Genomic DNA, 70,871 nt, shown 5'->3' on the forward strand with positions numbered 1-70,871 from the left:
GTGTGAAAGTGTTACGAACTGATAATGGCACAGAATATGTGAATGGGGACTTTGATGAATATTTGTCCAACTTTGGAATTATCCATCAAACTAGTTGCCCAGGTACTTCAGAACAGAATGGTTTGGCAGAAAGGAAGAACAGGCATATTTTAGAAATTGCAAGGTGCATAATGTTTGCCATGAATGTTCCAAAGTACTTGTGGAGTGAAGCAGTGATTACTGCAGCTTATTTGATGAATAGGATGCCTTCTCGGGTGCTTGGCTACAGGACACCAATAGAGTGTCTCACTGGGAGAACTACATATGTAGTTCCACCAAAGGTGTTCGGGTGTACATGTTTTGTAAAGGACTATAGGCCTTCGGTTGGGAAGCTAGATCCAAGAGCAGTAAAGTGTATATTTGTGGGGTATTCTGGTAAACAGAAGGGCTATAAATGTTGGTGCCCATCCGAGAAGAGAATGTTTGTGAGTATGGATGTGGTGTTTCGTGAACATGAACCATTTTATGGGGGATCAGTCGACTTATCTGATGTATTTCCCGATTCGTTTACTGATGACCTCTTAGATGCAAACTATGAGACAGGGGGAGATAAAGAAGTGGAGAACACAGATGCTACATCACAAAAGATGATTATTGGAGTGATACCTGCTGAAGGAAGGGAACAAGATACACCAAATGAGGTACAACAATGGCGAAAACCGAACGAAGAAAGGGAATGCCAAGTGTATACAAGAAGGCGGCAATCAAAAGAGAAACAAATGCAGGGGGAGGAAGTAACTTCTTTGGAGCCTCACCATGAAGCCTATGAACCAGAAAGAACACCATCCAGAGTGGAGCAGCCTGATGCGAATGACTCAACACCAGACCCACCATTACCATCTCAGGCTCCACAGGTAACTCCGTCGTGTGATGATAATGCTCTTACATTGGATAATCTAGATATACCCATTGCCCACCGAAAACAACCTCGATTAACTGCTGGGAAATTGCCATCAAGAATGTCACCCTACAATGTCTCCAATTATGTTTCATATTCCTCTGTGGACCCTCAATACAATTCATTTATAGCTGCTCTAGATTCGATGGCACCACTACCACATGACTGGCAGGAGGCAGTAAGGGACCCAAGGTGGAGAGCAGCAATGGTTGAAGAAATGACTGCACTCGATAAGAATAATACTTGGGAACTCTCTATACTTCCTGCAGGTAAGAAAGTTGTGGGTTGTAAGTGGGTGTTCACCATAAAGCAAACACCTGAGGGCAAAATAGAGAGATATAAAGCCAGACTAGTGGCAAAAGGGTATAGTCAAACATACGGAGTGGATTACGATGAGACTTTTGCCCCAGTGGCTAAGATGAATACTATTAGAACCCTGATCTCAGTAGCAGCGAATTATAAGTGGAATCTTTTTCAGATGGATGTTAAGAATGCTTTTCTACATGGTGACTTGCAAGAGGAAGTATATATGGAAATCCCACAGGGGTTTAATAGTAAGGAGACAGAGGGTAAGGTGTGCAGACTAAAAAAATCATTATATGGACTCAAGCAATCACCAAGGGCCTGGTTTGGAAAGTTTTGCAAGGAGATCCGCTCACTTGGCTATCAGCAAAGCAATGCTGATCATACACTGTTTTTCAGGAGTAATCATGGCAAACTTACAATTCTTGTGGTTTATGTTGATGACATTGTTATTACAGGTAATGATGATGAGGGGATAAGAAGGTTGAAAAAAATGCTAGCAAAAGCATTTGAAGTAAAAGATCTTGGGCATCTAAATTACTTTCTAGGAATTGAAGTTGCATATTCATCACAAGGTATATATCTCTCACAGCGGAAATATGTTCTTGATTTACTTGTTGAGACTGGAATGCTAGACTGTAAACCTGCCTCTACACCAATTGAGGCAAACCATCGAATTAAGGCAGATATGGGTGATCCTGTTGATAAAGGTCAGTATCAACGGCTGGTAGGGAGATTAATCTATTTGTCCCATACTAGGCCAGATATTGCATATGTTGTGAGTATTGTGAGCAGATATATGCATGACCCAAGATCTACACATTTAAATGCTACATATAGAATCTTGAGATACCTAAAGGGATGCCCTGGGAAAGGAATTCTATTCTCAAATTCTGGACATCTCAGTATAGAGTGTTACACAGATGCTGACTGGGCTGGGTGTCTAGATGATAGAAGGTCCACTTCTGGCTACTGCATCTTTGTTGGAGGAAATTTGGTTAGCTGGAGGAGCAAAAACAAAGTGTAGTGGCCAGGTCTACTGCTGAAGCAGAGTTACGGTCCATGGTCTCTGGAATATGTGAATTAGTATGGCTACGCTTACTACTTACTGAACTACAATTGTACAAAGGGGGCCCTCTTCGGATCTACTGTGATAATCAAGCCACAATAAATATAGTAAATAATCCAATCCAGCATGATAGGACGAAACATATTGAAATAGATAGGCATTTCATCAAAGAGAAGCTAGATGAGGGAACTCTTCAAGTTAGCTTTGTCAACTCAGGTGATCAGCTTGCTGATGTATTAACCAAAGGTATCAGTGTTGTAAATTATATGAAATTATGTAACAAGATGGGGCTCATAGACATATTTGCCCCATCTTGAGGGGGAGTGTTGAGAGGACCTACTAGTGACATGAACAAGAATAGAGGAATGAAAATGTAAAACTCACCTTGTATATACTACTCCCGTGGAGGGATGGAAGGATAAGGTCAATCCTCAATGTTCCAGACTTCTCTCCCCTTCTTGAGCTAATCAACAAATTTGCCTGAAGAAAATATTGAACAAAAAGTACCTCTCTCTCTCTCTCTCTCTCTCTCTCTCTCTCTCTCTCTCTCTCTCTCTCTCTCTCTCTCTCTCTCTCTCTCTCTCTCTCTCTCTCTCTCTCTCGTGTATGCGGTGAAATTTGTTACTGCATTTTGATGTGATTGTGTTGTCACAGGCTCCAGATGGCTTCCTAGGGGTGATGCGCTTCAGTTTGAGATTGGGATGTTGGCTTTCTCTAACCTGCCTTCCTTGAGTCTGGAGTTGGGGTATATATTTCAATGTTTTCATGGCTAAGCGATTCTATAGCACCTTTCAACCAATAGGTTATATTTTTGTATGAGTTTTTAGAGAAAGTGCAAAAAAAATTGTGCTTGTTTCCATCAAGAAAGGACTTTGGAGCCATCACATTTGACACGCCCTAGGCACTCATCAGACTGACTCACCGACCATGCTTTTGGTTTCCAATTGCCCCTGCAGTTCACAAGCAAGCAGGCCGCAGAGGACATGGCATTGGCCATGTTCAACCGTGCCCTGAAGCTTTCTGGAGCAGGTCTGTGCCTCTGTGTGTGTCTTCTCTAACTTCATCTCGCTGGATCTATGGATCATTCTGCACGTTGGGCTTGTTGCTGGCTACTAGCCTGGCTTGTAAGAGGATGCTCCCCTGCTCTGAGTCCAAGGTACACCAATGATCAAAAGAACACCTAAATGAAAAAAAACTCTTCCATTTGTAGTGAAGTTTTTGTAGATGTAATTTCTATTTCTTTTACATGTGGATACTGTTGTTTTGAAGCAAATTTCACCATTATTTTTTCTCAGGTTTTGTAACCTATAATCAGTTTTTTTTATCAGGTTTTGTTTGGTCTATTATCAGTTTTTCTCGCTTATTCTCTCTAATCAGAAAAGGAGCCTGAAAATCTGCATTTACATTTGCAGATACTGAGGGAAAGTACATATCCAGAGGCACCAATTGGGAGAGGTACAACATATGCATTTCAAAGAGAACTGGAAGAGCTAGCACCAAAGAGCCCCAACTCACCTCCACAATCAAGTTCTACATGCAATTCACGGATAGTGGTACGATGCTTCTCCTGCCTTTTTATTAAGATGAACATGCTTTGTTTCGTTAACTGAATAAGGCATCTCAAAATAATTATGATGGTTTCTCATTTGGAGCTTCACTAAGAGTCTAAGATGCATTTGTTGAATAGCCGTTCTTTAAAGATAGAAGTATTAGATGCCTTGGCGATTTCTTTGTGGTGTAGATTCCTATTATCAACATATTTGCTAACCGCGAAGTTTATCTTGGTGGATATGTAAATTATTGTTCATTGAGAATGCTTCAGGTGATTTGTTGATGCAGAGTCCTAATTAAGCAAACAAACCTTACTCGTCTCCTTCTCTGTAAATCATTGTATGCAGGTTGTCGGCACATCTTTTAACCAAGTCACCTCCATTGATCCTTTTGTTGACAAGCAGCTAGACCCAAGGTTAGTCTCTGAAGATGTCTGTTCATAATTTATTTTGCCCGTCACATGTATTTCTTTGGTATGCTCATTGTATGCGCATCTGTCATACCTGTGCAGACCCAAGGTACCAAACAAAATAAGAAAGGCATCAAAACTCCTAGGAATCTTGCTAGATATGAGCATCTCTTTTGCATGACGAAGGAAATGAGCGGCTGGCTAGATCTAAATAAATCCTCATTGGATTACAAATTGTGGAGGGACCGGTCAACATTTTTAGTCTTTTACTGCATGGCTGCTAAGTATACATAGATTTAGGAAAACTACCTGCGGTAATTCCTGCTCTGGCATGCGTTTCTCTTAATTTTTTATTTATGAACTCAGACCAAGTGTATGTACGATTGGTTGCAGCTAATTATTCCCACAGTATCTTATGTACGCCATGTTCCAAGCAATTTCATTGTTCTCTATGATCGGCTGCACGTACATCAACATAGTGTTTCATATGCATCATGTCCCAGGCAGTCAAATGTATTGCTTTATATGATCAATAATTTATAGGGAATGCCTAATTTCTTGCAGCGTTTCCCATGGTAGATCGGTTTGGCCCTGTTGTGCTACCTAACTGATTTTGAATCAGCCGCCGTCGCAAGACCTTCCACAGCTAGACCTTGACGGCGCCAGCCGTATGGACATCCAGGTATATGATATTTTGCTACACCAGTTTTATGCTTTCAAGTCCAGCTAAGGTTAAGCCACACAAACTTCCATTAGTACTTGAATTTTTGTTTGTAAAACTTTGGATTAACAATCTCAAACAATGCTCATACTTCTTATATTCACTTGCAATTCTAAATATATGTGTGTGTTTTCTCTATGCTGTACTACTAAACTATTTGTGTTAAACAAAACACGACATCTGCACATATGTTCTCAAATTGGATCATATTTGAAGGTTTTAAGTATCAGTCCAAATTCCAGTCATGAATCGCCTAGGAGTTAAGCATCAAGTCTCAACCCAACCCTTTTTCATGGCTTCTCTGACTAAGTGATGGTCCACCTTTTATTGATTAGTGTAATTACTGAAGTGCTTAGATTATCGGTTAGTGGAAATCATGTGGTTTTGCCTCACTTTCTTTCTCATTTTAGATCCCGCCTTAACCATACAAAGTAGTTTGACGCCTGACAAATAGGCTGAGCCTATAAATTTGACTGTGAAAAATAAACTGAGCTTATAAGTTTGACCGCCATGTTATCAACTTTCTTTCGACTACAACCATCTCTCTCCATTCTGGCCGCATTCACTTTTATTCATACAACCTGCTTCTGCTGTTGTATTGTACTACAAAGCATGAAGTTGTGTAAGTTGTACGATACCATGTATACACACGTACATTTTCTTACTATGGTTAATCCAATTCCAATGTATATGTGTAGCTTTGTGCTTTGCTTCCTGTCTATCTATAGCTTATGAGTTGAGACAATTCCAAGTGTGATCAAATAGCTTGTGTATGTGCCTGTGTAGCTCAACGATCTTTCAAAATGGTTATTCATGTCTGGTTGCGTCTGGCGGGCAACGCGCGGCAAGTCGTGCCACCTATAATTGAAGCATCGTTCATGGTCAGGCTAGAACTACATAATATTGTTGCTCGAACTGCAGCCAGCAGGTGCTTTTCTTCTCCTCCTCAAGCTTCGGCAAGAATATACTACACATATATGGTAGCTGAGAAAGCATGACATGCCATAATTTGTTGTCCTTTTGTATCTTCATACACTGTATCTTCCTTTTTCATGACCCAAAAATAGCTGGGAAAGAATGACATCCATAATTTGTTTTCCATCCTAGGCTCATTTGCCGGCCTGTTATTATTCTTTTTTGTCCTTAATAAACTGTATCCTTTCTTTAGTATTCTCCTTTGCTTATTCAGGTAACTGCTGAGGATGTTTAAAAAAGACATCACCAATAGCAGAGCACTCTATTGCTGCAATTACATGCAGGTACAAAATTGATGCCCACTTTGGGATCTCCCTTGTGGCCTTTCCTACAATCATAAGAGCTACCAAGAGACGCAATTGCTTTTAGTTATCCCCTTCAGAATACTAATTATTGATGTAATGTAGAAGGTAAAAGGGAATAAAATGATCTCTTTGAAATACTTCAGAATACATGCTTCAGAGCACTAATTATAGCTATAATGTCTCTCTTTGCTTTGCTAGAATATCTCTTCAAATTTAAGAGGAGCTTGGTACTATTTTTTCTGATGGACTTTCTTTATGAGGATCAAAAGATTTGTCTCTGATGGCTTTTCTTACAAGTTCCCAGCCATTTTGTCACCCTCCTCTCCTATCATTAAAAATAGGACAGAGTTTCGCGATCAGCAACCTGAGGCGCCACTGACAGTATTATCAGCTGCCATTCAGCGGCCAATGATGCACAATGGCACAAGTGACATCATCTTCGATTTTTTCTTCTGTTCATTGCCATAAAAAATTAGCAGGCTGCATTTGAGCTTGTAATATTCATTTGATGTTTCAACTAATGGGTTTTATACAATGTATTGTTGGAGATTGGATTGCAAAAACATGAGAAAATAACTTCTGACTGGATGACAACAATGTCGACCTTTTTGGAGAGAAAATTGAACCGGATTAGGCGGCAGCTGAAGAGCATGCTGCGAAAGTGAAGGGTTCTGGCAAGAAGAAAGAATGTATGTTATCTTACATTCTTTCTATTTTGAAGATTGCCTTGAGTGTGAAAGATACTGAGCATGGACCTATGTTCTTATTAATAGCTCTTGCTGCCTGTAGTACCATATAGATAGAAAATAGCTATCATTTCTAATGAAATGATAAGATTTCTTGATCTTCAATAATGATGTGTACATAAATAGTACTAAACTCGATGCTGCCTTATGATAATCTCATGGTGATGTTGAACTCATTGCTTCTATCACATGTGAATGTTTCTTCTTACTTTTATTTTGTTATATACTGTTTGAGTAAGTATGTTAAACCTGAATTAGTACTAACTTGAGCATTACCTGCATAACCACAATGATGGGACCGGCATCCTCGCGCCAAGGCGCGTTACCGATCTAGTGTTTGTGAAGAATAGGAAAATATCTGCATGTCCATGATGCACCACAAACATTAACCTAGATCCAGTTTCCAAGTTGCACTCCTTCAGTATTCGCCTCCACAATTAAATAGGATGCATCAATCTGGTACAGTTGAGTAGGTGTCGTCGAAATTGGTCTTTTATCATGGAAGATAAGTGTCATATCACCATGCGCATCCATCATCTTAGGCACGACACATCTTGGGAGCTTCTATTGCAAGAACACAATAATCGAGAAGCATTAACGTGCGCGTATGGAGCGCCCTCTCACAATAGCCATGCGTGCAGCAGGAACGGCAAACAGGAAAAGGGTGCAGTCTACAATGATGTTGGTGGCCTGGCATATTTGGCTGGAGAGGAATGCAAGAACCTTCAGAGATCGCTAGCGTCAGAGTGCTGAAATCCTTGCAGCAATCAGGCAAGACATGGATTCCTGGAGGCTTGCCGGAGCCAAATGCCTGGAAACACCACTTGGTGACCCAGGCTGATCTCTGTTCAATTTTTAGGTAAATGGCGACCCCTCTAGTGGCGCCAACTCTGTAACCCCCACCATGATCACTTGATCATGATTTTTTTTTCCGCACGCTCCCTGCTTAATCAATAAAAAGCCAGCAGTGATGGATCTTTCAAAAAAACAATAGCCACGTCGAATTTACTGTGCCGAAGAGAAAAAGGTAAAAAACGCGTCGACCCATCGATTCTTGCTCTCGCACGCAAGCCTCCCCTCGTCGCCTCTCCTCTTACGATCTCTCTCCCCCCGCGACTCCTCGCCGCCGCCGCCACCACCCATGTGCCGTCCGATTCCGGCGAGTCCCGGCGGTGGGTGACACACCATCGACCTCCCCTGGCCCCATTCCTTGGTCCCATCCGTCCAAATCCGTCGCTATAGGCCTTCTGCCCTCGCTCCTGACCCTTGGCCATGGCTAGGGTCTCGCGCGCGGCGTCACCTTCGTCGTCGGCGAGGCTCTGGCGGGTTCCGGCGGCTCGTCTCAACGCGTGGCTCCGCCTCATGGAGCGCTGCAGCGCGGACGAGAAGGTGGAGGGCGGCGGTCGCCGTGGCGAAGGAGGGGCGGCGCTGCCACAGAGGAGAGCGACGAGGGTTGCGGCGTCGCTGCAGATGATGAAGAGGAGAGCCACTGCACCACGCGATTCCACGTGATCCTCTCATCTTCAGGCTGAACATCCTCTGTAGCATCCACTGAAATTTTCTATAGTGAGTCCCCTGTTGTTTCATCTTCAGAACATCCTCTGAAATTTTACTTTGGCTGATGATGTTCTTACTCCCTTATGAGATCAACTGTACAATTGCTCTAAAATATTGCTTGACTGCTTGTTTTTATCTTAATAAAAGTATAGATTCTATTCTGGCAAACTGTCCACTGTATTTTTTGATAGTTAAATCTTCTGTATTCATTGGACAGAAGGGCTACATCATCAAACACATTAACCTACGCGTAAGGGGCGCCCTCTCGCAATAGCCACGTCGAATTTACTGTGCTGAAGGCGACAAAGTTAAAAACGCGTCGACCCATCGATCATTGCTCTCGCATGCAAGCCTCCCCTCATCTCCTTATTTCAATTGCATTTCAGTTGATGCACAATATGTGATGCTTTAGACGACACTACAGCGAACTATTTCATTTGTTATGCCCCTTATTGTATTTCAGGCTCAGACAACTAAAAGAGGAAGTTCTTGCAAAAAAGAAAACTAGAAGAGGAAGTTGCTATGGTTGGTGTGGCTGAGAAACTACGGCATAAAAGAGCAGAAGTGGCCTGAGTCTTCATGTTCTTTGCAGGTATAAGCCCTTCAGGCAAATTAAGCAGCTTTTCATGTTAGAATAGGGTGTTGCTTCATGCAACTGCGCCGCCGTTTAGTGTTTACAGATCACAAACTAAGCAAAATCTGGATGTTCTTTCGATTATAACTTTATTACTAAAGTTCTCTTATTTTAGTTTGTTGCACTGCATGATATACTGAGCATACTTCTTACTATTTGATTTAAATATATGGATAAAATGGCACCATTTGTTCTGGGGTGGGGTCAGAAGAGTTCTCAGCAGCATATGTACTTTGTGAAGTCCATATGCTGCGAACTAATGCTGCAAAAGTTATCCTTTCTCTCTAGAAGTATCTAACTTACATGGCGTGCTTGCAATGGTCATGATTTAGGATGACCTTGTGTTCAGGTTGAAGTAAATAATGTTCTCATATCATTCTTTCACAGATATTTGTGTAGTTCTCTAGCTTACAATTTATAACAAATAAACTAGGATCCTTTCTTATTTTTTTCCTCAAAGAGGCATACCCGACCGCAGTGAGGAAGGAGGGCTTCGGTCGGCTATTCGGCGGCCTCCCCTACCACTCAAGGTGAAGCCACCTCCTCCCTCTCTCTTTACTACCTTTTTTCTGCCTTTCACTGCTGACGGTCTCTCCCCTGTTCGCTCCAGTAAGAAATGATCCTTTTTCTGGGAGGGCAGCAGATCTAGAAACAAGGATTTATTTTGCAAACAAATCGATGGGCAATGCATTGTGTACAACATCGGGCAGGAAGCAGACCCATAAATTTACGCTTTTTATTATTTTCTGTTTTAATGAAACCCTATTAGATAAATGTGAAGTTGAAATCCTGCAGCTTATGATGAATGGGGATCAGGTGTTAGTTTGGTTGTCAGATCATTTGCATGATGTCAACTTATTATATTATGCTTATTATAGGCGACGTATCAAGTATTAGGCGTAGTAGTAAAAGCAGAAGAAATAATCTCTCAGGTTACAAGAAAGTTAGTTTTTCAGGTGTGCATGCTGATGTGAGGTTTATATACAGAGTGAAAAGGAAGTGTTGATAAAATCCATTCATTCATTGGCCTGCATGCATCACTTATTCAAGTGTCACATGGGAGCTCAGCCCATTTTTGAAAGGAAATTGATCTGGTTGCACTACAATAAATAGTTAACACCTTCATTGAGGTGCCTGGCAGCGTACTGCATGAATTAGTGCAATTTTGTAAATTTACTTCTGGAATTGCCGAACAACCTCAAGGTTGGCTACACAATATATTTTTTTAGTGTAAATGTGATTAATTTCCAAACACTTCAGCAAAAAAATCCAGCATCGAGAAAAGTGTTACCATTACTAAATTAGGCCCTTTTGGATAAATACGAACTTAGCTAGACAGACTCATATAAAGTAATGTTTTTTTATTGTTGCCCCATAGATTCTTGGTAATCAATTCAGGATGATATAATTTTATAGCTTGGCGTCAGGAATTTATAGTTCAGATTAAATTCCTGACGTATAAATGTATAAAACCATGTTATATAATTCCACAGTATTAGATGCTCAATATTGTTCTTGCCATGATGTATATTAAATGTGGTTGTGTTTTTATCCTTCCCATTTTCAGATCAGGTTCTGGTTGATGTGTAGAGCTATTTCCATCCCAACAAATGTCTCTCAGAGATCTATCTGCCTACCATGATTTGAGTGCTGAACTATTATCCGGGTTCCTTGCAGAAAAAATCAATGATATGATTGTTCATGTTAAATGGTCTTGCCTTTCTTCTTCTTATTTCACTGTACATCCTGATCTAACACTATCTGGATATAATATGTGCTTGTTGCTTGACTGGCACTTTACTTTTCTATGCGGAAGGTACATTACAGAAGATGATAGGATACTTTCAATTCTGCATTAGCATGACAATATCCATGATGTAAGCAGCTTTCATTCATAAGCATCAATCTGAATAATAATAATTCAGAAATTGTTTTGATTTTGATATGTTCCTGATGCTTGTGGTTGGTTTGCCCCCATTGTAGCGCTGACATGATCCTATCATACATCGAGTAGCTTTTGGTTGGATGGTAAACTGAGTGGACAAAAATGACCTTGTTTTTTATTTTGTCAAATGATAATTTAATGAGCTTATGATTCCTAAAATGAATAGTATGGTATTTTCATCATTAAAATCCAGGCAACTATTGAACTCCCTGGAAAGGGGTGTGTGTGTGCATTGGGGCTAGAGGCACTGCTTGGGACCCAGTTGTAAGTGGGTGGTCCATTTGTGGAGAGTTGTTGTGCCCTGTTGGATGTGTTGCTATGTGGTTAATTATTGCCTATGTGGTTGGTCGTGTGAATTTTCTATTAGACTTGCATCGTATGTGAATTAACACCGCCTTTCCCCTCATGTATAAACCTTTCTTCTAACAAAAGAAAATGATGGCACCATGACAAGGAAAAATATCTAGAGCCCACAACCCAGTGACCAGTTGAGATAGGACTACTTAAGAAATGGAGTAAGGAGATTAACCTCGCCACTTCTTGATTCTTCCCTCTTTCCAGTGCCCTGTTCCCAGAACTTATCGTCTTTGCTTGTGCAGATTTTGATTATGTACGCCTACAAGGTATTTGCTGAAAATCCCAGAGGGCTGGCAGGGAAGGAGTGGTCTCTATAAGCCATGTGATTCCATTCTTCAAAAAATTAGTACCAGCAATCATAGCAAGATGATTTTGAGATTAATAAGAATCCATGAGATGAATAAAAGTATGAAGAAACAAGGAATTCTGTCACAGGAGAAACTGTGGTACACCACTTCAACACGGCACAAGAGGCAGATCAGGGCATCTTCAAGGATAAGGAAACATCTGCAGACCTGAAGGTGGTTGGGAACTTGGGATGTCCTTGCTATTGGAGTGGTTCGCCGAAAATTATCGGCAGTTTGGTTGCACATTGGAGCTTATCACAAACAATACACAGGAAGGATCTCAGTGTTGTACGGGCTATGGTGGGATAGGAGGGATCCTGCACACCGGGTTGAGGTGAACGCTTATGAAGACACACTTGATGAGAAGTATGATGAAGACTTTGAAGACCAGTCAGCTGAAAATCCAGTGAATTCAGTACAGGAGGAGCCTGTCCTAGCTCGGAACCGGAACGCGCCGTAGCAGGAGGCTGAGGCATCTACAAGCTCAGCGAGGAAAGTTTAAGGTTTGTACTAAATTGTGGCAGCGCTTCTCTTATAAACAAATGATCATGTGGTAACATTCGATTCGATTTTCTTATTTTAGGAAGACGACGAGAAGATTTGAGAAATGATGATATATAGCATGCTGCTGCTGCTGCATAAGTGAAGTCCTCTCAGCGTGATTGGGAGGAAGACTGTATTGCTGATCTCCATCAGAAGACTATCCTATTTAGTACTGTCATTATTAATAAGAGGAATCATAGTTATAAGTTACTATTAAGTGTCTCTTGTGTGATCTCGAATTTGTGTGTTAAGTTTGTGCTTTATTACTGTTGCTGCAGCTGCGTCTGCAATTCTGCATCTGCTTATCTGAACCGAAGTTGTGATGCTGCCCTATATTTATTTGAAAATAAAATCTATTGTGCGTCTGTTGATCTGATATGGCAATATTCCTGTTCAGTTGGCCTTGCATTTTATTTATTTGCTACTGTAGTTTTTTTTTGTGAGACATTTTCCTTAGAAAAAATATATGAAATTGTGTGTATTTTGTTTGATCGTGAGGTTATTTTAAGGTTTGCTTATGTTCTTTTTGAAGGAAGTAAATTGCAAAAAACTACCACAATTGGGGACCCTAATTCAGAAAACTACCACCTTTCGATTTTTTTTCAAATAACCACCACCATTCTGCTGACAGTTTTCAAAAAACACTGATAGGTCACTAAACACATGTTAACAACGTTTCTGGCAGATGGGTGCCGATGTAAGTGATGATGTGGCACTGAAATCTCACGGTGTTTGGCCTGTACAGTAAGCTGCACATGGGACCCGCACGTCAGCCTCTATACTTCCTCCTCCACAAGCGTTGACAGGGGGAAATAATCACACCTGCATCTGACCGGCGCACCACCGGATTCAGCCGCCGGCCGGCTCGCGAGCCTCCGCCTCCGTGATCTCCCTCCACCTTGTCTATCTATGCTCCTGCACGCGAGCCGCATCAGCGACCATGCCCAGGCACGGGGGCGCGAGCAGCAGCGGCGGCATCGACCAGGCACGGGGGCGCGAGCAGCCACGCAAGGGCACGAGCAAGTGCAGCGGCCACGGCTACGCACGGGGGCGCGAGCAGCAGCAGCAGCAGCCACGCACGGGGGCACGAGCTGCAGCACCGGCCGCGCCCATGCGCGCGAGCAGCAGCACCGGCCTCGGGACGGGCCGCGAGCAGCAGCACCGGCCGCGCCCGGGCACGCGACCATCAGCACCGGCCACGCGACGGGCCGCGAGCAGCAGCACTAGCCGTGCCCGGGCACGCGACCATCAGCAGCGGCCACGCAAGGCGGCTCGAGCTACCGCCTGCTACAGAGTACGGGCACGCCGCAGCGATGGCAGGAACGCGAACTCTGCCCAGCGTCCCGACTACCCCGTGGGCGCCCTGGTCCGGCGCCGAGATCCCTCATGAGGGCCATCTCCTTCCCCCCTATTTCGCCGTTGCCCGCGACCTCCCGAGCACCATGGCCGAGAGCACGAGCTCTTGGTCCGCCCCGCGCCCCGACTACCCCATGAGCGCCTGGTCCGGCGCCGCCTCTCTGCCTGCGGCCGCGCTACCTCGCACTCAAGTCACTCGCAGCCCATTCCTACACTGCCACTAGCGAGCTAGGCAGCCGACGGGATGCCCTCTAGGTGTTTGAGGAAATTACTCAACAGGACCTAACGTCCGTCTCCTCACTCTGTTTGGCATATGCCAGGTTGACCTGACAATAGGATCTACCCGTCAGATTCGTTGTCAAACGGCTCTAATCAATCGATCAGTGTTTTCTGAAAACTGTCAGCACAATCGTGGCGGTTATTTGAAAAAAAATCGAAAGGTGATGGTTTTTTGAATTAGGGTCCCCAATTGTGGTGGTTTTTTGCAATTTACTCCTTTGAAGGTTTGCTTATGTTCTCTTTGATCCTTCCCGAATGCGAATAAGAAAAGAAAGTTGAAACATGTTCACTAATATGTGTGCTTTGCAGGCTTTGTTTCCATGTAGGGATGTATTTGAGTGTACACTTACCTGACTTTATATAGTGTGTCATCTTTTGTTTATGGCTAGAACTGCTGTATCAAATGTGCAAATGGCACCAACATCATACAGTGGGCCATGCCTGATAGCTATTGCTGTCATTTCCCCTCCTGAAATCATCCTTTTCCTATATGTAGGAGGTTCAGTAAGGTTGCTCACCAATGAGCTGGGAGTATTTTTGTCCTGAGTACTTGCATGATTGAAGAAGAAATCAGGTATTGCTAAATGTGCTATTGCAGATCAAAGGTGAACTCAAACGATTTTCTTACTTCAATCTCAGGTGAGGACTCTTGTTCACTAAAATTCATTTTTATGTAATTATTTTATTGATCCATGACATCGGCCATCCTCTGTTTCCCTTCCGCTCCTCTCGTCGATGACCATGAGTAGGCAAAGGAGATGAAGCGCACGCGCAGTGCCAACGCCGCCGCCGCCGCCGCCGGATTTTCTCTCGAGTCAGGGGAGGTGTTTGGGGGATCGACTAGGAAGGATCGAACGGCAGCTGGAGAAGACCTGCACAAGGGTGCCACCAGTCATTATGTTCTAGACCAAATAGATCGTAATGCGATCGAGTTGGAGAGGTGGATTCAGACAACAGATTCCTTCACAAATTCAAAGGCAGAACTCAAAAAAGAAAGGGCAAGGAAATGAAGGACGCAGGACTACTAGAGGCAAAGACAGACAGACGCGGCCGGAGCACTATGACGGCTTCGATGGGCGTGGAGGAGTGCACGAAGACGCTGCGGAGCACTGCTGAGGAGCTTGTCAGCAGGAGTAGCTGCTCCCGCTGCTGCATCACAACCGCATCCTGATCTGCTTCGACAGGTTCAAGCCCTCCGTCACCGGCCGTGTGCACATCTGGAAGGTCAATAATAATTCTCCGACTCTTAACTTCCCAGCCGCCAAGTTGCTCTTGCACCACATGCTCTTGCCGCAAATTCCTAGGATTGTACGTACGTTGTATGTTTCAGAATGACTGACACACGTCCTCGCCTTCTCCTCTTTTGTTTCTACCGAATTCTAAGGGTGTTGGAAAGGTGATCAGTGTGAACAAGATGGTCAGGGCCGGATGCAAAGTGAAGATCCTAATAGTGGACTAGAGGCCTGGGCTGAAGGACTCCGCAAGATCAAGGAGCGGCTGGACCACGACAAGGACGTCGGCGGTGGCTTCTCCGCCATGTGGGATTATTGTTTGACCTTTCACAGTTACTTCAGGTGTCCATAACATCAAGCATAATTTTGGTGCTTCTTAACCTTTTGCATTCTATTCTAATCCTATGACAGAAGTTTTCTTAATACTTTTAGTTATGAATTTTGTTTTGTGATCTTCTTCCTGATTCGATGTGATTAGCATAATACTAAATTTGTTGGCTACTAATTGATACTTCTGTGTGATACCTTTAGTGTGTGCTGACCGGATTAATCTAAAGTACCAAGATTTGCTTGTTCATTATTTTCATTCAAGCTAATCGAATGTTCATTATTTTGTGTCAATACTGTACAATAGAGAGCTGTCCATGACATGTATGGGAGCAAGGGAACCGGAGGTACTAGATGTAGGCACTAATTGTATTTAGAGTTCGGCTGCAACAATCAAATCTTTTAGGATGGTACTAATTAATGTCTTGATTATTTTTTATTCCAGTCAACATCAGGTACAACCTTGACTAGGAGATACCATGAACATATCTTAGTCAAATAATTTATGAGCGACTTGTACTGTTTACTTGATCTTTGGTTCAGAAAATAGAATCTAGCTTCAGTCAAGTTAACCATCAATTTGTTTCAGGGTTAGTATCTATAATTATCCCATGTTAAAAGAAAATTGGTACTATGAATTAAGTGACACCATGAAATAATCTGGATCAATATAAGAAAGAAGAATTACAAGTTTGTTAAAGAATGGGGGATTAGAAGTACAAAAGTAGTAAATCAATGATGGCTTGCTCATGTTGGTTATAATGTAATCGATTCCATTGTGTGAGACAACAACCAAGAGCAGTTTATTTTATCATTCTAAAATAGTATCACTTACACCAAACGTCATTTTAGTAGCATGTTCATGTCAGAATCTAAGAGTGTTAGGAACATAGGGAGGAGATGGCAATTATGGACATTGGAGAGGAATAAATTTGATCACATATTCTATATAGGGTCTTTTGTAGATGCATGTTAGCTGCAGAAGCACATCCTTGTATGACGAAAATTCTCTTAGTACCAACATGAATATGATAGTTCGGTGCAAGACGGTGTTGATCGACGGTGGTGGTCGTGGTCGAGGCAGCGGGAGGCGACTGCGATGACTGATATGGTTACCAGCATATAAAAGGTAAGCGACGCCGCTGTTGGGTCTCTCTCGTCTCCTCCTGATATGGTTCATGCACTATTTGGTGCTTGCCTTGTTTGCTTGTCATGGAAATTTGTTTGTTGGATAGACAAAATAATGTGTACATGTCATCGCAATAATCATGGGTATGTATTTGTATAAACTGTCAACTGCAAATGGTTTGGTTCCTTTGAAAAGGACTGAAAATATCTTGCTAGATAGTAAGGTGGACTATCAATGTTTTCAATTAGATGGGCATATTTATCTGATGGAGATCAATGACATCAAGGACACACAGGCAGCTGCGAAGCATCTCATGGATCAGCCGGTGAACAGAAGGAGCAAAGACGGCATTTCCTGCATCGTCGTAAACATTCGTTGCTAGCAGAGGCTTCAACCTGTGAATAGGAGGTGCAAAGATGAATCTCCTCCGTCATCATAAACTTCCAAAATTTGTAGTGGAACTTTTTACTAACATGTCATGTTTATGTGTTACCAAGATTGCAAAAAAACAATTGAAATGGGGACTGCCAACCTGGCACCGCCCCAACTTTTTCTCAGGAGGCGCCACAAGGTGGCGCCCCAACCCCTAGTAACATAGTAAGCACCGGAAATCCGTTGATGCTCCCGGGAGTGCGCGCTCCTGGACGTGAAAAAAACATTTCAAAACGTGAAAAAATTCCAAACAAAAATTTGGCGCATACATCTCGATATTATATGTGTGCACGTCAAGTTTCGGATAAAACAGTCATTTTTAGTGGCTTGTGTAAAAAAGCCAAAATGATGTCTTGTGAAAAGCATTTTTAACACCGGATTTTGTCTTTTTCACGCGCGACATATATGAGTTGTCGGTTTTTCACGAAACGACTTTGTGAGCATGTACAATATCGAGATGTGCGCGCCAAGTTTTTGTTTAGATTTTTTTGACATTTTAAAATATGTTTAAAACACATTTTAAAAATCAAGAGCGCTCCCATGTGCCAAAACGCCACTCTCGCTACTATTTTTAATTCACAAAGAATGTATGAAAAATATGAAACTGAATACAATTCTTACCATGTATTTGTTATGAATGTTGGCCTTGTTCAAGGCATGCACTAGTGGCATGTATGGTGCATCATTTCGTCTGGCATTATAAGTGTCCTTAAGACACTCAATATCATCAACAAAGGAGAAGAGGTACATTTTATCCTCCCAGGTAAGTGCGGTCTCGATAGTATAGTAAGTGTTGTATACAATCTTCCAAGTTGTTCGGTTCTCAGAAGTAAGCTGTCCAATAATATGTAAGCAAGATTAGTTAATTATAAATGATAATGTATTTTGACTGATATACAAGTTAATTACCAGGTATGTTTAAGAGACATACACGGAGGAAGGATTGAAATGTTGTCCAAATCCACACAGATGTCAAGATCAGAATCAGAATATTTGCTAATATCAAAGTGGAGTACATCCCTTCCTCAAATTTGTAAGCTTTGGCAGATGCCCTCCAATTAGAACACTCAAAATAAGTACACTCTTTTTCGATATGAATCGTAGACTTGAAATAAAAAATCCCTCTTTAGTCTTGAGGTAGGCAATGGTCCTAGTTTCCTAATCCATGGAGACCTTCAACTTTTTTAAGAAGTCAGGCCTTGCAAGATATGGGATGCAGTAAAGTCGTAATAAAGAAAGAACAAAAATTACCATTATTAAGAAAAAATCCTTAATACATGCTTATGAATAAATTATGTGCAATAATTCTTAAAACATATATACCGTCATCCATTTGTTTCCCTGCAAAAGCGTGAGGTAAAAGCAATTGGTGTGCAATCCAACATTGGCGCACAAACCCCTCGTGTTGAAATAGTTGGGGCACTCTGTTTGTTGCGTTGAAATTGACAAATAAGAATAACAAATTACGAGTCGACAAAAAAATCGACATGGCCTTTCCTAAAACGTTGACATATTGAGTGTCAGAATTTGACGAAACGGAAATGGATCAAGGTTTCGTCAAAATGTTGGCACTCATTTTCAATCTCTGGAAATTTTGAAGACATGCACATCCTCGATGGACATTCTGACTAACATTTGTCACCTAGTAGTTGTTGTGTAAAGCCTAAACAACAAGCTATAGGGCAGACACAACATACTATGTAAATGTTAAACACTTGTATGATAGTATTACATTTTGTTGCTACAAGGGTACATGGCATGGAATACCTATAGGCTCACCTACCAGAATATCATTTAGCAAAATTGGTTAAAAATCATGCTACTACTATCTTTAAAACATAATCATGCAAAAGATGAAAAATATGGGTCAAGGATGGTCATGCGCTACTTGCGTGTAGCTGATGTAGTTGAAGGTATGTTCCTCGTCTACTCTTCTTATCAATGTTATAATCTGATGATAAAAAGAATAATCCTAATAAACACCAACTTCAAATAAAATCCAATAAAAGATGAAAAAGAACAATATCCAATATTATTGTTAGAAAAATACTAAGGACATGTTCGTAATTAGGTTTGAGGCATGGCTAACTTGGTTGAATTCCCAATCGGAGTGAACAAAGTTTTAGGTACAGTGTGCCAAGAATAATCATCAAATAAGTTCAAAACTAAAATGAATCAAAGTGGTAGGGTTTTGAGAGACTTTTTAAGTCATGGATAAGAAGATGCTTCAGTTCCCACTTGGATTTGAACCTATACGAGAGATATGCCAAACAACTAATTCACAAAACCTTGGATTTGACAATGGAATTTGATGCACGGAAGGTGGGCGGCTGCGGGATGAAGGTGGCGGTGAAGCAACGACCACAATGGAATGTAGCGCATGCACGAGTTCCACAAACACGACCCCCACCTCGTCATGCCCATCGGCTACTGTGCCGACGTCGACTTGTGTAACACCCCAAAAATTAGAGCTTTTTGATTTTTGTGTTGTTATTAACTTTTGACAGTCTTCCAAACATTTTCTTCTAAACTTTGTAATAAAAGTTCACCTCGCCCTTGCTTACACCTGGATCACAGCACAACCAAGACCTGCCCATCTCAATTCCTAGTTATCTAGAATTTGAAACCCTAGCTCTGAATTAACACAAAGGAAACTTCACTTTCTTTGTTGATCTAGTCTACCCCAATATTCGAAGAGCCTCCCAAATCCATATGGATCAAGGGAGTGACACAATATTGCCATGGCAAAAGCAATATTTCTCTTCCAGAGACAATTACAGTTTCTGCCACTTTTGGGGAAATAAATCCAAGGAATACTTAGGCACCTCAACAATTTTTAATTTTAATTGTAGGTTATCATTGTGCCTATAGTATACATGGGAAAAAGATTGGCTCAATGAGGGCAAGGCAAAGTCTTGCATTAATTGGTAAAGCCCGTATGCCCTAGGTTGCTATTGTGAAGGAACTACCATTTTGGTAGCTCTGAAAATTCTCAAATAATTTGGCAGCACCTAGTAGTCACACATGAACAAAATACACCACAAACTTGGTCGTTCACAGCCACACAAAATCACAAGGCAAGGTGGAAAGTTTTTGCCCTAATTGCAAGGTTGTGAAAGAAGTGTTAGCTAGGAAAGTCTCGTGTAGAGTGTCTTGGAGGAGATAGTCACCTTAGCATGCAAACACTCTCTGCAAAGATTTGCAACTTGCCTCACAAACACCTTGCTCTCCAATTTAAAATATAAAGGAATCCAGCAATGTGTCATCTTAGGACAAGTCAAAGCACACACACACACACACACACACACACACACACACACACACACACGCACGCACGCACGCACGCACGCACGCACGCACGCACGCACGCACACGCACACGCACACACGCACACACGCACACGCATACGCACACACACACACACATGCGAGAATATCTTATTGAGATCAAGATTCGGTGGGAACCAGTGAAAACCATGTGAAAACAATATTTTGAAGTTGCAAAAAAAAATCTCAAAGTCATTTTCGCCCGATTTTTCGTAATAAGCTAGACAACTCTCTTATTCTAAATGAATAGACATATCTCCTATTGGTTTCTCAAAAAAAAGAAAAAATAAATGCAACTAGATATGCACTATTTATCTTTCTTGGCTCGAATAATCTCTACACTTATGTACATTTCCCGTTGATCCCTCTCAACCCCTTGGTCAGGATCTCCTTTTAATTATTTTTGTGAATGCAGATCGCGACCTGCTATCAAAGATAGGTCGTGGATGAGGAAATGGCTAGTCTGGGGTTTAGGATTTGCTAGCAATAGTTGATGTTGCTAGCGCTTCCTTATTGTCGACGCCAAAGCAGTTGCCAAAAGGCCCAAACTTCCTTTAGCTTTGTGATGGTGCGGTTCATCTTAGATGAATGGAAACCATTGCTTAGGGGGGTGTTTTATCGAGTAGGCATGGATGGTTGTGTAACCTGAGGATGCTAGGAAACACCAGTATGTTTTTTTTTCATGTTCCTTATATCGATGATAGACCTAAAAACAATATTGATGGACATGAAGGATGGTGTGTTCATAGAGATCAACAAGAGGGGAGATGTCAAAGTGATAGGGCTTATAGCTAGGGAAAAAAATAGACATGCCTAATAATCCGGCAGGCAAGCACCACGAGGGAGTGTCACTGATCTCTACACACACCCCATTACCCATGTTCATCAATTGTTGTTTCTAGGGGTATGGAGATAATACTATTTGCTGTTTTCTAGCATCCTCAACTTACACAAACCCATCCATCCCTACTTCACTTGACACACCCCTAAGCTGTGGATTCCATTCATCGAGGTGGACTAAACTTTATTGGCATCGAAGGAAGTCTGAAATAGCAACAATAATTGCAATGCTATGTTTTCTCAATATTCCTTAATGTATTACCGAAAAATGTTTATGCCCCGCTTTATTAATGTATTTATCATCTTCATTGGTGATTTAGGAGTTTACTCCCTCTTTGGCATTGAAGGATTCTTTTCCCAAAGTCAAAAGAAAAGCTAATTCTTGCACAACAATATTTTAAAAAAAACTGTGCTGCCAAACTTCATTTCTTTTTGAGGGGTACAAACTTCATTTTTGTTGAAAAATATATTTTTTAGTTCTGTTGAAAAATATATATTCTCCCCAAAACCACCACTCGCGAAACCGATATGCCCAATTCCTACCGCGGAAGTGTTTTGTGCCGGAAGTTTTCGGCCCAAAACAAAGAGAGCGTTAGAGCATCTCCAACAGGCGCCCAACGCGGCGCGCGTAAAAAACAGCTTTAGCGCGCGCCCATCACCTGGTTTGGCGCGGCGCGCTGCGCCCGCTCCAGCAGCCGCGCTAAAATGCAGCGCGCGCGCGCCGCTCCAGCAGCGCGCAAAAAATGCAGCGCGCACACAACATTTTTTTTAATTTTCAAACGCATAGATAAAATAAAAACTAGATAGATTGCATAAATAAAAAACGATACAAAGGTATTTTACATCGGTGCAACTATATAGATAGTTCGAAAGCATAGATAAACTATGTCGCAACTAGATAGAAACTACTCTAAGTCGCTATCATCATCACCATTATCATCCTCGGCGGTGTCGTCCAAGGTGTCTAGCCAGATGTCCAGCCACCGATCATTGTTCGGCGTGAAGAACGACTGCCCACCTGCTGCAACGATGTCGGACTGCGCATTCGCCAACGCCTTCCGCTGACGCCTTTCCAACCGCGTCTCGCGGTGCCTTCGCGTGTCCTCCTCGCGGCGCCTTGCCCAGTAGGCCTGCTCGTAGGCGACGTCCTCCGGGTGGCGCTGGCGCCACTCCGCCATGACCCGCTCGTCCTCCTGGGCGACGAGGAGGCGGCGTTGCCGCTCGGCGTGCTCCGCACGGTCTTCCTCCGTGTTCAGACGAGGCAGAGGGGCGAGGTTGAGCGCTTGCTGGAGCGTGTACACATCTTGAAAGTTCATCTGGCCGCGCGGCCGGCCTAGGCGCCACGCCGCCGCGTCGTACGCGCGGGCGGCCTCGCGCGCCGTCCCTTACGTGCCGAGACCGAACCGGAGTTCGCCAGAGCGTATCTCCGCGGTGTAGCAGCCGTTGGGGCGCAGGCGGACGCCGCGGTAGCCGGACGCTCCTCGGCGGCGCGGTGGCATGGCGGCGCGTCGGTGGCGGGGCGCTGGAGCGGCGCGTGGCAGAGAGGGAGAGGAAGAGGGGAAGAGGAAGTGTGGAGAAGCGCGTGGCGAAGCGGCGAAGCGGCGCGCAACTTTATAGGCGCGCGAAGCGGCGCGCCAAATCTTGTGCGCGCGCGCGCGTTTCGGCGCGCGCTTGTTTCCCGCGGCCGCTGGAGCGCGGCAAACCGCCCCGCGCGCGCTAAAAGCTGGATTTACCCCGCGCGCGTCGTTTGGGGCGTCTGTTGGAGATGCTCTTAACCGGAGGTCCGACGGAGTGGTGAGCCGTCGGCGGTAAACGGGAGGAATGGCGGCGGCGGTGTCCCATCTGGATCTGGACGGTGGCACGAAGCGGCGGCGGAAGGAGGAGGAAGTAGAAGCAGGCGCGGAGGCGGCAGAGGACCGCATCTCGGAGCTGCCGGAGGCGCTGCAGCTGCACATCCTCTGCCTGCTCCCGCTCAAATCCGCCATCCGCACCGGCGCGCTCTCCACCCGGTGGCGCTCCCTCTGGACGCACCGCTGGCCGGCGCCCTCCTCCCTCGACTTCCACCTCGGCACCCACGACTCCCCCCATCCGTTCCTCGAAACCCTGGAGCGGCGCGGGCGGCGGCGCCTCCAGCGGTTCGCCCTCTCCTTCCACATCGGCAAGCTCAAGGCCGAGCACTTCCGCCGCTGCCTCGACTACGCGGCCGCCTGCGCCATCGAGGACCTGCACGTCCACCTCTCAAACCGCGTCTTCAACATCTTCTTCGACTACCGGCTCCCGCTGGGGGACGCCCACCTCGCGCGCCTCTCGCTCCGCGCCGTGACCGTCGACCTCCCCGTGTCCTTCTCCGCCCACTCCCACCCCTTCTCCGCCCTCGAGGTCATCCACCTCCACTGCGTCCGCATCTCCGACCGCACGGTCAACCGCCTGGTCGCTGCGTGCCCCCTCCTCCACACCCTCGATCTGCGCTACTGCGAAAGCCTCCTCTCCGTCATCGTCACGGCGGCCGGGGCACACTTGAGGAGCCTAACCCTTGCAGAGTGTGGTTCGGAAGCCGAAGTATTTTTTGCCGGCGATGCGTCCAGCCTGCGCTCATTCCACTACAGCGGCGCCTACATTCCGGCCTGCAGCATCCCGGCCACCGCCAATCTTGCTGACCTTTACATCTGCTTCGGAGGACCTAACCGCTGGAGGCAATTGTCAGGACCTTATTGCGAGCTGCGCACAAACTGGCTTCAACTGCTAACCAATTTGTCTAACCTCACCGTGCTTACCCTCTGCAGCAGTGCCCTACGGGTTCGTCGCTCTCTGCATTTCATGCTATCCGGTTGATCCCAATACTCAGTTACTGTCTTACTGATAAACTTCTTCTTGCAGAGATTGTCTGCCAAAGCTCGTGCCAGGTTAGCTGCCACAGGCGCTGCACCATGCAAGTTGCTGAATTTGAGAGAGCTTCAGCTACTGATGTTCGCAATGGAGATCGATAACATAAACGACATTTACACTTTCCTTGTGGCCTGCTGTGGCCCTCGATTGGAGAGGTTATTTGTGCAGGTGAATAAATTGCCTTTGACTTTTGTTGGCCTGCTGTGGGCCTCGATTGGAGAGGTTATTTGTGCAGCTTCGACTTCGTATACAAGCTGTCAAAGAGATTGCCTTATGGCCTTGACAAATGCATTCAGTTAGTAGTCATTGTATTGTTGCTTGGTTTTGATGTGCTCACTTATTTTGAATGCTTACTACACCCTCTTGCAGCTTCCGACAAGTAGTTGTTAGTATAGGCCAGAGGATGAACCATCAGGATCAGAATCTGAGGAAAATGGGTCAGTGGAAGAGCTATCAGAGCAAGAAACAACGGAGGAAGATGAGCTAGAGGAAGAGCTGTCAGAGGGAGATGACCCAGAGGAAGAGCTGTTAGAGGGAGATGACCTAGAGGAAGCGCTGTCAGAGGGAATTGAACACGAGGAAGAGTTGTCAGAGGGAGAGTCACCTGAAGAAAATCAATCACAGAAACATGGGTCGAGGGAAGAGATATCTGATGGAGGGCAATCAGAGGAAGAGGCAATAGAGGATGGTGATGGCTTTGAGAACCTTCTGTTGGTCAACATGATGAATTTCAAGGGGCGCCACCATGAGATGCAGCTAGTAAGCCTTTTCTTGAAGATGTCTACTAGTCTCAACCAACTGATACTGTTTACTCCCAAGACTGATCACCCAGAATGGCTTCAGAAGGATCATATGAATAATTCACATATTCTTGAAAGAAAACTATCGCCTCTAAGAAAGGCCTCACCGAATGTTCAGATAGTACTCAGTGAACCTGATGATAGTGCAATCCAGCCGTTGCACGAGGCTTTTGTCAAGGTTTAATGATTTGTTTGTTGTGGAGTTATGACCAGATAATGCGAAATATCAGAAACTAGCAACTACTAGTATTAGGCAAGACAAAGAACAAGCTAATCTGCAAGGTAGGCAGGATGCTGTGTTCTGGAGTACGTCGTCTGGGCCTTATACTCCCTCCATCCGGAAAAGCTTGTCCCTCAAATGGATGTATCTAACACCAAGTTAGTGCTAGATACATCCATTTGAGGGACAAGTTTGGGACTAGTTTTTCCGGACGGAGGGAGTATTTTGCAGCTTAACTCCTTAAGACTCTTATAGAAAATATCATGACTGGGACTTGTTATGCCCTAGCTTTGACTTGTACCTCAATCAGTTGGTATGGCAACGAGTGTTGCAATTTTATTTTTCAGTTTTCCTTATTTATTATTGTCACTATTGCCATCTTCATTGGTGATTAAAAGTTCCTTTCCTGGCGCCAAGAGAATACCCAGGCATGAATCCTGGGAATTGTACCCAGTTTGACAGATCTTGGCTGAATTATGTACTGCTGATATGTTTAATCAGATGTTGACTTCTATGTCACTTGTCTGCAGCTGGATGAAGTCACTTTCTACATGTGCTCTACTGTTAAATCAGCTTACCTTCCGCTGGTGTAATCCTCAAACATATGACTACAATACAAGTTCTTTGTAGCATGTGGTGTATTGTAAATTCAGTTAAGCCTGTCAGTGGCATAACTCTCAGGGGGTTGCTGACAGCATCAAACAGTGTCATGTTTGCTTACCTATGTATGTGTCAGTTTTTTTCCCTAGTGTGTGCAGGATAGGCAGGATGCCAAGTACTATAATCGATGAAGGACGAATTATCATCGAGTATATACTATATTTTCTGGGCCTTAAATTCTGCACCTTAAACTCCTTAAGACCCTCAAAAGATCCTATGATCCAGTTTCTGAATCGACCTTGTTGGTGTTCGGTTTGAACAAACTGATCATAATTCAGTTCAACAGCTGGGCAAGAAAGCCTTATGAATATAATGTAGTAGGCTGAGACTTGCTGTGCTCAAGTAACTTTTTGTTTTCCTCAATCTTCATTTAGTACAGCATTACTGTAATCAGCTGCAACAGTTACAATGTTATCTTTTCCCACTTTTCCCTTGTTTATTGTCCAACCGTCTTTATTGCTGATTCAAGAGTTTAGTCCCTTTTAGGCATGATCATTAAGGGGTTCTTGTCCTGAAGTCAAGAGAAAACACCAAATCATGTAATATGGGAGCTCAACCAGCATGAATCCTGTAAACTGTACCGGCCAAATTCTATATATCTATTGTCAGATGCTGACTTGTCTGTTGTTTGGATGCAAAAGTTCTGAATATTTGTTCCTCTCTACATGTGCTGCACTGTAAATCCAGTGTGCCCTGCCATTCAACCGGTTAGGATGACCGTTAAAATTTGGTGAGATCTGATCATCATCAGAAACACATCGGGTATTGGTAAGATCCAAGAGCAAAGAGATACGTGGTTCCTTTCCTTGTACAGACCAATGCCGTTTTCCTATATTTGCCTCATCAATCACTTGGCAGCTCGCCTCAGATCAGAGGAACGACTGCATGACTGACCTTGCAAGCATATACTCTCGATTTACACATCATTCACGGATAATCAAGAGGGAATGAACAAAAATGGAGAATCTGAACCGGGTTCAGGAGAACAAAAATGGGTCCTCTAGTACTAGAAATCAGTTGGGTCCCCAGCACACGACGTGGTACGCCTTGTGCAGCTTCTCCTGCTCGGACCGCCTGGGCCGCGCAGCCCTGCCGACGGCCTTGGAGGAGGAGGAGGAGAGGGACGCCGGGACGGCGCGGCGGCCGGTGAGCACGGCGCGGTGGTAGAGCGAGCGGAGCGCGTAGTCCTAGCGATAGAGCCCCGCCTGGTCCTTGAGCACCTCCACGGCCGCCATGCTCGTCGCCACCACCAGCGACGCCCCCTTCTTGGTCGCCGACGAGCTCATCTCTGTCTTGTGCTTCCGATAGATGGGTCGATTTCTCGCGAGCTGAGGTTGTGCTGAACTCTGTAGGTTGAGTCGACGCAGTGTGCCACCGACGAGCAGCAGGGGCGAGGTGTTTATATACGCGCGCGTGGGGAATGGATTCAGCCAGCGTGGAGCGAGTAGGCACAGACCACACCCAGATTCCCAAAAACCGGGGGTTGGACCGGTGGGTTCGCTCGACAAAAGTGAGGCCTACGCACGGCGCCACCCACTAGTTTTCGGAGTTCCGGCTTGACGTCGTTCCTTGGTTCGGGGCTATCACGCCGGTCGCACCAGAGCGTAACGTGCGCTTTGCTCCGCCGTGAAACTAATTAAGTATATTTTTCTTCTACTATAAGGGTTATTATTATACCTGAAAGTGCGTTATATCGACTAGAGAGGGGGATGAATAGGCGATTTTTATGAAAGTCTTCAAAACGTGAAAGTTTCGAAGACAAACGATAAAAATAAACCTATTACCATGCAGCGGAAGGTAGAGTACACTAGGCAAACCATAGTCAAGTATTCAATGAAGTGAAAGCACAATGACTAATAGCAGCTAGATAGTAAGGATCAGGTAGGAAGATATTATGAAGCCGATCAGAACAAGCAGTCACTCAGTGAAGACAGAAGATAGTGCAATCATGCAATGACTTCACAAGGACCAACAGTTAGTAAAGGGAAGGGAAGGATGAAACCAGTGACTCGTTGAAGACAATGATTTGTTGGACCAGTTCCAGTTGCTGTGACAACTGTACGTCTGGTAAGGGCGGCTAGGTATTTAAACCTGAGGACACACAGTCCCGGACACCCAGTCCTGAACACGCAGCTCAGGACACCCAGTCCTCACCGTATTCCCCTTGAGCTAAGGTCACACAGACCTCGCCCAATCACTCTGGTAAGTCTTCAAGGTAGACTCTTAAACCTTCACAGACTTCGTTCACCGGCGATCCACAATGTCTCTTGGATGCTCAGAACGTGACGCCTAACCGACTGGAGGATTCATAGTCCTCAAGTGTAATAAGTCTTCAGATCACACAGACAAGAAGACTTAAGTGATGCCTAACACTCTTTGGCTCTGGGTGGTTAGGGCTTTATCCCCGCAAGGAATTCTCTCTTAAAGGCTTCGAGGTGGGTTGCTCTCAAATGACAAAAGCCGTACTTTAACTCTGAGCAGCCAACCATTTATGGTTGTAGGGGGTGGGCTATTTATAGCCACTAGGTAACCCGACCTGATTTGTCCGAAATGACCCTGGGTCACTAAGGAACTGACACATGTTCCAACGGTCAGATTTCAAACACACACGGCAATTTTACTTGGGTTACAAGCAAAGCTGACTTGTCCGACTCTGGACAAGATTCGCTCTCATAGTCTTCACTCGAAGACATAGGTTTTGGTTAAGCATCACTTCAGTTATTCTGACCGGTTCTCTTGGACCCCACTTAACAGTACGGTGGTTCCTATGACTCAATAAAGAAGAAAAAGAACTACGAAACATCTGAGTCTTCGAGCTCCATAGGCTTCATGCGATGTCTTCTCTTGTCATAGTCTTCAATGAGAATATCTTCATATACCACCTTTGACATCAATGTCTTCATACATTTTTAGGGGTCATCTCTGGTAGAAAAACCGAATCAATAAGGGACTTTCACCTGTGTTATCCTGCAATTCTCACAAACACATTAGTCCCTCAACTAGGTTTGTCGTCAATACTCCAAAACCAACTAGGGGTGGCACTAGATGCACTTACAATACCAATTCACACTTTGACCATACCATGAGGGCGGTCGAGCAAATGTGAACCCTGCACAAGCCAGAAGCGACGCAGACAATGAAACTGGCGAAGAATCCGAAGGTAAGCCGTCGGACATGAAGGAAATATGCCCTAGAGGCAATAATAAAGTTATTATTTATTTCCTTATATCATGATAAATGTTTATTATTCATGCTAGAATTGTATTAACCGGAAACATAATACATGTGTGAATACATAGACAAACTTAGTGTCACTAGTATGCCTCTACTTGACTAGATCGTTAATCAAAGATGGTTATGTTTCCTAACCATGAACAAAGTGTTGTTATTTGATTAACGAGGTCACATCATTAGTTGAATGATATGATTGACATGACCCATTCCATTAGCTTAGCACCCGATCGTTTAGTATGTTGCTATTGCTTTCTTCATGACTTATACATGTTCCTATGACTATGAGATTATGCAACTCCCGTTTACCGGAGGAAAACTTTGTGTGCTACCAAATGTCACAACGTAACTGTGTGATTATAAAGGAGCTCTACAGGTGTCTCCAAAGGTAGATGTTGGGTTGGCGTATTTCGAGATTAGGATTTGTCACTCCGATTGTCGGAGAGGTATCTCTGGGCCCTCTCGGTAATGCACATCACATAAGCCTTGCAAGCATTGCAACTAATATGTTAGTTGTGAGATGATTTATTACGGGACGAGTAAAGAGACTTGCCGGTAATGAGATTGAACTAGGTATTGGATACGGACGATCGAATCTCGGGCAAGTAACATACCGATGACAAAGGGAACAACGTATGTTGTTATGCGGTCTGACCGATAAAGATCTTCGTAGAATATGTAGGAGCCAATATGGGCATCCAGGTCCCGCTATTGGTTATTGACCGGAGATGTGTCTCAGTCATGTCTGCATTGTTCTCGAACCGTAGGGTCCGCACGCTTAACGTTACGATGACAGTTATTATGAGTTTATGCATTTTGATGTACCGAAGTTAGTTCGGAGTCTCGGATGTGATCACGGACATGACGAGGAGTCTCGAAATGGTCGAGACATAAAGATTGATATATTGGAAGCCTATGTTTGGATATCGGAAGTGTTCCGGGTGAAATCGAGATTTTACCGGAGTACCGGGAGGTTACCGGAACCCCCCGGGAGCTATATGGGCCTTAGTGGGCTTTAGTGGAAAGGAGAAAGGGGCAGACCAAGGTGGGCCGCGCGCCTCCCCCCTCCCCTAGTCCTATTAGGACAAGGAGAGGTGGCCGGCCCCCCTCTCTCTCTTTCCCCCTCGGGGAATCCTATTCCAACTAGGAGTGGGGGGGGGGGAGTCCTACTCCCGGTAGGAGTAGGACTCCTCCTGCGCCCTCCTCCTGGCCGGCCGCCCCCTCCCCCTTGGATCCTTTATATACGGGGGCAGGGGGGCACCTCTAGACACACAAGTTGATCCTTGAGATCGTTCCTTAGCCGTGTGCGGTGCCCCCTGCCACCATATTCCACCTCGATCATATTGTAGCGGTGCTTAGGCGAAGCCCTGCGACGGTAGAACATCAAGATCGTCACCACGCCGTCGTGCTGACGGAACTCCTCCCCGACGCTTTGCTGGATCGGAGCCCGGGGATCGTCATCGAGCTGTACGTGTGCTAAGAACTCGGAGGTGCCGGAGTAACAGTGCTTGGATCGGTCGGATTGGGAAGACGTACGACTACTTCCTCTACGTTGCATCAACACTTCCGCAGTCGGTCTGCGTGGGTACGTAGACAACACTCTCCCCTATCGTTGCTATGCATCACCATGATCTTGCGTGTGCGTAGGAATTTTTTTGAAATTACTGCGTTCCCCATCAGTGGTATCCGAGCCTAGGTTTTATGGTTTGATGTTATATGCACGAGTAGAACACAAGTGAGTTGTGGGCGATACAAGTCATACTGCCTACCAGCATGTCATACTTTGGTTCGGCGGTATTGTTGGACGAGACGACCCAGACCAACATTACGCGTACGCTTACGCGAGACCGGTTCTCCCGACGTGCTTTGCACATAGGTGGCTTGCGGGCGACTGTCTCTCCAACTTTAGTTGAACCAAGTGTGGCTACGCCCGGTCCTTGCGAAGGTTAAAATGGAGTCTATTTGACAAACTATCGTTGTGGTTTTGATGCGTAGGTGAGATTGGTTCTTACTTAAGCCCGTAGCAGCCACGTAAAACTTGCAACAACAAAGTAGAGGACGTCTAACTTGTTTTTGCAGGGCATGTTGTGATGTGATATGGCCAAGACATGATGCTAAATTTTATTGTATGAGATGATCATGTTTTGTAACCGAGTTATCGGCAACCGGTAGGAGCCATATGGTTGTCGCTTTATTGTATGCAATGCAATCGTGATGTAATGATTTACTTTATTACTAAGCGGTAGTGATAGTCGTAGAAGCATAAGATTGACGAGACGACAACGATGCTACGATGGAGATCAAGGTGTAGCGCCGGTGACGATGGTGATCATGACGGTGCTTCGGAGATGGAGATCACAGGCACAAGATGATGATGGCCATATCATATCACTTATATTGATTGCATGTGATGTTTATCTTTTTTTGCATCTTATCTTGCTTTGATTGACGGTAGCATTATAAGATGATCTCTCACTAAATTATCAAGAAGTGTTCTCCCTGAGTATGCACCGTTGCCAAAGTTCGTCGTGCCCAGACACCACGTGATAATCTGATGTGATAAGCTCTACGTCCATCTACAACGGGTGCAAGCCAGTTTTTGCATACGCAGAATACTCAGGTTAAACTTGATGAGCCTAGCATATGCAGATATGGCCTCGGAACACGGAGACCGAAAGGTCGAGCGTGAATCATATAGTAGATATGTTCAACATAACGATGTTCACCATTGAAAACTACTCCATCTCACATGATGATCGGTTATGGTTTAGTTGATTTGGATCACGTGATCACTTAGAGGATTAGAGGGATATCTATCTAAGTGGGAGTTCTTAAGTAATTTGATTAATTGAACTTAAACTTATCATGAACTTAGTACCTGATAGTATCTTGCTTATTTATGTTTGATTGTAGATAGATGGCTCGTGCTGTTGTTCCGTTGAATTTTAATGCGTTCCTTGAGAAAGCAAAGTTGAAAGATGATGGTAGCAATTACACAGACTGGGTCCGTAACTTGAGGATTATCCTCATTGCTGCTTAGAAGAATTACGTCCTGGAAGCACCGCTGGGTGCCAGGCCTGCTGCTGGAGCAACACCGGATGTTATGAACGTCTGGCAGAGCAAAGCTGATGACTACTCGATAGTTCAGTGTGCCATGCTTTACGGCTTAGAATCGGGACTTCAACGACGTTTTGAATGTCATGGAGCATATGAGATGTTCCAGGAGTTGAAGTTAATATTTCAAGCAAATGCCCGGATTGAGAGTTATGAAGTCTCCAATAAGTTCTATAGCTGCAAGATGGAGGAGAACAGTTCTGTCAGTGAGCATATACTCAAAATGTCTGGGTATAATAATCACTTGATTCAGATGGGAGTTAATCTTCCAGATGATTGCGTCATTGACAGAATTCTCCAATCACTGCCACCAAGCTACAAGAGCTTCGTGATGAACTATAATATGCAAGGGATGAATAAGACTATTCCCGAGCTCTTCGCAATGCTGAAAGCTGCGGAGGTAGAAATCAAGAAGGAGCATCAAGTGTTGATGGTTAACAAGACCACTAGTTTTAGGAAAAAGGGCAAAGGGAAGAAGAAGGGGAACTTCAAGAAGAACGGCAAGCAAGTTGCTTCTCAGGAGAAGAAACCCAAGTCTGGACCTAAGCCTGAAACTGAGTGCTTCTACTACAAGCAGACTGGTCACTGGAAGTGGAACTGCCCCAAGTATTTGGCGGATAAGAAGGATGGCAAGGTGAACAAAGGTATATGTGATATACATGTTATTGATGTGTACCTTACTAGAGCTCGCAGTAGCACCTGGGTATTTGATACTGGTTCTGTTGCTAATATTTGCAACTCGAAACAGGGACTACAGATTAAGCGAACACTGGCGAAGGACGAGGTGATGATGCGCGTGGGAAACGGTTCCAAAGTCGATGTGATCGCGGTCGGCACGCTACCTCTACATCTACCTTCGGGATTAGTATTAGACCTAAATAATTGTTATTTGGTGCCAGCGTTGAGCATGAACATTATATCTGGATCTTGTTTGATGCGAGACGGTTATTCATTTAAATCAGAGAATAATGGTTGTTCTATTTATATGAGTAATATCTTTTATGGTCATGCACCTTTGGAGAGTGGTCTATTTTTGATGAATCTCGATAGTAGTAACACACATATTCATAATGTTGAAGCCAAAAGATGCAGAGTTGATAATGATAGTGCAACTTATTTGTGGCACTGCCGTTTAGGTCATATCGGTATAAAGCGCATGAAGAAACTCCATACTGATGGACTTTTGGAACCACTTGATTATGAATCACTTGGTACTTGCGAACCGTGCCTCATGGGCAAGATGACTAAAACGCCATTCTCCGGTACAATGGAGAGAGCAACAGATTTGTTGGAAATCATACATACCGATGTATGTGGTCCAATGAATATTGAGGCTCATGGCGGATATCATTATTTTCTCACCTTCACAGATGACTTAAGCAGATATGGGTATATCTACTTAATGAAACACAAGTCTGAAACATTTGAAAGGTTCAAAGAATTTCAGAGTGAAGTTGAAAATCATCGTAACAAGAAAATAAAGTTTCTACGATCTGATCGTGGAGGAGAATATTTGAGTTACGAGTTTGGTGTACATTTGAAAAATTGTGGAATAGTTTCGCAACTCACGCCACCCGGAACACCACAGCGTAATGGTGTGTCCGAACGTCGTAATCGTACTTTACTAGATACGGTGCGATCTATGATGTCTCTTACTGATTTACCGCTATCGTTTTGGGGATATGCTTTAGAGACGGCCGCATTCACGTTAAATAGGGCACCATCAAAATCCATTGAGACGACGCCTTATGAACTATGGTTTGGCAAGAAACCAAAGTTGTCGTTTCTTAAAGTTTGGGGCTGCGATGCTTATGTGAAAAAGCTTCAACATGATAAGCTCGAACCCAAATCGAAAAAATGTGTCTTCATAGGATACCCAAAGGAGACTGTTGGGTACACCTTCTATCACAGATCCGAAGGCAAGACATTCGTTGCTAAGAATGGATCCTTTCTAGAGAAGGAGTTTCTCTCGAAAGAAGTGAGTGGGAAGAAAGTAGAACTTGACGAGGTAACTGTACCTGCTCCCTTACTGGAAAGTAGTACATCACAGAAAACTGTTTCAGTGACACCTACACCAGTTAGTGAGGAAGCTAATGATAATGATCATGAAACTTCAGATCAAGATACTACTGAACCTCGTAGGTCAACCAGAGTGAGATCCGCGCCAGAGTGGTACGGTAATCCTGTTCTGGAAGTCATGCTACTAGATCATGATGAACCTGCGAACTATGAAGAAGCGATGGTGAGCCCAGATTCCGCAAAATGGCTTGAAGCCATGAAATCTGAGATGGGATCCATGTATAAGAACAAAGTATGGACTTTGGTTGACTTGCCCGATGATCGGCAAGCGATTGAGAATAAATGGATCTTCAAGAAGAAGACTGACGCTGACGGTAATGTTACTGTCTACAAAGCTCGACTTGTCGCAAAAGGTTTTCGACAAGTTCAAGGGGTTGACTACGATGAGACCTTCTCACCCGTAGCGATGCTTAAGTCTGTCCGAATCATGTTAGCAATTGCCGCATTTTATGATTATGAAATTTGGCAAATGGATGTCAAAACTGCATTCCTGAATGGATTTCTGGAAGAAGAGTTGTATATGATGCAACCAGAAGGTTTTGTCGATCCAAAGGGAGCTAACAAAGTGTGCAAGCTCCAGCGATCCATTTATGGACTGGTGCAAGCCTCTCGGAGTTGGAATAAACGCTTTGATAGTGTGATCAAAGCATTTGGTTTTATACAGACTTTTGGAGAAGCCTGTATTTACAAGAATGTGAGTGGGAGCTCTGTAGCATTTCTGATATTATATGTGGATGACATATTACTAATTGGAAATGATATAGAATTTCTGGATAGCATAAAGGGATACTTGAATAAGAGTTTTTTGATGAAAGACCTCGGTGAAACTGCTTACATATTAGGCATAAAGATCTATAGAGATAGATCAAGACGCTTAATTGGACTTTCACAAAGCACATACCTTGACAAGATTTTGAAGAAATTCAAAATGGATCAAGCAAAGAAAGGGTTCTTGCCTGTGTTACAAGGTGTGAAGTTGAGTCAGACTCAATGCCCGACCACTGCAGAAGATAGAGAACAAATGAAAGATGTTCCCTATGCTTCAGCCATAGGCTCTATCATGTATGCAATGCTGTGTACCAGACCTGATGTGTGCCTTGCTATAAGTTTAGCAGGGAGGTACCAAAGTAATCCAGGAGTGGATCACTGGACAGCGGTCAAGAACATCCTGAAATACCTGAAAAGGACTAAGGATATGTTTCTCGTATATGGAGGTGACAAAGAGCTCATCATAAAAGGTTACGTTGATGCGAGCTTTGACACTGATCCGGACGATTCTAAATCGCAAACCGGATACATGTTTACATTAAACGGTGGAGCTGTCAGTTGGTGCAGTTCTAAACAAAGCGTCGTAGCGGGATCTACATGTGAAGCGGAGTACATAGCTGCTTCGGAAGCAGCGAACGAAGGAGTCTGGATGAAGGAGTTCATATCCGATCTAGGTGTCATACCTAGTGCATCGGGTCCAATGAAAATCTTTTGTGACAATACTGGTGCAATTGCCTTGGCAAAGGAATCCAGATTTCACAAGAGAACCAAGCACATCAAGAGACGCTTCAATTCCATCCGGGATCTAGTCCAGGTGGGAGACATAGAGATTTGCAAGATACATACGGATCTGAATATTGCAGACCCGTTGACTAAGCCTCTTCCACGAGCAAAACATGATCAGCACCAAGGCTCCATGGGTGTTAGAATCATTGCTGTGTAATCTAGATTATTGACTCTAGTGCAAATGGGAGACTGAAGGAAATATGCCCTAGAGGCAATAATAAAGTTATTATTTATTTTCTTATATCATGATAAATGTTTACTATTCATGCTAGAATTGTATTAACCGGAAACATAATACATGTGTGAATACATAGACAAACTTAGTGTCACTAGTATGCCTCTACTTGACTAGCTCGTTAATCAAAGATGGTTATGTTTCCTAACCATGAACAAAGTGTTGTTATTTGATTAACGAGGTCACATCATTAGTTGAATGATCTGATTGACGTGACCCATTCCATTAGCTTAGCACCCGATCGTTTAGTATGTTGCTATTGCTTTCTTCATGACTTATACATGTTCCTATGACTATGAGATTATGCAACTCCCGTTTACCGGAGGAACACTTTGTGTGCTACCAAACGTCACAACGTAACTGGGTGATTATAAAGGAGCTCTACAGGTGTCTCCAAAGGTAGATGTTGGGTTGGCGTATTTCGAGATTAGGATTTGTCACTCCGATTGTCGGAGAGGTATCTCTGGGCCCTCTCGGTAATGCACATCACATAAGCCTTGCAAGCATTGCAACTAATGTGTTAGTTGTGAGATGATGTATTACGGAACGAGTAAAGAGACTTGCCGGTAATGAGATTGAACTAGGTATTGGATACCGACGATCGAATCTCGGGCAAGTAACATACCGATGACAAAGGGAACAACGTATGTTGTTATGCGGTCTGGCCGATAAAGATCTTCGTAGAATATGTAGGAGCCAATATGGGCATCCAGGTCCCGCTATTGGTTATTGACCGGAGATGTGTCTCAGTCATGTCTGCATTGTTCTCGAACCGTAGGGTCCGCACGCTTAACGTTACGATGACAGTTATTATGAGTTTATGCATTTTGATGTACCGAAGTTAGTTCGGAGTCCCGGATGTGATCACGGACATGACGAGGAGTCTCGAAATGGTCAAGACATAAAGATTGATATATTGGAAGCCTATGTTTGGATATCGGAAGTGTTCCGGGTGAAATCGAGATTTTACCGGAGTACCGGGAGGTTACCGGAACCCCCCGGGAGCTATATGGGCCTTAGTGGGCTTTAGTGGAAAGGAGAAAGGGGCAGCCCAAGGTGGGCCGCGCGCCTCCCCCCTCCCCTAGAACTATTAGGACAAGGAGAGGTGGCCGCCCCCCCTCTCTCTCTTTCCCCCTCGGGGAATCCTATTCCAACTAGGATTGGGGGGGAGTCCTACTCCCGGTAGGAGTAGGACTCCTCCTGCGCCCTCCTCCTGGCCGGCCGGCCCCTCCCCATTGGATCCTTTATATACGGGGGCAGGGGGGCACCTCTAGACACACAAGTTGATCCTTGAGATCGTTCCTTAGCCGTGTGCGGTGCCCCCTGCCACCATATTCCACCTCGATCATATTGTAGCGGTGCTTAGGCGAAGCCTTGCGACGGTAGAACATCAAGATCGTCACCACACCGTCATGCTGACGGAACTCCTCCCCGGCGCTTTGCTGGATCGGAGCCCGGGGATCGTCATCGAGCTGTACGTGTGCTAAGAACTCGGAGGTGCCGGAGTAACGGTGCTTGGATCGGTCGGATCGGGAAGACGTACGACTACTTCCTCTATGTTGCGTCAACGCTTCTGCAGTCGGTCTGCGTGGGTATGTAGACAACACTCTCCCCTCTCGTTGCTATGCATCACCATGATCTTGCGTGTGCGTAGGAAATTTTTTGAAATTACTGTGTTCCCCATCAGGACATCCCCCACAGTCGTAATGGCCGATGCATCACGAAAGTCGTGGCTGGAGTAAAAACCGACGAGGTTGCTCAAGCAAGGCGGTTGCCCTTTGTGCCGATGTCAAGGTAGCATAGAGCGTAGGGTGGTGTAGTCGTGGTCGAGATAGCCGTGCGAAGAACGCCGTGGTCAATGTCGAGTCGAGGTGGCCAGTGTCGACGAAGTCGCCATGAAGATGCGGGCGCAAAGATGCCCCGAGTTAGTCAGAGGCGCAGTGGTGTCGAGGTAGTGGTGAAGAATATAGAAGACCAAAGTCTTCATTGCACCTTCCAGCTTAGCATGTGGAGAATGTCCTTTGATGGGCCAGAGAGTTCGCCTTATTATGTGATAAATAGTCCTTGGCAGATACTCAAGGTCTTCAACAAAGAACTCCTTAGGATATGCAACATCTTGTGGCAATGGCTTCATCATACTGAGCATCTGACTCATGTTTGGTTCATGCTTCTGAAAGATGCTCTCTATAGCTTCACTGTGAAGCTGACAGCCAGGTTCGTAGAGATCGCCAGGAGTGGGCAGACCAGTGAGCTCAATGATATCAAAGGCTTTGGCTTCGTGATGAACATTTCCTGTCATCCACTCCAGGACCCAAGTCTTCGGATCTCTGTTGTACCCATGGATGTGAAGTGTGGCATAGAATTGGAGCAGCAACTCTTCATTCCAGTGCTCTTGGTCGGTGACAAACGGCAACAATCCAACCTCCTTGAAGCAATCCAGAGCTTCTTCCAGACAGGGCAGACCAGTTATTGCTTCGATGTCAAGACGCTTATGTGGGAAGATGTGATCTTGATTGTATAGAATGCAGGAGTAATAGCTTCGCTGCGGATAGCTCCAGAACCGATTAGAAGATATTCTTTCCCTTGAGTAGGGGTTCTTGGAGCTATTGAAAAAAGTGTTGTCTGCTTTGAAGCCGTTGACATTGAAGGATCCAGGTGCTGATGCAGGACCTGGAAACCTGGGCAATCTTGGGATTGGCTTCTGTACCTGAGGTTTGTGCTTAACATGATAGTCAAACTGAGGACCAACAGCAGGCGCAGGAGCAGAAGCAGTAGCATCAATGGCTTCGCTGACTTCTGGTGCTTGGGTTGGTGAAGGCTCCACATTGGCTTCAGTCACGACAGCGTCAGTGGCGTCGGTGGCAGCCTCAAGATTCTCAACCTCCAATTGATGAGCTGGAGGGTCGGTCACAGTCACGTTCTCCTCGAGAACAGCTTCTGGGTGAGACGGGGGTGTAGCAACTCTTGGGGTTTCTTCTTCATCAGCTGATGCAGCCGGAATGTCTTCAGCAGCTTTAGCTTCAGACTCGGAGACTGGAGGCCTTGGTCCTTTGCGAAGCCTGCGTAACGCTGGCGACGCCTGTGGAGTTGGAGTTGGCTGGGCCTCAAAGTCATCTTCCTCTTGTGCTTGTGGGTGATCAGCCCATGATGCATCCTGAGCAATTGGCGTCAGAGGACGACCAATGCTGATGAGTTCGCTGTGCGTTAGCACAGGCGATGATACATGTTGGTGCTCGATTTGAGGAAGAACTGCATCATCTTCAACATGGTCATGGTGACCAATGTCTTCAGCAGCAGTGGGATCAGCTGCTAGAAAGTCTTCAGCTTCATGAGCCTTTGTGAAAGCAGGCTCATGGATAATCAGTTGGTGTTCTTGATGTTCAGTGGCTGGGCGAACCATGAAGATGGGTTCAACTATTAAGGGCTCTGTGGGAGCAGCCCGTTCCTTCTTGGTCTTCTGCTTCTTCTTGGAGGGGGCAGTAGCAGAGGCTTCAGGATGTTTCCTCTTTCTGGCTTCAGCCTCAGCAGTACTCGTCTTCTTCAGTTCTGAAGCGGTAGACCTGGCCTTTGGCTTCGAGCTAGTCATGTTGGTTGGGAAGACAATGGGATGTGCTTCCTGCCTTGGTGCGTCGGGTTCGGCCATAGCGGGCTTCTTCTTCTTCTTTGCAGCCATCCCGGGGTCGATGCCAGGACGCCCAAGGGCCTTGCGCTTCTCAGCCTCATTGTAGGCTTGCACACACTTGTCAGCCAGACTCTTCATGCGCTCACGAGAACCTTGAGCTTCTTCACGCTTCTTGAGAAAGGCTTCTTTAAGCTCGTGCAGCATGATCTTGAAGTTCTTGACCTCTTGCATGCTGAGCTTGGCCATATGCTTCTTGAACTGAGCTTTCTCAAAGTCAATCTTCTGCTTCAGTTCGACGATGCGCTGAGCTAGAGCTAGCTCTGAAGCAATGGCACCATGGAAGGCGACGCTGAGACCAATGGGAAGTTGCAGGTCTTCAAAGCTGAGGTTGGGCGTTTCAAACCACTCATCGATGAAGTCGTGAATGATTGCCACGTCAAAGAGAGGCAAATTGTTGAAGATTTCTGCTTCTTCTTTGCTCTTGATTAGTTGCTCAAGAGCGCCATCTGCAAGATCTTCATCACTGGACAGATCAATGGCATTGTTGCGCAGAATAGCAGCAGCAGTCAGTTCTTGGCTGGTGTGTGGCAGAGGCATCTTGACTTTTTGGGGCTTGGAGATGCGTGACAGATCTTCAGACTGCACACTGTCTTCAGGAGGTGCAGTAGCCAGTGGTTTCGCCCGTGAGATTTTTGGTGGAGCAGCTGATCTTGAAGCCTTAGCCTTCTTTGGCTTCTGCGGCTTTGGAGTAGGCGCTGGGGCTTCATCAGTGTCAGCATCATCATCAGAATGATCCACTTTGGCACCTTGAAATGAGATGTGAGTGATGAGGCCATCAAGGTTGTAGAAAGGACTGATGACATTGGCTTCTGCATCGCGTGTGCCGTCAGCCCGGGGAGCAGAAGGACCAGGGTTGAAGTCTAGTCCCAATGACTTCTTGTTTTCCTTGGCCGATGCCTTTGCATGCTCAAAGTTGCGCTTGAAGAGATTATCGTCACGACACCATAGCAATGATGATGGGTCGGCATCTTCAGGCTGAGGTCCACGGACCATACACGGATAGAAACCCTGAGCAATAGCTTCAGCTCTGTTCTTGGGTGGAAGGCCTCGGAAGAGAATATCACCCCAAGGACTTTTGATAGCACTCTTCTCAGCATATTCCTTGGTCACGAATCTGTATTTGTACCACTGTTCTGCCCAATATCTTCGAATCCACTGGATTCGGGTCTTGCGCTGATTATAATCCTCTTCAGGATCTGTCTTGTAAAGCTCTGAGAGGTCATCAGGCAAATCTCTTGATGTTCCCCCACGACGCTGTCTGCCTCCCTTCCTTGCAGATTTCTCTATAGCCATGAGCTTTAAACTGAATGGCTTCAACACGTTCAAAGGCTTCAGAGGCTTTCGCTTGCTGGACAAACAGGAACTGGCTTCGGGAGAATTTATATGATGCTGTAAGAATTCTGCAAATGAATGCAGACTATGAGAACCAAGGGATTCTCCCACGGACATGTACCTGTGACAGCATTAAGGTGCGAGGGAAGGGGAAGAGGTCATATGCATTCTCAGAAGATTTTGAAGATAAATCAGTTTAGAAGACATTGACCTCATCGTGCGAAGACATTCACTCATAGATAAGGAGTTGGTTCCAGATTTGTACGAATCTAGAGATCAGTACAAGTGAGGAATCTAACTGCTTTGTGAAGCATAAGTGAACATACTAGGCATAATATGAGATGCAGTATGAAGTGGATCCAACATGTGTGAACAGAAACTACTTGTGGTAGAAAGTGACGGATCTGTAGGATCAAAAGAGCCGTAAAAAGAAAGTTTTATTTACCACACAAGGAACTGCTAGATGGAGTGGAAGAGGAGGCCGAGCAGTTCGATCGCCCGTGCCCTAACTTGGCGACGGAGGACACCTACGGCGACGGCGGAGAGGACAATGTCCGCGGTCGGCGTGAAGACGGCGTCGGAGAGGTTGCGGCAGCTAAGCGCTTCGTCGTCGGCGTCGTCGAGGGCTAGTGGTGGCGCTAGGGTTCGTGCGAGAGTGGAAGAAGAGATAATGACTGTGGTGAGGCATGTATTTATAGGCACAGGGGCGGCTCAGTGTTATTACACAGGTGCCCCTGGCGATTCACATCTGAGGAACATGTGGTCATCATGCAGCATATCGGAGGTTGTTCCACGTCCCATGCACGCCTGGATTGTCGGGTGGTCGTTCCCACTTCTCCGGGTTTCAGGTGAAGGAATGAGCATTGAAAACGGACTTAATGTTTGTCTCTGTGTCTTCTGCTGACAAGGACACAGAGAAGACATTCGACAGTTTCAATAGAATGCATATGATTTGGAGAGATAGAGTTTGAGATAGAAAGCATAGAGAGGTTAGGGTCCAATCACATTCACTTAGTTCAAAAGATTCAACAAGAAGACATAACTATAAATGAATGCTGTAGAGGACAGAACACTAGTATATATATATAATCAACATAGTGAAGATAATCATGAAGACATGTTGAAATTGAAGCCAAACCAAATGTGAAGACATAGTAAATATAACACCATGGGTAAAACACTTCAACAGAAGAATTTGGTGGTGGCGTTACCCACCGTATAGGAAGTATTAGACCCAGACACGGCGCACAATTATCGAGGCACTCTGAAGTCAAATTCCAAATTAATGTATTCACACTTAGAATGCATGTCTTCATTGATTGAAGATATACTTTACTTTGTGTGTTGCACATCTAAGTCATCAATATGCATAAGTGTTAGGATGTGTGCTTGATCACAGGACATTTGAGGATTCCAAGATATTTAGCTCACACCGTAACTTACAAAATCTCTTCTCATCCAAGGGCTTGGTGAAGATATCTACCAATTGCTCTTCAGTGTTGACGTGTATGATATCAATATCTTCCTTCACAACATGATCTCTGAGAAAGTGATGAAGAATTTCAATGTGCTTTGTCGTCGAGTGCTGAACTGGGTTGTTGGCAATCTTGATGGCGCTTTCGTTGTCGCAGTAGAGTGGAACTTGCTTCAGATGAATGCCATAGTCTTTGAGTGTTTGCTTCATCCACAGAAGCTGAGCACAGCAAGATCCAGCAGCAATGTATTCAGATTCAGCAGTGGAGAGAGATACACAGTTCTGCTTCTTTGAAGACCAACATACAAGTGATCGTCCTAGAAAATGACATGTGCCTGATGTAGACTTGCGATCCACCTTGTCACCAGCATAATCAGCATCCGAGAATCCAACCAGATCAAACTCTGAGCCCTTTGGATACCACAATCCTAGAGTTGGGGTGTGAGCCAAATATCGAAGAATTCGCTTCACAGCTAAGTGATGCGATTCCTTTGGTGCCGCTTGGAATCGAGCACACATGCAAACACTAAGCATAATATCTGGCCTAGATGCACATAGATAAAGTAAAGAACCAATCATGGAGCGGTATACCTTTTGATCAAACTCTTTACCATTGTCGTCGGGACCCAGATGATGTTTGGCTGGCATTGGCGTCGTAAAGCCTTTGCAGTCTTGCATACCGAACTTCTTCAGGCAATCTTTGAGATACTTCTCTTGAGATATGAAGATGTCGTTGCGTTGTTGTCGTATTTGAAGACCGAGGAAGAACTTCAGCTCTCCCATCATAGACATCTGATATTGCTCTTGCATCGCATATCCAAACTCTTCACTGTACTTCTGATTGGTGCAGCCGAAGATAATGTCATCCACATATATTTGGCACACAAACAGTTCACCATCATATGTCTTCGTGAAGAGAGTGGGGTCGAGGGAACCAGGTATGAAGCCTTTGCTCTTCAGGAAGTATTTGAGTGTGTCATACCAAGCACAAGGGGCTTGTTTGAGGCCATACAGTGCCTTGTTGAGCTTGTATACCATGTCAGGATGTTTTGGATCTTCAAAGCCAGGCGGTTGTGCAACATACACTTCTTCTTCAATCTTGCCATTGAGAAAAGCGCTCTTCACATCCATTTGATATAGAAGTATGTTATGATGATTTGCATAGGCCAGCAGTATGCGTATGGCTTCAAGTCGAGCCACAGGAGCAAATGTTTCATCGAAGTCAATCCCTTCCACTTGAGTATATCCTTGAGCAACGAGACGAGCTTTGTTTCTGACAACTTGACCATGCTCATCTTGCTTGTTGCGGTATATCCATTTGGTGCCTATTATATTGTGCTTCCGAGGATCAAGACACTTAACCAGTTCCCATACATTATTCAGCTCAAACTGTTGAAGCTCTTCTTGCATAGCTTGAATCCATTCAGATTCCATGAAGGCTTCTTCAACTTTCTTGGGTTCTGTTATTGAGACGAATGCGAAGTGCCCACAGAAATTTGCTAGCTGTGTTGCCCTTGAACGAGTGAGCGGACCGGGTGCATTGATGCTATCAATTATTCTCTCAATCTGCACTTCATTGGCAACACGTGGATGTATAGGGCGAAGATTTTGCTCTTGTTGATCATTGTCATTGTTAGAGGGATTGTCTTCAGGCTGAGCATTGTCTTCAGGTTGATCAGGTGCGGAGATGATAAGTTCCTCTTCAGGTTGAGCTTCAGAGGGTATGATTTCTCCAGTTCCCATTAGTTTGATTGATTCACTGGATGGAACTTCATCTAGCACATTTGGCAGGTGCTCGCTTTGTGAACCGTTAGTCTCATCGAACCGCACATCCACTGTTTTAACCACTTTATAATGAAAGAGATTGAAGACTCTGTAGGAGTGCGAATCCTTTCCATATCCAAGCATAAAGCCGTCATGTGCTTTTGGTGCAAATTTTGAAGTGTGATGTGGATCCTTGATCCAGCACCTAGCGCCAAATACTCTGAAGTAACTGATATTTGGCTTCTTGCCAGTAAGGAGCTCATAAGGTGTCTTGTTCAGAAGCTTGTGAAGATAAACACGACTGATTGTATGGCATGCAGTATCAATGGCTTCAGGCCAGAATTTTCTTGGAGTCTTGTATTCATCAAGCATCGTTCGGGCCATCTCAATGAGTGTTCTGTTCTTGCGTTCAACGATGCAATTCTGTTGTGGCGTGTATGGGGCTGAGAATTCATGTGTGATGCCCAAAGTATCAAGATATGTATCAAGGCCAGTGTTCTTGAATTCAGTGCCATTGTCACTTCTGATGTGCTTTATCTTGGCGCCATAGTTGTTCATTGCTCGATTTGCGAAGTGTCTGAAGACATCCTGCACTTCAGTCTTGTAGAGGATTATGTGCACCCAAGTATATCTAGAATAATCATCAACAATGACAAAGCCATAGAGACAAGCAGTAGTAGTAAGAGTTGAGTAATGAGTGGGACCAAAAAGATCCATGTGGAGCAGTTCGAAGGGTCGAGTTGTTGTCATGATTGTCTTCGAGGGATGTTTGGTCCTCGTCATCTTTCCTGCTTCACAGGCACCGCATAAGTGATCTTTCTTGAACTTGACGCCCTCGATGCCTATGACATGCTTCTTCTTTGCAAGGGTGTGGAGGTTCCTCATGCCAGCATGCCCTAGCCTCCGATGCCAGAGCCAGCATTCTGAAGCTTTTGCTAGAAGACATACGGCAAGCTGTGGTCCTGCTGAGAAATCTACCACGTATAAATCATCCTTCCTATACCCTTCAAACACTAGAGACTTGTCAGATTCCATTAGAACAAGGCAACGATATTTTCCAAACATTACGATCATATTTAAACCGCAAAGCATTGAGACAGACATTAAGTTGAAGCCAAGGGATTCAACAAGCATGACTTTATCCATGTGTTGATCCTTTGAGATTGCAACTCTACCTAGACCCAATACCTTACTTTTACCAGTGTCAGCAAATGTGATGTGACTCTTGTCGGATGGACGTAAGGTTGAGTCCATAAGAAGGCTTCTTCTGCCAGTCATGTGATTGGTACACCCACTATCAATAATCCATTCTGAAGCAGATGGTGTCATACGCTACAGTGCAGTTAGGGGGATAGGCTTCACGAAGAGAATTGTGAAGCAAAAATATTTGACGAACCAGTGGGTTATGAAAGCTTAGATCGAGATTAGGACTGATACGGAGAGTAGCAAGCGATTCAGGAATGAAGTACATAATAAGACCATTCGGGCATTTGATCTTGCGCCCTACAAGATGTTTAAGGTCCCCAGCAATAGCATCGGACGATTTTGGTTTTCTGCTGGAGACCCTTCCCTGCAAAAGAGAGTTAAGCTTTCTTAGCCACCCACATCTTCAAGAGTGGCTTAGAAGCAATAAGTCTAAGTGCAGCATCTGAGAACTTTGGCTTTGGGGCCTTAGCAAAAAGTCTTGCAGGTGGACAATAGTATTCATAAGAATAAGCAGAATAGTTCTTGGTCTTATGAACATGGCGGTTTGATGAACCGCGCTCATATTCATAGGCCTGAGTATGGCTTCCCTGCAAACATTTGCGTTAGTTTGACTCCGGTGAGTCCTTTGTCTGTATGAAGCCTTTGGACCGTATGAAGCCTGTGGTCTGGGGTTTGTCTTCTTCACTTCTGGTGTCATGATGACATTCACAGGAAGATTCTCCAAACACCTTTTCGGCACCCAGATCTTCTTCATAGGCGGTCCATTCCTGCAGTTAGTACCAATATACCTGGCAAACACTTCACCATTCTGATTCTTAAACAGTTTATAGTTTGCATCAAAGGATTCATCAATAACAATGGGGTTAGCACAAGTGAAACCAGATAGAGTGGATGGATCTGCTGAAGGTTCCTTTGCAGTAACCCATGTGGTTTTGGGGTACTGCTCAGGTTTTCAGTAAGAGCCATCATCATTCATTTTCCTTTCGAACCCAACACCCTCTTTCCTAGGGTTTCGGTTCAGGATCTGCCTTTTGAGGACATCACACAGTGTCTGATGCCCTTTGAGACTTTTCTACATCCCTGTTTCAAGCAATGTCTTTAACCTAACATTCTCATCAGCAATAGCAGTGGTATCCTCAGCAGAGGGGTTAGTTCCCACATCAATAGTTGAAGATATTGCAACAGTAGCAGCAGTAGAACATTCAGCAACAGAAGTAGCATTATCACGCTCAATGCATTTAAGACATGGTGGTTTAAATCCTTCGTGAGCTAAACTGATCTGTTCGGCGCGAAGCGACTCGTTTTCTTTTTGAAGATCTTCATGAGCCGCTCTCAATTTCTCAAGGTCTTGCTTCCTTTGAAGATAATCATAGGAAAGCCTTTCATGAGCTGTTGAGAGTGTTTCATGATGACTTTCAAGTTCCTCATACTTAACGTGAAGATTTTTTATGTCTTCAATTAAGGACTGAGATCGAGTCATTTCAGCGTCTAACAGATCATCGCTTTTGTCTAACAGTTTTTGAATGTGTTCCATGGTTTTCTGTTGTTCAGTTGCAATTTTAGCGAGTGTTTTGTAGCTGGGTTTGGAACCACAATCAGAGTCATCGTCACTAGATGTTTGATAGTGAGTAGTGCGTGTGTTTACCTTGGCACCGCGTGCCATGAAGCAGTAGGTAGGAGTAGAGTAGTCTTTGTCATTTGCATAGGTGTCAGTGATGGAGTCATTGTCTTCAGTGTTGAAGATGGACTTGGCAACATATGCTGTAGCCAGACTCGCAATGCCAGAATCGGACTCCTCCTCAGACTCCACCTCCGCCTCCTCAGAAGCGGACTCCTCCTCTGAATCCATTTCCTTACCAACAAACGCACGTGCCTTGCCAGATGAGCTCTTCTTGTGTGATGAAGACTTGGAGGAAGACTTGGAAGAAGACTTTGAGTATTTCTTCTTCTTCTTGTCGTCGGAGTCATACTCCTTGCCCTTCTTCTTCTTGTTGTTCTCATTTTCCCACTGCGGACACTCAAATATGTAGTGGTCAGGTTTCTTGCACTTGTGGCATGATCTTTTCTTGTAGTCATGAGCAGAAGCTTCATCATTCCTTGAGCTTGATCGTGAAGACTTTCTGAAGCCTTTCTTCTTGGTGAATTTTTGGAACTTCTTCACAAGCATAACAAGCCCCTTTCCAATGTCTTCAGGATCATCAGAACTGCTGTCAGATTCTTCTTCAGATGTGGAAATAGCTTTTGCCTTCAAGGCACGAGTTCGCCCATAGTTGGGACCGTAGATGTCTCTTTTCTCAGAAAGCTGAAACTCGTGTGTTGAGCCTCTCAAGTATGTCAAACGGATCGAGTGTCTTGAAGTCCGGACGTTCTTGAATCATCAGGGCTAGGGTGTCAAACGAGCTGTCAAGTGATCTCAGGAGTGTCTTGACGACTTCATGCTTGGTGATCTCAATAGCGCCGAGGGCTTGAAGCTCATTTGTGATGTCAGTGAGTCGATCAAACGTGAGCTGGACATTCTCATTCTCATTTCTCTTGAAGCGGTTGAAGAGGTTGCGAAGGACACTGATTCTCTGATCTCTCTGGGTTGAGACGCCTTCGTTGACCTTGGAGAGCCAGTCCCAGACTAGCTTAGATGTTTCCAAAGCACTCACGCGGCCATACTGTCCTTTGGTCAGATGACCACAGATGATATTCTTGGCAGTAGAGTCCAGTTGAACAAACTTCTTGACGTCAGCAGCAGTGACACCTTCACCAGTCTTGGGAACGCCGTTCTTGACGACATACCATAGGTTGACGTCAATGGCTTCAAGATGCATGCGCATCTTATTCTTCTAGTAGGGATATTCAGTTCCATCAAAGACAGGGCACGCAGCGGAGACTTTAATTATCCCTGCAGTCGACATAGCTAAAACTCCAGGTGGTTAAACCGAATCACACAGAATAAGGGAGTACCTTGCTCTAATACCAATTGAAAGTGCGTTATATCGACTAGAGGGGGGTGAATAGGCAATTTTTATGGAAGTCTTCAAAACGTGGAAGTTTCGAAGACAAACGATAGAAATAAACCTATTACCATGCAGCGGGAGGTAGAGTACACTAGGCAAACCATAGTCAAGTATTCAATGAAGTGAAAGCACAATGACTAATAGCAGCTAGGTAGTAAGGATCAGGTAGGAAGATATTACGAAGCCGATCAGAACAAGCAGTCACTCAGTGAAGACAGAAGATAGTGCAATCATACAATGACTTCACAAGGACCAACAGTAAGTAAAGGGAAGGGAAGGATGAAACCAGTGACTCGTTGAAGACAATGATTTGTTGGACCAGTTCCAGTTGCTGTGACAACTGTACGTCTGGTTAGGGCGGCTAGGTATTTAAATCTGAGGACACACAGTCCCGGACACCCAGTCCTGAACACGCAGCTCGGGACACCCAGTCCTCACCGTATTCCCCTTGAGCTAAGGTCACACAGACCTCGCCCAATCACTCTGGTAAGTCTTCAAGGTAGACTCCCAAACCTTCACAGACTTCATTCACCGGCGATCCACAATGTCTCTTGGATGCTCAGAACGTGACGCCTAACCGACTGGAGGATTCACAGTCCTCAAGTGTAATAAGTCTTCAGATCACACAGACAAGAAGACTTAAGTGATGCCTAACACTCTTTGGCTCTGGGTGGTTAAGGCTTTATCCCCGCAAGGAATTCTCTCTCAAAGGCTTCGAGGTGGGTTGCTCTCAAACGACAAAAGCCGTACTTTAACTCTGAGCAGCCAACCATTTATGGTTGTAGGGGGTGGGCTATTTATAGCCACTAGGCAACCCGACCTGATTTGTCCGAAATGACCCTGGGTCACTAAGGAACTGACACGTGTTCCAACGGTCAGATTTCAAACATACACGACAACTTTACTTGGGCTACAAGCAAAGCTGACTTGTCCGACTCTGGACAAGATTCACTCTCATAGTCTTCACTCGAAGACATAGGTTTTGGTTAAGCATCACTTCAGTCATTCTGACCGGTTCTCTTGGACCCCACTTAACAGTACGGTGGTTCCTATGACTCAATAAAGAAGAAAAAGAACTACGAAAGATCTGAGTCTTTGAGCTCCATAGGCTTCATGCGATGTCTTCTCTTGTCATAGTCTTCAATGAGAATATCTTCATATACCACCTTTGACATCAATGTCTTCATACATTTTTAGGGGTCATCTCTGGTAGGAAAACCGAATCAATGAGGGACTTTCACCTATGTTATCCTGCAATTCTCACAAACACATTAGTCCCTCAACTAGGTTTGTCGTCAATACTCCAGAACCAACTAGGGGTGGCACTAGATGCACTTACAATACCAATTCACACTTTGACCGTACCATGAGGGCGGTCGAGCAAATGTGAACCCTAGACAAGCCAGAAGCGACGCAGACAATGAGACTGGCGAAGAATCCGAAGGTAAGCCGTTGGACATCCCCCACAGTCGTAATGGCCGATGCATCACGAAAGTCGTGGCTGGAGTGAAAACCGACGAGGTTGCTCAAGCAAGGCGGTATCACTTTGTGCCGATGTCAAGGTAGCTGAGAGCGTATGGTGGTGTAGTCGTGGTCGAGATAGCCGTGCGAAGAACGCCGTGGTCAATGTCGAGTCGAGGTGGCCAGTGTCGACGAAGTCGCCATGAAGCTGCGGGCGCAAAGATGCCCCGAGTTAGTCAGAGGCGCAGTGGTGTCGAGGTAGTGGTGCGTCGGGAAGAAGACGGTGTTGACGAGCCGTTGCGCCGGGTTTGCCAAGCCAGGGGACATGTCGTGGATGAAGGCACACATTGGTGTTACATCACGGGCATGCGTAGGCGGACGAAGTCGATGTTGACGAGTCGCTGCACCAGGCTTCCCATGCGCGGGGACACGTCATGGACGAGGGCACACGCCGGTGTTGTCAGCACCGGACATGCGTAGATGGGGACCCGCACAAGCCGTACGCCATGTCGGAGGGTCCGGCAGAGGAGGACTCTGTTGGAATTTTGCTAGTAGGCCTTTGGCCCAAAGCCCAACTAAAATTCGGAAATTCTCTTGGCCCATTCATGCACACATGTGAGTGCAGTGAGTGAGGCTAAAGTTTAGTCCCACCCCGGAAGTTGAGAGAGAGTTGCACCTTTTTATAAGGTGAGCTCTTCTACCACTTGTATGAGCATGAGAAGAGGAGACCTACACGCGCGCTCCTCCTCCTCGCTCGCCTCGCCACGCCACGCCACGCCACGCCACGCCACGCCTCGTCACGACGCGCCGCTGGTTGCGGGATTGAGCCGAGCCGAGGACAGAGCTATGCACGTTGTCTATATTTTTGCTGCATGGGAAAATTAATGAGTCATTAATTAATAATTAACGGACGCGTTAATTACTGAACCGTTTCTGATTCTTTTGGATCGTGACGACTCGGACGTGGGGTTTACTCCCACGACCTACCCGGCCCGCACTATATAGTCAGGTAGACGTCTACCCTAACCGCCGCCGCTTCGTATGGTTTCTCACCACCGTTCCAGATCATTGCGCCGCCAAGAAGGTCTTCTCCATCCCTCCTTCCGGCGTGCACCGCGAGAAGGGACAGCAGGCCTCCGGAACCCCGCCTCTCGTGATCCTGTACGGGAGAGGGGCGATCAGGTTTTTGGGGAGCGCACTCGCGCGACTGCTGGCAGCGACGACTTCGCGAACGACGACTTCTTACCCGACCTCGGCAACCTCGTCCTCGACGACATGGGCGACAACGTCAACGCTGGCGGTGCTGCACCCGCTGCACCGTATGTGATTCTATCCTTCCTGTTCGAGATCGTGGTAGAATTCATGCTTCTAGTATGTGCCCTAGATGTGATATGTTCATCTGCTATGCTAGTTCGCATGATTAGTTTAATCTCTGCTGCTGTGGTCATGATTTATCTTCTGTTTATTCGGATTAAATCTCGTAGTAATTTGCTCATATTTCCAACAGACTCGACAACGATTACGGCGCTAGTCAATGTGGGGTAGAAAATGCCAATGTCGACCAAAGTTGTCAGAGTAAATGAAGTGATCAGAGAAGATGACGACGATACTGACGATGAGCTGATGCTGGACGAAGACAGAGAGGTGAAAGGCGTCAGCGGCTACGAGTGTAGCGGCCCCGACATCGGTGGGAGAACCTACGTGCATCGTGCTATGCTTGCAAGCATAGCACACGCATGGGATGCAACAACGTGTGAGCAGCTTTTTTTTTGAGGGGTGTAACACACTTTATTAATCAAAAGCCACAGTTTGTGGAATACAGTTTGCATGGGGATTAACAAGCCATACATGGCGCCCCTGCTGAAGAGAAAGAGCTGATCTAGCTATCTTGTGAGCGTCACCATTCGACGCCCGCCCCTCGAACACAAATTTACAATTAAACGCAGAGGCTCTCAGGCCAATCTCTGTCAAGATCGCACCATATCTACCCATATAACCCTTGTTAATATCATTGACCACCTGTTGGGAATCTGAAGCTATGATGAAATCATGGATGTGCAAGTCTTCAGCCAACGACATCGCCTCCCGGCATGCGATCGCTTCCAGAGTCCCGACATCGTCGACACCTCTAATCACTAATGCTGAACTGCCCAGGTACTGTCCGTGGTCATCTCTGCAAATGGCTGCCGCTGAACCTCCTCTGTTAAAATTCATCACGCCGGCATCAACGTGAATTTTGGCAAACCCTACTGGCGGTGCCTTCGGACTAGTTGTGGGTGCTTGATTATTCTGTCTGGAGCTTCTCGCCTCGCCCATTGGCTTGCTTACACCCAGGCTCTGCAGCTCGCTTATAAATCTCTCAACAAAACCATGGGTAGCATAAGGGCTCTGAAAATTTCCTTCATGAATAGCTTGTCGGTGAGCCCACCATATCGCCCAAAGTGTAACTGCTAGTTTGACAAAAGAAGCATGCGACAACACTTCCATCATTGAGAAGAGCCAAAGTTTGGCGTTCGGCTCCATAGATGAACTTAGCTGTTCCACTTGATCTGCATCTGCTAGAGCCCAAACACATCTCGCCGAGGTACACTCCAGCAATGAGTGACGCCATGAGTCCGGCGCACCACATAGTCCACATGAACTCGTTGTTGACATATTTCTGTGTGATCTGACATCCTCTGTGGGCAAAGATTGCTTAGCAAGTCTCCACAAAAACATCCGAACTTTGCTGGGCACTTGCACTTTCCACAAAAGCTTCCATGCTGAACCTTCCGAGTCCATACTTGAGGAGCCCGCTGTTTGCTCAAGCCATGCCTCTCTCCTCCTCCTGGTGGAAACCAACATAGCATAGGCAGACCGGACCGTAAATATGCCGGACTTTTCATAATGCCACGACCAGAAATCTGCTATATTTTTTGTGCATAAAGGTATTCTCAGAACAATAGGAATATCCATTGGCATGAGTACCTGTTCTAACTTCTCCCTATTCCATGTCGCCGAGGTAGCATCAATGAGCTCTGAAACATGTACCGGCGGGTGAGTTACCCTGCTCCCGTACGGACGCAACATCTCCGTGCGAGGCAACCAGTTATCGTTCCAAATATTTGTGGTTTCTCCATTGCCAATACGTTTGATCAGTCCTTGCTTCAAGACCTCTTTGCCTTCTATAACAGCTCGCCAAATTTGGCTAGGGTGGCTTCCCAGTGAAGCTTCCAGAAAAGGCGTGGTTGGGAAATATATGCTCCTCAAGATGCGAGCACTGAGAGATTCAGAATTTTGCAATATCCTCCATGCTTGTTTAGCAAGCATCGCCAAGTTAAAGAGTTCAAAGTCTTTAAAACCCAAACCACCCATATTCTTGGGTTGTGTCATTGCCTTCCAGGACACCCAGTTGGGCTTGCGTTGTCCATTCTTGCTTCCCCACCAAAATTTCCGAATTAGCATGTTCAAGTGCTCGCACAGCCCTCTTGGAAGTTTGAAGCATGACATAGAATAAACCGGGACAGCTTGGGCTACTGCTTTAACCAAAACCTCTTTTCCTGCCATGGACAAGTTTTTCTCAATCCAGCCTTGGACTTTGTTCCACAACCTATCTTTCAAATATTTGAAGGCTCCATTCTTAGACGTACCAATATCACTAGGCATACCAAGATATTTTTCATTCAAAGTTTCATTTGGTACGTGCAGTATCCCTTTAATTTGCTGGCGTACACTGTCAGGAACTCCCTTACTGAAGAAAAGTGAGGACTTGTCATAATTTATCCGCTGCCCCGAAGCTTGACAATAAACATCCAAGACTTGCTGCACCTCCATAGCACCCATACTATTGGCCTTAACAAACAACAGGCTGTCATCTGCGAAGAGCAAATGGTTCACTGGCGGCGCCAAGGGTGCCACAATTAAACCATGAAGATTTGATGACTCACTTTTTGATTTCAACAGGCACGAAAGGCCCTCTACTGCTATCAAGAACAAGTATGGGGATATAGGGTCCCCTTGTCTTATACCTCGCGTGGGCGAGAACTGCTCCAGCTTCTTCCCGTTCATCAAAACAGAGAATTTGACTGAGCTAACCATATCCATTATGATGTTTACCCATTTTTCCGTGAAGCCCAATTTTAACATGATTGCCTTCAGATATGCCCATTCAACTCTATCATAGGCCTTCATCATATCCAACTTGAGAGCACAATGATGATTCTTCTTTGCTTTATTCCTCTTCATAAAATGTAAGCATTCATATGCAGTAATGATATTATCAGTTATAAGCCGTCCTGGAACAAAGGCTGATTGTTCCTCTGATATGATTTCTGGCAACACTTGTTTCAAGCGGTTAGATATCACTTTAGATGCAATCTTATAAAGGACGTTACACAAGCTGATCGGTCGAAATTGTGATAAAAGGGTGGGATCTTTTACTTTCGGTATTAGTACCAGTACCGTCTCATTAATGCAAGCTGCTGATTCTGTACCATTGATGATGCTCAGAACTGCCCTTGTTACCTCCTCTCCGCAAATCTCCCAGTGCCGCTGGAAAAAATGGGCGGGGTAGCCATCGGGCCCGGGGGCTTTTATCGGAAACATCTGGAACAATCCCCGTTTGACCTCTTCCTTATCGTAAGGTGCATTCAACATAGTGTTCATCGCATCCGTTACCTTCACTGGGACTGTCCGGAGGACCTCTTCCATGTTATTGACCCCTTCTGTTGTATATAAGTTTCTATAAAACTCTGTAGTCATGGTTTCCATTTCCTCTCTGTCCTCCGTCAAGCTACCATCAGGACGCGCTAACGCCTTGATCTGATTTTTCCGTCGCCTTCTGCTGGCACGTAGATGAAAAAAATACGTATTTTTGTCTCCATGGACGAGCCATTCAAGCCTTGCACGTTGTCGTCAAAGTATCTCTTCCCGATGATACAATTCGACCATGCGGTCAGTTATCTTAACCTCTGCATGCGATGGCGCCAATCTTGCCGGCTGGGAGCGGAGCATCTCTAACTGTCCCTTTAAATACTTTATCTCCTGGCGCACACTCCCAAATTTCTCCCGATCCCAGGTTGATAGGTCAGACGCTAATCCACCCAGTTTCTCTTTGAGCGCATGCACTGATTCTGCAGGTGTTGCTTTCCAGCCTTCACTCACGCATTCAAAAAGACTTGGGTCCCTCTCCCACATGAGCTCATATTTAAAGCTCCTGGGACCCGGTTTGCATGCATGCACGTCCAACTTGAGTAGGAGTGCAGAATGATCAGATGATGCGGAATCTTTATGTTCAAGAGAAGCATTTGGGTATGAGAGCACCCACTCTGAGCTAGCCACACATCTGTCGAGGCGGACACGTATGAACGTTCCTCCAGAAACTCTTCTTTCAAACGTCCAACTGTTGCCTGTATATCCAATGTCCGTTAATCCACATGTGTCTAGGGCGTCCCAAAAGGCATCCATTTGCGCTTGGCTTCTGTTTCCTACACCATCATGCTCGTGTCCATGTATTACCTCATTGAAATCTCCTATGACAGCCCATGGGAGGGTGCTTGTTCCTGCAATACCTCGGAGCATGTTCCATGTTTTATATCGTTCGCTCATCTGGGCTTCCCCATACACAAAAGTAACTCTGGATTTAATTCCTACGAGATCATCCACCACCACATCAATATGATACTCAGAATAACCAGAAACTTCAACTTTTATTGAATCATTCCAAAAGATCCCCAAACTACCACTTCTACCTCTACTACTAACAGCAAAACTTTTATTGAAACCTAAAGAACTGGATAAATTCTCAACACGTGAACCTTCTATCTGAGTTTCCAGAATACAAAGAATAGAAGGGGCATATTGCCTCGTCATGTCGCGAAGCTCCTTGACTGTCGCGGGCTTGCCAGCCCCGCGACAGTTCCAGCATAGGAGACTCATTGCACTAGGCGCGACCCCACCTGGGAGCCCGCCAAATGCGCATCGGAAGGTTTGTCACCTGTGTTGTAGGACCCACTGTTCCTATCATAGGTTGGTGGAGTAGACCGGTTTCGCTTCGCCTCATGCTTGGAGGGGCTCAGAGGATTAGTCGTGGCCACCGAGCTTGTTCCGCTTTCCAGCATTAAAACGGTTTTTGCCACTCCCGATCCGGATGGGTTCTCTGGTTGGACTGCGCCCCTCTTCCTGTTGAAACCAGCTTCATCCATCTCAAAATCAGTGTCACCAGAGCTTTTGCTGTCATCTCTGCCATTGCCATCATAAGTTTCCTCCCTGTTGCGGCCACCAGATCGGCCGCCGCTGCGGCCTCCTCTTCGGCCTCCCCTACGACCACGTCCGCCTCCTGGTCCTTGGCCACTGCGCATAACCCATGATGCTCGTAGCTCTTTAAAAATCAGCGCCGATGGTGGATGAATTCCGGTACCATGCTCCTTGAATAGATGCCCCAACATGCCGCAAACATCACACCAGTCGGGGAGCTTTTCATATTTAACCCTGTATATCTGACGCTTCCCCTCCCTAATCATGGACACTGCATTCTTCAGAGGTTTGTTAACATTGATTCTGACCCACACGCGATGGAAATTCCCCGTGAAATCTGGAGATTGAGGTTCAGCAAAAAGCACTTCCCCTACCTTAGCTGCAAGGGATGGCACAAGGTGTGCGTACAAGGGTGGGACATCGTGCACCTGCACACAAATCTCAATGGTGTCGAGAGGAACTGTTGATGGTTTAGCTAATCCATCATAGGGCTTGAGAATGACAGCATCACCTCTGAAGTGCCACGGTCCCTCCTGGGTGACTCTCTCCCAATCCCCTAGACAGGAGAATTGGACGGTGTACAGATTGTCTTCTAGCGGCTTGAATTTTACTTCTTGTGCCAGATCCCATGCTGCTCTCATGTTCTTAAAAAACCAATATTGGCTATAGGTTTTGGCGCAATGAACCCTAGCAAGAGCGATCCAACGAGCAACCTTAGATGGCGCCGCAGCCTCATCAAAAACCACGTCGTCCAGGTCCTCCTCCCGGAGGCCCAGTTCCTTCATCATCATCTCCACATCATCGACCTCCGTTGACCCCGCCTTAGCAGCGCCCGAAGTCAGATCTTGAATCCATCGTGAAACCCTAACCCGATGGGAGAGTATCGGGTCTTTTCGGAGGAACTCTGAATCCTCTCTCCTCCGCCAGTACAGCCTAGCCCAGAGCAGCCCACCGGCCCCCCTGGATCGTAGGCAGGCGACTAGCAGAACAAGGGAGGTAGAGGAGGCAGGTCTCGACGGCGGCGACTCGGTCGCCCCGGGAGGATAACAAACCCTAACTAGAGGGAAATCAGCCTAACGTGTGAGCAGCTAGACACACGCAGGAGATGCTCAAGCGCCATGGGCCACGTGAGTGCACCAATGGATCAAAGCGTGCGGCCAACATGAAGACTCGGAAGTGGTGATGCGGTTGATCTTGGTGGTTGATGAAGATGTTGGTGGAGTATACGCGTGTTGTAGACGAACGGCGGTGGGCGATGCAAATCGATTGTAGATTTAAAAATAAAAAAGAAACAACAATCAAGTCGATTGGCGAGACAGAAAAACTCGGATCAACGGATCGGAAAAAAAGATTTTTGAGGGCAGCCGGTCAACACGACCGGAGGACGAACTCTAGATACGGGCAACGCGGCTCACTGCGTCGATCATGGAGACTGGCTGCCTCGGAGGCGGCGCGGAGCGGAAGCGGTGGCTAGGGTTTGAACTGGTTAGACTGATACCATGTAGGAAGAATAGAGAGAGATTGGTGGAACTGATTATTGTATAGGAATAAATCCTAGTCTATCTCATACTCCCTCCATTCCAAAATAAGTATCTCAATTTTTTACTAACTTTAGTATAATAAAGTTATACAAAAATTAAGACACTTATTTTAGGATGGATGGAGTATTTTCTAACTAATCATGATACTCAACATAATCCACATATTTGGCCATTCTACCACTGGCGTCCACGAATGAAAATTAAGCGGGCTTTTAAGTGGTAACCATGGGTAGCCCACGTCCAGGATCAACCTGAGTTATACACTACTCTTTTGTTGTATATAAATCTCAATGAATTTTTGAGCCCTTCAAAGGACATCACCTCAACATACTTGTCGAATGGATTCTTTTTGAACATTGATATAATCCATCTCCATCTCTTTCATATCCCGCAAAATAAATAAATATATATATATGTAGAGAGAGAGAGAAACACATCTTTTGTATTATCAAGTTCATCCTTACTATATTTAAGAAAATGACAATTCTTTTAACTATGATTTTTTTTCACTTTCTATACTTTACATATTCTTTTTAATCATACATTTGCTTCCATCAGTTTTAGATTTTTTAGCAATCTTTATGCATTTCTTTTAGCACGGTTCCCTAGGAACGTGCGGATATCATCTAAAACATTTATCTAAGCCACGATGATGGTTTGTTTCACGAGCAAAATTCTCATGTTGCTCTCCTGGATTACAGTTATCAGGAAATTGCCTGTGTTTCCAACAGTGCCTTCCGAGTCCGAAGCGTGAACTAATTTCCCCATTGATTAACATTGAAACGGCAACTATAAAATATAGCATCAATAATGTACGTAGTAGTTGCAATGTACATTACGCTGCTACGATAGCTTTGGGTAACTCAATATATCACTTGTACTACGAACCAACTCTATAAATCTAGTCACCTTAATTTATCAATTTCGGTGAGCAGCAGATCATATATATCATACATCAAAATTTATTCCCCGTGGTTGGTCGATGATCATCTCTCACCGCGGTGGTCAATGTATGATCTCATCATCATCCTCAGCAGCAGCAGCTGGACAGGGGTGTAGGTTGACGGCAGCTCTGTAGCCGAGAGAACCGGTCAATCCCAGCAGCAACAGCCAGTGGAGTACGGCGGCGACAAGCCAACCTGCCACAACGCCGAGCAGGTCACATGGCACAATAATGACACCGGGGCAAATGATATGAGCTGGAGTAGAAACTCCGGCATCCATTGTGGTCGTGGATGGCCCATCCAGAAGAACACGTGCATGGTGCAGCCCATGACCGAGAGGTAGAAGACGGTCATGAGCAGGTCGACCTCGACCCTCTCCACGGCGCCTTCCACCTCCTTCCCGTGGAGGAGCAATGCCATCGGCCCCGTGCAGCCAGCCGTCATGAGAAGCGCCAAGACGGCCATCAGGTGGCCCACCTCGTCGGGGCAGGGGTGAGGGACAGGCGGCGCGGGTGCGAAGCCGGTGCAGGGCGAGCGCGTAGCCGACGTGCGCGGCGGCGTACACGGTGGCCAGGTGGAGGGCAATGACGGCGCCTCGCGGGCCGACGTGGGGCGGCAAGGAGGAGGCCGTAGGAGAGGCGGATCAGATCGGTGTAGAACGGCCAGCTGCGCCAGATGCAGAGGAGGAAGAGGAACACGTACGCGCAGACGGTGACGGCGATGATCCACACCTGGGCTATGGGGTGCCCGCCGGCGCGCGCCAGCAGGACGACGGGGATGGCTACGGCAAGCGCCCCCGTAGAAGCCAGCAGCGCCACCGCGCCGATGAGCTGCGTACGGAGGCCGGGGTCCAGCTGCCTGAACGGTTCCAGCCACGTAGAGGGCATCCTTATCCTCATGTCGACGGCCGCCATGGAAGTCTCGACCGACAGATCGTACGTACGCGCCGTAGCTTCTTCTTCTTCCGTATTTTATTTTATCAGTTTTGCTAAAGCACATCTAGATGTGCCATAAGTATTGCACATCTAAGTTATATGTCATTGATCTTACATTGAGATTCGTGTGAATATTTTTTTTCTTTTTCTTTTTATGCTTGATTCACTCATTTAGATGTGCAATAACTAGAGCATATCTAGATGTGCCCTAGACACACCCTTTATCTCTTGATAGGATTCTTTCCTATTTATTTATACGTTGTTCACGGAAAGATGGAAGGGGTTTTCCTTACGTTGTGTGGTAAAAAAAAGGAAATAAGAGCATCTACAGCCGGACTTTGTAAATCCACCCCCTCAAATGTCCGCGGGAACTGACTGAGCATGCTTCAAATTAGGCACCTTGCGCGAACCAATCTGTGGTTGGATGGTTAGAGGGACGGTGGTATCTCCAGCCCACCAGGGTTTTAGGATTATTTCAGGATTTCCCAGCCCACTGGCGGCGGAGGTGGGGTCAACGTGGCCTCTGGAGAAGACATGGGCGGGGGCAACCGCATGATCGGAGATGTTGACAGGACGTGGGCAGGGCGGCGGCCGGCGACGCGCTGGCAAGATGCAGGGACTAGTCCAGATGCAGCGGTGGTCCAAAGGTTCGAGGCGGCCATGCACCGCCGAGGAGAGGACGAACAGGCTGGGGCTGGTTGCGTTGTAGGGCTGCCTCGTGAGGGTTGGGCTTGGCATGGTCGAGAGAGAGAGAAGGGCTCCTGGGCCAACGCGCGGTTCGACGTAAAATTTTGATCAGGTGAAAAACCGGCTGGGACATGGTTTCAGATAAGGGAAATCATTGGTGGGGGCTGGCGACGTGGATCGGTCGAGAGGGAAGGAGGAGCTAGCGAACGAACGAACGACATACGAACTCCCCCTTTAGAAGTCCAGAGAAAGGGAACAAATAGCACACGTTCATTTTCCACAGCTCAAAAAATCTCTCTTCTCATATACAAATTTCTATTGCTCCTTCCAAACCCCCTGATCTCAATCTATTTTTTTTTCAATGTCACTTGGATGCAGATCGAAACGTGCCCTTCGAAGATGGTACGTGGATGAGGTAATGGCTAGTCTCTGCTTCAAGATTTCCTAGAAAGTAACTACTGCTAGTTCTTTCTTGATCTCGACGCCAAAGAGGACACCAACAATTCAAACTCCGTTTAGCTTGCGATGGTGCAGTCCAGCGTAGATGAATGAAAACCACTGCTTAGGGTTGTGTTTGATGGACTAGGCATGGATGGTTTTATAACCCGAGCATATGCCAGGAAACGCCAATAAAATTATTTTTCATATCTCTTACCTCAATGATAATAAATCTAGAAATAATATTGATGGACATGAAGGATGTTGTGTTCATAGAGATCAACAAGAGGGAGGATATAAAAGAGATAAGGCTTAAAGCTAGGGAAAAAGTAGACATTGTTGCATGCCGGAGATCACAACCTGACAGGAAAGCACCACAAGCAATATGATCTCTACAAGCATACCATCCCCATGTCCATCAACCATTATTAGTGGATCAATCAATGATATGAGAGGCATGGATCACCCTGAGCTTACACAACTCATACATCCACATTTCATCGGACACAAGCAGTGAATTCCAATCACTTGAAATGGACTGTCCTATTATGCTGCTAAAGGAAGTCTGGAACAACATATTGTATTTATCATCCTCGTTAGTGATTTTATATTCCTTGTTTGTTGTTCTACCATCCTCATTGGTGATTTAAGAGTTCAATCCCTTTTCGACACTAAATTGCTCTTGCCCTACGGTCTTCCTAGCCAGCCGCCGCCTTCAAAAAGGTAGGGTTCTCTGCCTCCCGCCGGCGTCGGTGCCGGTCCGTCCCGTCTTCGGTGGCCTTAGGGCCATGGAGATAGAGTGGATCTCGGCTCTTGCCGGTGGCAGGGCTCCGTTTTTAGATTTTTTTCGAGCTTTGTTAGGGTTTGTGTCCTGCTTAGCCCCCATTCGGTGATGCATCTAGCATCATCAGTGGGCATGTGGAGGTGTGTCTCCGGCAGATCTATCTTTGGTGGATTTGCTCGGATCTCTTTGTCGTTCGTCTTCGTTCGTATGTCTTCAGGCTGGATCCTTTTGATCTACACTCTTCATCTGCGGCAATTGCTGTTTTGGTGCGTTGGTTCTATGGGGCCTTAGCACAACGACTTTCCGACTGTCTACTACAACAACGTTTGCCCGACTTCAGCGATGGAGGGGCGATGATAGCGGCGCGCCTTCGGCTCGCTTCAGTGCTTGTAATCGTCACTAGGTGGTCTACGGATCTTGATGTAATTTTTATTATTTCTAGTGTTCGTTGTACTACCATGATTGAAGATGAATAGGTTGAAAGTTTTTCCTGCAATTTTTTTTACTCTTGCCATGAAGTCTTGGAAAACATGCCACGCAAATCTTTTGTTAGATGTTAATTTGTCTGTCTTTCTCTGTATGGATTCTAAATATGAGCCCCTTTAATACATGTGTTTTCCAAATTTGTGCATGTCATCCTCGCGTATATATGGATTCAAAATATGCGCCCCTTTATATCATAGGATGGGATGTTTCCGAAGGGACCCTTTATACATGTGTTGGACTGTAGATCCACCAATGTAAATTCATTTCGATGAATATCGTCTTCCAAAAAACTCATTGCTTTTTTTTCACCGCAAAAAAAAAAAACTCATTGATTTTTCATGCATAAATATGCCCCCACAAACTTCATTATTTTTTGGCGGTACAAACTTCAATTTTATTTTTATTTTTTAGCGGTACAAACTTCATTTTTGTTTTTAGTTTTTTTGTTGAAAAATATATTATCCCCAAACCCATCACTTGAGAAATAGATGACCCAACATTTTACTAACTTTGTATTAAAAATAGTACAAAGTTGAGTTCCCTCCGTCTGAGAAAATTTGTCCTTGAAATGGATGTATCTAGTATCAAGTTAGTGCTAGATACATCCATCTGAAAAATAAGTTTGGCACAAGTTTTTTCGGACGGAGGGAGTATATGCTAAATTCCTCCTACCGCGGAAGTGTTTTGGGCCGGTCCATCGGAGGTTTTTGGCCCAAAACAAAGAGAGCGTTAACCGGAGGTCCGACGGAGCGGTGAGCCGTCGGCGGTAAACGGGAGGAATGGCGGCGGCGGCGGCGTCCCATCTGGACGGTGGCACGAAGCGGCGGCGGAAGGACGAGGAAGTAGAAGCAGGCGCGGAGGCGGCAGAGGACCGCATCTCGGAGCTGCCGGAGGCGCTGCGGCTGCACGTCCTCTGCCTGCTCCCGCTCAAATCCGCCATCCGCACGGGCGCGCTCTCCACCCGGTGGCGCTCCCTCTGGACGCACCGCTGGCCGGCGCCCTCCTCCCTCGACTTCCGCCTCGGCATCGGCGACTCCCCGCACCCGCTCCTCGAAACCCTAGAGCGGCGCGGGTGGCGGCGCCTCCAGCGGTTCGCCCTCTCCTTCGGCATCGGCGCGTTCAAGGCCGAGCACTTCCGCCGCTGCCTCGACCTCGCCATCGCCTGCGCCGTCGAGGACCTGCACGTCCACCGCGTGCACCACTTCTTCGCCCGCTTCTACAAGTTCCGGCTCCCGCTGGGTGACCCCCACCTCGCCCGCCTCTCGTTCCGCTACATCAGCGTCGACCTCCCCGACTCCTTCTCCGCCCGCTCCCACCGCTTCACCGCTCTCGAGGTCATCCACCTCCGCTGCGTCCACATCTCCGACGACACAGTCAGCAGCCTGGTCGCCGCGTGCCCCCTCCTCCACACCCTCGATTTGCGCTACTGCGAAGGCCTCGACTCCGTCAGCGTCGCGGCGGCCGGGGCGCACCTGAGTAGCCTCACCGTTGCAGAGTGCGATCCGTGCACCGACGTTGTTTTGGCCGATGAGGCATCCGGTCTGCGCTCATTCCGCTACAGCGGTGCCTACATGCCCGCCTACAGCATCCCGGCCACCATCACTAGTCTTGCTGACCTTTACATCTGCTTCGGAGCATCTAACCGCCGGCGACGCTTGTCAGGCACCAGAATCCGGTTTTATGGACAGGAGGCTCACGCTTGCGAGCTGCGCAGAAACTGGCTTCAACTACTAACCAGTCTGTCCAACCTCACCGTGCTTACCCTCTGCAGCAGTATCCTACGGGTTCGTCGCTCTCTGCATTTCATGCCATCCGGTTGATCCCAATACTCACTTACTGTCTTACGGATAACCTTCTTCATTGCTATGCTTTGCAGAGACTGTCTGCCAAAGCTCGTGCCAGATTAGCTGCCACAGGCGCTGCACCATGCAAATTGCTGAATTTGAGAGAGCTTCAGCTACTGATGTTCGAAGTGGAGATCAACAACATGAACGACATTTACTCTTTCCTTGTGGCATGCTGTGGCCCTCGTTTGGAGAGGCTATTTGTGCAGGTGAACACTAGCTGTTATATATTCCATTGCCTGATAACCTTTGTTGATGAACTGTTAATTTTTTTTGTCTTGTGACCTTGACAAATGCATTCAGTTATTAGTCATTGTATTGTTGCTTGCGCTTGACATTCTTACTTATTTTGAATGCTTACTACACCCCCTTGCAGCTTCCGACAATCAATTATCCATATGAGCCAGAGGATGAACCATCAGGATCAGAGTCAGAGGAATTTGGATCAATGGGAGAGCTATCATACCAAGAGGCACATGGGGAAGGTGAGCTGGATGACGACTTGTCAGAAGGAGAAGCAACAGAGAAAGATGGGCTAGAGGAACAGCTGTCAGAGGGAGATGCCCTGGAGGAAGATGAGATAGAGGAAGAGTTGTCAGAGGGAGAAGAACTAGAGGAAGAGCTTTCAGAGGGAAATGAACTAGTGGAAGAGTTGTCAGGGGGAGAGCCACCTGAGGAAAAGCAATCACAGAAACAGGGGTCAATGGAAGAGCAATCTGATGGAGGGCAATCAGAGGAAGAGACACTAGAGCACGGCGATGTCTTTGAGAACCTTATGTTGCTCAAAATGATGAATTTCATGGGACGCGACAATGAGATGCAGCTAGTAAGCCTTGTGTTGAAGAAGGCTACTAGTCTCAAGCAACTGATACTATTTACTCCCAAGATTAATCACCCAGAAGAGCTCCACAAGGATCATATGAATACTTCCCATTTGCTTGAAAGAAAACTATTTTCTCTCAGAAGGGCCTCGCCAGATGCTCAGATAGTTCTCAGCGAGCCTGATGATAGTGCAGTCCAGCCGTTGCATGAGGCTTTAGTCAAGATTTACTGATTTTTGTTGTTGTGGAGTTATGATCGGATAATGTGAAATATCAGAAACTAGCAACCATTAGGTAAGACAAAGAACAAGCTAATCTGCAAGGTAGGCAGGATGCTGTGTTCTCTAGTCCATGAAGGATCATGGAGTATGTTGTCTGGGCCTTATATCCTTAGATCCTTAAGACTATAAAAAATACCATGATTACCCAGTATCTACATTGGCCTGTTGCCTTGTTGTTGGATAAGAAAGTCCTGCAAAAACACTGTAGAAAGCTGAGACTTGTTACGCTCTATCTTTGTGCTCGTCAATTCGCATTAGTACCGCAGTAGTTCAATCAGTTGGTACGAGTGTTGCATTTGTTTTTCATTTGTCATTATTGTCATCTTTATTACTGATTAAAGTTCTTTTCCTGGTATCAAGAGAAGAACATAAACATGTACAGTTATATGGAGTTTCAACAGGCATCAATCCTGGAAACTGTACCCTAATGGTGTTAGCTGAGGCCAAATTATGTACTACCTAGAATCAGAGGAAAATGGGTCAATGCAAGAGTTATCATAGGAAGAGGTACCGGAGGAAGATGAGCTGGGTGAAGACTTGTCAGAAGGAGCAGAACTGGAGAAAGATACGCTAGAGGAAGAGCGCAGATGCTCTGGAGGAAGATGAGCTAGAGGAAGAGCTGACAGAGGGAGATGAACTAGAGGGAGCTGTCAGAGGGAAATGAACTAGAGGAGTTGTCAGGGGGGGAGCCTCCTGAGGAAAAGCAATTACAGAAACAGGGGTTAGAGGAACAGGGGTCAATGGAAGAGCTATTTGATAGAGGGCAATCAGAGGGAGAGACACTAGAGGATCACGATGGCTTTGAGAACTTTATGTTGCTCAATATGATGAATTTCATGGGGCGCAACAATGAGATGCAGCTGTAAGCCTTGTGGTGAAAAGGTCTACTAGTCTCAAGCAACTGACACTATTTACTCTCAAGATTAATCACCTAGAAGAGCTCCAGAAGGAACATACGAATACTTGCCATTTTCTTGAAAGAAAACACTATGGTCTCTCAGAAAGGCCTCACCAAATGCTCACATAGTTCTCGGCGAGCCTGATGATAGTGCAATCCAGCCGTTGCAAGAGGCTTTCGTCAAGATTTACTGATTTTTTGTTGTCGTGGAGTTATGATCGGATAATGTGAAATATCAGAAACTGGCAATCATTAGGTAAGACAAGGAACAAGCTAATCTGCAAGGTAGGCGGGATGCTATGTTCTGCAGTCCATGAAGGATCATGGAGTATGTCGTCTGTGCCTTCTATTTTGCGGGTTAACTCTTTAAGACTCTTATAAAAAATATCATGATTACCCAGTGTCTACACTAGCCTGTTGCCTTGTTGGTGGACAAGAAAGTCTTACAAAAACAATTTAGAAGGCTGAGACTTATTGTGCTCTATCTCTGCTGTTCAATTTGCATTTAGTACAGCAGTACTTTAATCAGCTGGTACAACAACGAGTGGTGCAATTTTATCTATTTTTCAGTTCTCCTTATGTATTACTGTCAGTATTGCCCATCTTCATTGCCGATTAAAAGTTATTTTGCTGGTGCCAGTAGAAAATCTAAAACATGTACAGTAATATGGAATTTCCACAGGCATGAATCCTGGGAACTGTACCCTAATTTTGGTAGTTGGTGCCAAATTATGTACTGCTGATATGTTTGATCAGATGTTGACTTGTCTGTCACTTGTCTGAATCTGAAATTCTGAATATGTGTCACTTTCTACGTGTGCTCTACTGGAAACTCAGTTTAGCCTGCCACTTGTGTAAAATCCTCGAACATATGACTGCAGGACAAGTTCTTTGTAGCATGTCTTGTACTGTAAATTCAGTTGAGCCTGTCACCGGTGTGACGGAAGAATTTGTGGCTGGTGACAGCATCAGGCCATGTCATGTTTGCCTACCTATGTTGTGCGTCAGGCCAAGCGTCTCTAAATAACCATCATTTGGTGCCTTGCTGGTGTGGTCATCATGTATAAATACGCAACATAGTGGAGTTGTCGGTGTTGGTTGGTTGTGTGCTGTTGTGGGTCAGAGCCTGTGCACCAGATCCAAAGGAAGTTACCAAGGCACCAGACCTTTACCCCTCAGATTTTGCAAGATAGGCTGGGTGTTCAGTTCTGTAATTGACGAAGATCTTTTTGATCCAGTTTCTTATTAATCAACATTGTTGCCTTATTGGTGTTTTGCCTGGAACGAAGTGGTCATAATTCAGTGCAATAGCTGGGGAACAAGGCCGTATGAATATAGTGTAGTAGGTTGAGACTTGAGACTTGAGACTTGCTATGCTTTTTTTTCTTTTTTTTTGTTGCTCTCAACAATCTTCATTTAGTACAGCATTGCAGTGATCAGCTGGAAGATCAGCAACAGTTTACAGTGTTATGTTTTCCCACTTTTTCCTTGTGCATTGTCCTAGCATCTTCATTACTGCTTTTAAGAGTTTATTACTCCCTTTTAGGCATGAGAAAAACTAAACCATGTAGTACAACAGTATGTGGTTCAACAGGAATGAATCCTGGAAACTGTACCTTTTAGGCCAAATTCTTCTTGTATATATATCTATTGTCAGATGTCGACTTGCCTGTCATTCTCTGCATCTGAAAAGATCTGAACATGTGTCCCTCTGTACACGGGCTGTCACTGTAAATAAGTTCAGCATAGCCTGCCACTTGTGTACGTATTTTCATAAAACATCTGACCACGGCAGAATTTGTAGCTAGTGGCAGCATCAAGTGGTAAGCATGTCTTTTTTAGGGGGGATGTGCTAAGCATGTTACTTTTGCTTGCTTATTATGTCAGGTCAAACCACTCAAGATCTAATTAACCATCATCAGTGGTGCCTTGCTGGTGTGGTGATCGTGTATATATGAATAAAGATAGAGAAAGAAACATGATGCAGTGGTCACTGGCGGTGGTGTGCTGGTGTGGGTCAGCGCATGTGCACCAGATCAGATCCAGACGAAGTTACCAAGGAACCGATCAATCAGATCTTATCCCCAGAGTGTGGAGGTTGATAATCATTTGATTTGTGCAAAGACCGGTGAGCATTGCCATTGCCCAGCGGCCAGGTAAAGAGCAGAGCAGGTAGGCAGTTGGCCTGTTGCCCTCCACATCGCTTTCGATCTCCAGTCCTGCTTCGTTAAGTTTCAGTCGATTCTATATCCGTGAGACCTTACGTTTAAATCCGTGCAAATTTTTATTTTAGTTTTCTTTTTTGCATGTTATATCACTTGACTGGATCTTTTTTCTTATTTTTCTTGTATGTTATATCACTTGACTGGTTGTGGTTAAATCTGACTGAGACCTAGCCACACCCTTCAATCTTTTACCTATCTATAGACTATAGTACTGCACTAGTACCTGACCTGATCAGCCTGATTTGGATTTAGCAGTGAGGCTGAGCTGAGAGGTCTGGGGCAGCGGAGGAAGCAGGATGGGCTTCTCCTTCTTCGCCTCTCGCGCTGCCGCCAGGTTCCTGGAGGACATCCGGCGCCCCTCCTCCGCCGGCGTCTCCACCGCGGCGCTCCTCCTCACGGCCGCCAGGTGCGTCCCCCACCCCCGATCCCCCATGCCCCCTCTAAAGTTCTTCCATTTCTTTTCCCCTTTCGTTGCGTGATGATGGTGATCCACTGTTCCTCGCCGCCCCTTTTGTCTGCTTTACCCTCTCTCTTTTTGTTCTTTCTCGTAGCTGCGTCCTTGGTCTAGCACTCTAGAATCTAGATAATCTTGGTCAACAGGGAGGTGATGTTCATGGAGTGGACATCCATCCATCCGTCCGATGTACTACTCCATGAACAGACACCATCCCCTGTACTTCATGAACAGTCCCTTTTTGTCTGAATTTTTGTCCCCAAAATCCACCACTGTTCTTCCGGATCGAGGTGGCTGGCCGCATTTGCGAGCCTCAGAGATTTTCTTCACTGGCTTTGCAGCGGCGGAGGCATTGTGGCCTATGCCGACTCCGCCAGGGCGGAGGAGGCTCCGGAGCCACCGCCCAGGAAGAAGAAGGTGGTGGTGCTCGGCACCGGCTGGGCCGGCACCTCCTTCCTCAAGAACCTCGACTCCTCCCGCTACGAGGTGAAGGTCATCTCGCCCCGCAACTACTTCGCGTTCACGCCCCTGCTGCCCAGCGTCACCTGCGGCACCGTGGAGGCGCGCAGCGTCGTCGAGCCGATACGGAGGATGTTCGAGAAGGTAACACCGTGGCTGCTGAACTGATGCTCTTGTGGTTGGTGTTATGCAGAGCTGTGGAGTAACACAGTGGCTGCCTCTCTCGCTCTTCTTTTTTGCAGAAGGGGAAAGATGTCGCGTATTATGAAGCAGAGTGCTTCAAAATCGATCCGACGAAGAAAGCCGTCCACTGCCGCTCTGCTGTTGGTACCAATTTGGATGGGAATGGCGATTTCATGGTTGATTATGATTACTTGGTCGTCGCTCTTGGGGCTACTGTCAATACATTTAACACTCCTGGTGTGATGGAGCATTGCCACTTTCTGAAGGTAAAATCCTGTGCAGCATTGTGTGTGTCTTTACTGTTCTGCTTTTTCTCATGTTTCAGTCCTGAGATGTAAGTTATTCTGTGTAATGTTCTGCAACATCTTCAGATATATTGTACTGTAAAGTATTAGGAAATTTACATTCATGGTCATGGGACTGTTAGCCATATCTTGTACTTACAGCCTCACGTTGTAAAAGCCAGGAAGTGGAGGATGCCCAAAAGATTCGGAAGAGTGTGATAGACTGCTTTGAAAGGGCGTCAATTCCTAACATCAGCGAAGAGGAGAAAAGGAAGATCCTTCACTTTGTGATTATTGGTGGTGGACCTACTGGGGTTGAATTTGCTGCGGAGTTGCATGATTTTCTTGTCGAAGATCTGGTGAAGCTATATCCTGCAATTGAACAATTTGTGAAGATAACAATTATTCAATCAGGAGAACATATATTGAATACGTAAGTCGGCACTAAATTACCATATAATGAGGGTCGAACAATCCTGCAGTAATAGCCATGATTCACTTCCATTGCTAAGAATATGTCAGGTTCTCATCGCTAAGAATATGTTTTGGTATGCATAAAAAGCCTCCAGGGGAATTAATGTATCGGTATGTCAGTCTTCCTTCCCAGATAATGAGGATTGTACGGCTGGTTCACATCCAGCAGACTGGAAGTTGCATGCTGCAAGTAGTGAGCTCCCCAGCTAATCTTCTCCTGGATAATTCTCAAATACTCTCAGGAAAAAGTGAATAACAATTGGGGATATTTTCCATGTTTAGGAAAACAATTTAGTCACTAGAAGTGGAAAATATATCCCAGTCACTGATTCCAGGGTAGATGATAGACCAAAACCACCTTACCCCCAAGCAATGCCAGTGTAAGATTAATTCTTACCAAATGTTGTTAGTAGTTTTTGGATTGTGGCGGTTTCTTCCGTGTTATTCCCCCCTTCCTTTTCTTTTAAAAATGAATGTTCCTAACTGCTATGAAATTATCACGCTTACTGTAGACATTGCGATTTTATTGGGGAATTGGACGTTTTGTTGATTTGTCAAGAGAAAAAAATTGCCCACTGGTTCAATATACATGCCTTTGTTTGTAGCTTCAGTAGATCTTCCCTTTTCTCCATGTTTACTGTGAGATGATATATATCTATTTCATTCATGTAGGTTTGACCAAAGGATAGCTGTGTTTGCTGAATCAAAGTTCCAAAGAGATGGCATCGAGTTGAGTACAGGATTCAGAGTGATAAAGGTCTCCGATGATTCAATTACAGTGAAGTGCAAATCATCTGGTGTAGAAACATTGGTGCCGTATGGGATGGCTGTTTGGTCTGCTGGCATTGGTACTCGCCCCGTCATTACAGACTTCAT

At 45.5% G+C, this 70,871-nt stretch overlaps 3 protein-coding genes, 3 long non-coding RNA genes and 1 pseudogene across 14 annotated transcripts in view; 6 read left to right on the forward strand and 1 right to left on the reverse strand.

The window, feature by feature from the left end:
• Positions 1-2,713: 2,713 nt before the first annotated feature.
• Positions 2,714-7,169, forward strand: LOC119328437. 2 transcript variants are annotated; one of them, XR_005158964.1, is made up of 10 exons: positions 2,714-2,812; positions 2,964-3,054; positions 3,266-3,465; positions 3,722-3,862; positions 4,208-4,275; positions 4,372-4,378; positions 4,834-4,951; positions 5,777-5,918; positions 6,180-6,375; positions 6,469-7,169. It is a non-coding gene; the product is annotated as an uncharacterized LOC119328437 (long non-coding RNA). The 2 variants fall into 2 exon arrangements; XR_005158963.1 differs by lacking the exon at positions 4,372-4,378 and having other exon boundaries at positions 2,717-2,812; positions 6,180-6,249.
• A 921-nt stretch (positions 7,170-8,090) lies between these two features.
• Positions 8,091-12,775, forward strand: LOC119332613. 6 transcript variants are annotated; one of them, XR_005161051.1, is made up of 6 exons: positions 8,091-8,582; positions 8,791-9,165; positions 9,668-9,737; positions 10,775-11,667; positions 11,752-12,359; positions 12,440-12,775. It is a non-coding gene; the product is annotated as an uncharacterized LOC119332613 (long non-coding RNA). The 6 variants fall into 6 exon arrangements; XR_005161049.1 differs by having other exon boundaries at positions 9,641-9,737; positions 10,775-12,359; XR_005161048.1 differs by having other exon boundaries at positions 10,775-12,359.
• Positions 12,776-13,238: 463 nt separating this feature from the next.
• LOC119328112 lies at positions 13,239-15,846 on the forward strand. The gene is made up of 3 exons (XR_005158842.1): positions 13,239-14,673; positions 14,784-15,258; positions 15,419-15,846. It is a non-coding gene; the product is annotated as an uncharacterized LOC119328112 (long non-coding RNA).
• Positions 15,847-23,084: 7,238 nt separating this feature from the next.
• Positions 23,085-25,858, forward strand: LOC119327618 (F-box/LRR-repeat protein At5g02910-like). The gene is made up of 3 exons (XM_037600716.1): positions 23,085-24,116; positions 24,198-24,374; positions 24,576-25,858. Exons 1-3 carry the CDS (start codon positions 23,142-23,144, stop codon positions 24,594-24,596), a joined length of 1,173 nt encoding a protein of 390 aa, XP_037456613.1. The 5' UTR covers positions 23,085-23,141; the 3' UTR covers positions 24,597-25,858.
• Positions 25,859-26,342: 484 nt separating this feature from the next.
• LOC119334309 lies at positions 26,343-27,239 on the reverse strand (annotated as a pseudogene).
• Positions 27,240-62,793: 35,554 nt separating this feature from the next.
• Positions 62,794-67,468, forward strand: LOC119332308. Of its 3 annotated transcripts, none has more exons than XR_005160898.1 (4): positions 62,794-63,856; positions 63,949-64,125; positions 64,293-65,031; positions 65,379-67,468. XR_005160898.1 is itself a non-coding variant. In XM_037605490.1 (3 exons), the coding sequence occupies exons 1-3, from the start codon at positions 62,852-62,854 to the stop codon at positions 64,968-64,970; spliced, it is 1,860 nt and encodes a 619-aa protein (XP_037461387.1). In that variant the 5' UTR covers positions 62,794-62,851; the 3' UTR covers positions 64,971-65,248. The 3 variants fall into 3 exon arrangements, 1 of the variants encoding a protein (XP_037461387.1); XR_005160899.1 differs by having other exon boundaries at positions 65,384-67,468; XM_037605490.1 differs by lacking the exon at positions 65,379-67,468 and having other exon boundaries at positions 64,293-65,248.
• A 493-nt stretch (positions 67,469-67,961) lies between these two features.
• The window catches only part of LOC119332309 (external alternative NAD(P)H-ubiquinone oxidoreductase B1, mitochondrial-like), a 5,321-nt gene continuing 2,411 nt past the window's right edge, over positions 67,962-70,871 (forward strand). The window contains exons 1-6 of the mRNA XM_037605491.1: positions 67,962-68,088; positions 68,397-68,547; positions 68,937-69,198; positions 69,297-69,503; positions 69,704-69,954; positions 70,668-70,871. The exon at positions 70,668-70,871 is cut by the window's right edge and continues 16 nt beyond it. Of these exons, the coding sequence (XP_037461388.1) occupies positions 68,438-68,547; positions 68,937-69,198; positions 69,297-69,503; positions 69,704-69,954; positions 70,668-70,871 (1,034 nt within the window). The 5' untranslated portion in view covers positions 67,962-68,088; positions 68,397-68,437. The remainder of the gene's footprint in view (positions 68,089-68,396; positions 68,548-68,936; positions 69,199-69,296; positions 69,504-69,703; positions 69,955-70,667) is intronic.

Source organism: Triticum dicoccoides, chromosome 7A (assembly GCF_002162155.2).
Source record: "Triticum dicoccoides isolate Atlit2015 ecotype Zavitan chromosome 7A, WEW_v2.0, whole genome shotgun sequence".
Taxonomy (NCBI): domain Eukaryota; kingdom Viridiplantae; phylum Streptophyta; class Magnoliopsida; order Poales; family Poaceae; genus Triticum; species Triticum dicoccoides.

Excerpts from the sequence above, each read along its gene's own strand:
- LOC119327618 (XM_037600716.1), top strand. The coding sequence starts at position 23,142 with ATGGCGGCGGCGGTGTCCCATCTGGATCTGGACGGTGGCACGAAGCGG. Across the intron at positions 24,117-24,197 it reads TCTGCAGCAGTGCCCTACGG|AGATTGTCTGCCAAAGCTCG; the intron begins GTTCGTCGCTCT and ends TTCTTCTTGCAG. Across the intron at positions 24,375-24,575 it reads TGGAGAGGTTATTTGTGCAG|CTTCCGACAAGTAGTTGTTA; the intron begins GTGAATAAATTG and ends ACCCTCTTGCAG.
- LOC119332308 (XM_037605490.1), top strand. The coding sequence starts at position 62,852 with ATGGCGGCGGCGGCGGCGTCCCATCTGGACGGTGGCACGAAGCGGCGG. Across the intron at positions 63,857-63,948 it reads TCTGCAGCAGTATCCTACGG|AGACTGTCTGCCAAAGCTCG; the intron begins GTTCGTCGCTCT and ends TATGCTTTGCAG. Across the intron at positions 64,126-64,292 it reads TGGAGAGGCTATTTGTGCAG|CTTCCGACAATCAATTATCC; the intron begins GTGAACACTAGC and ends ACCCCCTTGCAG.